The sequence below is a fragment of the Perna viridis genome, chromosome 1, assembly GCF_037379345.1.
Source record: "Perna viridis isolate PV_CMFRI_1.1 ecotype Kerala chromosome 1, ASM3737934v1, whole genome shotgun sequence".
NCBI lineage: Eukaryota > Metazoa > Mollusca > Bivalvia > Mytilida > Mytilidae > Perna > Perna viridis.
The window spans coordinates 57133581-57205669 of NC_142445.1; the positions used below are offsets into that span (position 1 = coordinate 57133581).

Below are 72089 nucleotides of genomic sequence, written 5' to 3' on the forward strand. Positions count from 1 at the left end.
GGACTATATACAATCTATATATAGTCCGCTGAATCTTATGATTTAACGGGCTTGTCCTCTGCATATATGATATGCATTATGTTGTTTCTATGATACGATTACTATTATGTCGTTACTGCTAACTTATATATATTTCAATGATATTTGCCATAACTTGTACTTAGCTTTTGCAATAAAGGTCTATGTATCCCAGGTTGTTGTAACCTATTTTTAGAGGAATCTGGCGTCATTGAGTTCAAAAGTAATCAATCTAATTAAAATAAGACCTATCAATTGTTACTTTCAGTCTCTGCATGTAGGCTCAATGCAGTAATGGAAAGGAACGATTGATAGATCTAATATAAGCAATGGTACAAAAAATATGTTGCGAGCTCGGGATGGTTCCTTTTTTGCGACTTGCTAAGATAGGTTGTTCCGTCACGTGACCAAAATAAAATAGAACTTCGCTAGGAATTTCCAAATAGAAGAAATTCAAAGTTGTCGGCTTAGAAAGGGTTAAATCAGGTAATTTATCTGATAAATTGTAGCATAGGACATACTTTCAGTGATGCTCATTTACAGAAACTGTATTGCAAACGGACTAAGCATGGATCATGATGCTCAATTCTGTCGTTTGGGTGGGATTCGATCAGCTGATCGCCTTCACCCGTCAACAAATCGTCTCACAACACCACTTAGTTCATGGAATGGCCGGTTTTCAACTATACAGAATTCATCTAATTGCATTTGTTAATTTTTCTCTAATTGCATCATTGCTCAACCTGTATTGTATATAATAGAATTAGTGTTTTATCAACTTCAATACCCCTATATCACTAGGGCTTTATTCCAAGGTTGTATTGCATTTAGTAGAACTCTCGTTTGTTGGATTCAGCTTTTGTAGGATATTTTGTTTGCTTTGAGTACTTTGTTTTTTACAAATTCCATTGGGATCTCAATATTTTTTTATGAATCTAGTTCGAATTCTGCTGATGACATTTCTACTTAACTATATAAGTGTACAGCCAAAGACCTGTAATTTGATTTGCAAGACCTGCAATCACACTATATCAAACAGTTCTATATAGAGTTCATCTGAATACCAAATTTGTCGTTAAGGCTAATAAGGTTAAAGGACCAATGTTAACATACATTCTACATGTACTGATGTAATTGATATGAATTAGGTATGGAGCTACATGTTGTATTTGTACTCAAATAGCATTTGACTTTGTTGACAATGCACAGTTACGTGGTTACATTGCTTATGTCTTGATCAAACGGACCACATGAGACTCCCTATAACACATGCTGTTTGTTTGCGTAAAAAACTACAAACAATCATTTCCTAACAGTATACAACTTGTCAGTCATTTCTGTAACACATGATTTCCGACAGTACAATTTTGAGCCGGCATGTTTCAGTGCATGTACACATGTAGATATATAGGAGAGTTCTTTGTGATGTCGTAGTAATTGGGATTACCACATGCCCAGTGCCATTATTACATTGTCAATAAAAATGGTGCATTATTGTACTAAAATGCTGTAAAAAAAGCATGTGGTATGTTTGAAGGACTTGAGTCATGTACAATGTATTTTATCAACATTTTCTGGCGTAAACAAATGCCATTCATCGAGAGACAATTTTGGTGGGGGAAATCGGTAATTTGACTTTTGGAACTTCAAAAACTTATTTTATAAGCAAGCAAAATTTAATTGATATGTCCCTTAAAAATGTCAATTGAAGACCCTGGATAATGTAAATTGACATTCAGACACAGCATCTAGCTTATGTCCAACGTAACCATGATAAAAGATAATACCAATGGCAATGAAAGCTGCAATGGTACTGAGGCTAGTGCCTGTTTTACCTTACATGTGATCAGAATAATGAAGTAGTTTCATTCAGATAAAAAATTCATATTTTGTCTGTGAAATTATAATTCTGTTACTTGAAAAATAAATTGGAAGTGATATTTATGTGTACAATGTAAATATCTAATTTTCAATTGTTATTTTTTTTAAGACACTTATATCAAGCTTAATGTAATGATTGCAAAGTTATAAATATGTTAACAAAAGTACAAGACTTGAAGTACAAAATGTACATGGACATGTTCTACATTGTAAATGTTGAGGAATTTGTATACATTGGTGAAAATGTTCTGTGCAGCCTCTCTATTAGTTGCAGCTCAAACTTATTTCTTTACATTTGTATATACAAATTTTAATTTTATGTCAAGTTACATGTACATTGTAGTTCTCTGTTTTGATTTTATGTCAAGATAGTTCTCTGTTATCATGATGTCTACAATGTATGTGCAATGTGTTCATAGCACTTTTGTAGTTAGTGTATATCTGATCTTGTGTGGTATTTCTGTTTCTTATAAGTGGATTTGAGAAAGGTAAAATCTTAACTGCCATTGTGTCTACTATATGTGCATGTACATGTACATCATGTGAACTTAAACATGCATTTTTGTACATGTGTATTTCTGATCTTGGGTTCTCCTTTGAAGTACATTTACATTGGTATGGAAATAATTAAAATGTCCAAGTGTTATTATACACTCACTCTACGAATGTTATATTGGAATCACCTTGTTCATCTGTCTGTCAGTCCAGATTTTCATCGCAAATATTTCAGCTCCCAATGGATTGATTGATTTCAAATTTGGTGTGTGGCTTCATATAGATAGGGCATATGTTGTAAGCAATTTTGGTTGCTCAGTAATGTCAGCTTCTTGTATGAGTGGGGTTATGCATAGCACAACAACATGTCCAACCTCTTTTTTATCTTTTATTTATTTTTCAGAGTTAGAATTTTGCAATCCTCCCGCAACTACCACTTGATTGGGGTGTTGGGAGGTGACATGTTACAACTACATGTATTTACAATCCAAGACTGCACAATGCATTACATATTTGAGTTAACAATGATAATAATAATACTGGTAATTGAAAGGAAAAAGGAAAAAAAATATTATAATACCACACCTTCATGCACTTTTAATGCATATACATGTACAAATTTCTGTACATTACAAATAATCATTGAATTTATGATTACATGTAAATAGAGAAGTAAACAAAATTAATTCAGAAATATGTTTTGCAAAGGGGCCCAAAATTTATTATAAGTTCTGGTAGTATTCTGTTTATTTCCAATAATTAGTTCATAGGATCCTTGATTTCAAACCAACAAATGTTGGAATAGTGTTTTCAATTTACCTTGATATAAGAAATGTTTTGCCATTATAAAAAAAAACTTTTCTTAGTGAATCCTGATAGAATCTGACTTTGCTTAAGGTAAAGTCAGCATCATAATTTCTCATATTTGTTGAAAAGACAACCAAATGTTATATGTGATGTTGAAATCATACAAAAGATGTTCTAAATCTTCTTCTTCAATGTCACATAAGGAAAATAAATTTGTGGCTTTAAGTTTTTCAGATAAGTGTTTTTACGAAAATTTTTTATAATTACAAAATATTTTGACAAGTCATTGAGTTCTGTTCGATTTGATACATCACATCTACCCCAAAGAACTTGCGATAAAAGATACTACACTGTGAAGTCAGCTTCATATCTTGACCTACTATTAGAGATCGATGGTAAAAGAAAACTGTTGTCCAATCTTTACAACAAACATGATGACTTTTCATTCAGAATTGTCAACTTTCCTTTCATCTGTGGCAACATCCCTTCAGTACCTGCATATGGAGTTTTCATATCACAACTCATATGTTATGCCAGAGCTTGCCGAAACTACACAGACTTTTTGTATTGCGTTAGACTTCTTACAATTAGGCTTCTGGAACAGGGTTATGTTGCTACAAGATTGAAGTCATCACTACAGAAGTTTTATGGCCACCACATTGTTACAAGATTGTTACAGTGTATGATGACAGATGTTTTTATGAGCAGCTTGGTGCTTGTTTCTAGAAAAGCAGACGACACTTACCCTACCAGTGCACCTGGTCCATACTCCCAGTTATTTAGTGGAGTTCAGAGTTGCTCATTTACTTTTGTTATTTTGTATGTATTATTTTAGTTACTTTATGTTCTTTATTGTATTAGTCTGTTTTCCATGTCTGGTCTTTGTCCCTGGATTACATTCTTTTGCTTTCCACTAGAATCTTGGTTCCCTTGATTACTCTTTCAAGAACATTTTTCAAATTCAGTAACTATTCTTTAGGTTTAACAAATACCTGACTTACATGATCTTTATATAAATTTCAGCTTTATGTTTATTTAAGATATTCAAGTTCAAAGCACCTTTATTGTAGCTCAAAAGTACAACAGACTATTATAATTTATTTTTCACCACAAATATTAGCTCATTATGAACAAGTGGTATTGTACAAATACATGTAGCATACAGTTCTGTAAAGTGCAGTACCTTAAACTTCTTGCTATGACAAGCATGTAGTTATGACATCATTATACATGTACCAGTAAAGTTAATTAACTTAGTTTCAAAAGTTGAAGCAATCTTATCTCAGTTTTTAATTCAGTGGAGGAAAATGGTGACTCCACTGTGAAAAAGTGGAGACATTAAAATTTCGGGTGATGGTAGTGTACTAGGCAGAAGTTCTCAATGGAATCAAATTCTTATCAGACTTGTTGTTTTAACTGGTTTCTGAATAATTACAAAAAAATCACTGTTATCATAGAATAGATACTAGCAGAAATCAATAGAATATTATCCAGGGACGGAGACCAGACATGGAAAACAGACACACACCACAAAGAACATAGAATAATCAAAATAATACATACAAAGTAATAAAAGTAAATGAGCAACTAAGACTCAATATTACTAAATACATGTATTATAAATTGAGTTGTAAAATATTTAAGTTGCCTTTCGTAAGTTCAAATGTACACATTCAGTCCTGTAAGAAATCTTCTATTGGGCTTGTCCATTTTAACCCTGTAATGGCTTGCCTCTTACATACTTGTACACGTAACTGCTGTTGTATTGTTTTACCTGGTATTACAGTCCAATACCCATAACTGTCAAAAATAAGTACAGTATTGATGAAAACTTCAATTCTCTTCAAAAGTCAAATGTACTGCATACAATATAAACATGGGTACATTTAGGTTTCACTACCTACCAATTAAGAATTAACACTTGTGAAAATTAAAAATTCATGTAAAAATTTTTTATTCCTGAACTAGAGTTGATCTCAAAATATTGAAGAGATCCTAGAACTTTTGTTTATTTCTAGAGTAATTGTGTTGTACCTGACAGCTACAATTTATTTCTGTCATGTACACCTTTCAATTTTTTATAAAATACAAAAATGTAGTTCTAACAGTTGAATAAAAAGCTATATAGTTCATTTCATATTTTATAGTTTTGATACATTTATTGAAAAGTAAATGAGATTCAGATTGATTTTTGTACCGTTTTTGGCTGATGCTTTGTATAAATCTATATATAGCTGGACAAAAGGGTCATTGACCTTATTATAATCCTGTATTGATACAAGTCTTTGGCCTTTATCTTGTGTCACTGACACATACATTTTACTTTCACTGTTAGGTGCATTGTACATTTGTACATAGAGTTATTTTAACCTTGTTTGTTTAAAGCATTGGATTTAATTCTTTTTTCTGTAAGATATATTTATTTTATGAAGATATTTATCTTAATTGCTTCTTGCAAAAGTTTATGTACATGTATATGTAGATGTGTTTAATCATTGTTACATATACATGTATATATATATATGATAGACAGTAAACTTGTACTGTTTGTTTGAAATTTTACTTTGGATACTGTATCATACATGTACATGTACATATTTTGGTAGTTGTACAGGTACATAAAATGTATGATATGAATGTATCAAATTCCTGGTAGAAAGAATTGTTGCTGTGTTCCTAAAATATATTTTTAGAATTTAATGTAAATGTAGGACTGTGCTATAATACTGCAGTATTACTTTTCTGTTCAATACATGTACATCAGATATACAAACAGTATTAATTTGGAAAGCTGAATGCGGAAGTGTTCATGGTCCAGATGAATTTATCATCTACAGCTGTACAACATCATAGAAAACAAGAGCCATCTTTTTACATGTGTATTATATTCCTTTTTGTCTGTTTGAACACATATACCAGTGTCGTAGACAAGAAAAAAGATGTACTCACAGCTAGGATTCTGGGAACTTTTTTTAGCCCTTGGCTTCTAAGGAATTGGACAGCTGTCAGAAACTTTAAAATTAGCTAACATTTTTATTTTTCATTAATGAATACTAGTATTGGTTTACCTACAAAAGGTATCAATATTTTGACTCTTGACCCTGAATTCACTTTGGACCCGTAAAACATGTTTCCTCGCAAGAGCCTGTACCCAGTCAGGATTGTGATGGTTGACCTTGTTTGTTGAGTGCTACACAATCTTGAATTTGCATCTGTTTCCTAGCAGAAGTTATGGCTGTAGTCTCTTGTTTGGATTTACTGTCATTTTTATTTGGGCTGACTGATCTTAAATCAACATACTGAATAAAGCATTCAAAGTGGATTTGGAGAATACATTTTGTGTATATCAAAGAGACAATGCAATAAAAAAATGAGTCATGACCCAAGGCGACTCACCAGTGGTCTACAATGAATGGCAAGGGCAGTCTTTATACCATAGGGCAGGTTATCTCTATTTTTTTTTTTAAATTGTACAGAAATCTGGCAGAAAATACATATACATGTAACAAGATTACTACACATAGCAGATTGTCTCCCCACCATCATAAAAAAATTAAGTTTCATAACTCCAACCATATTTTTCGAAATATAATGCCATTCGATTTGATCAACCACATATATATCATATCTAACAACCCTACAAAATTCGAACCAAAACCGTTCAGCAATTTTAGAGGATTATGTTCACAAAAAAGTGTGATGGAAAGATGGACACATTGTTGGATATGCAGATGAGACAATTTCTATGCCCCTCCAAAGCCTGACATATGGGGACAGTTATTTTGAAAACTGTATGAAATGTTAGTTTAGTTTATTTTCGTTTGTTTGAATTCAGAACAAAATTACATGTACATTTTCCTGTTCTTAAATGATGCAAAGGTACGTAAGTGTATATATCTGTATACTTCTTTCTGTGGATATGCATAAGGCCAAGTGCTAAGAGGTGTTCTTATTGCAATATAAGCAATGTAATCTGAATACTTGTCTTCATGTCTGTTGTCGTCTTAATTTCAAAAGCTTACTAAATTAATCTAAGATGCATATCATGAAGATCACGCTTAATATATTATTTATACTCGTCTTGACTGTTCAGATTGAGACACCTGTATTAAGCTTAATGAGTGATCATATTCGTCTGGACTGTTCAAGTTAAGACACTGGTATTAAGCTTAATGAGTGATCATACTCATCTTGACTGTTCAGGGTAAGGCACCTGTATCAAGAGTTTAATATGTGTGTTTTGCCTGACATAGTGAAACATTTTTGTAACAGTCTAAAATGCATTGATAAGTTTATATTTGACTTTTTATCAGTATATGAATGATTTTGTACAATATGATTCTACATGTTTATGTAGGAAACCACTTTTTAGCTCAGCTGTCCATAGGCAATGTAAGCTATTGCCATCACTTGGCATCCATCATCATCGTTGTTAACAATTTTTCTAAACTCTTCTCCTCTGAAACTACTGGACTAAGAACTGATGTGGGGATGTTTTATCCATTGAAAAAGCATGGCTGCCATTGCTAAAAATAGAACATAGGGGTCAGACAGATGTTTTTCACATATATCTCAAAAGTCATTATGTTTAGCCAAATTCTGATATCCATATGTACAGAAGTGTTCAGCATGATGCGATTTGGCTGTGGTCAAATTTTCGTTATCTGTTAAGCCATGTTGAAGTTATTGCCTTTTTTCAACATTTTTTTCGCTATTTTTAATGTTATTTCTTTCAAAAATCTACTCTGACACTACTTGACCATTTAAATGTAAACTTGGCATGGGTGTTTCGTAGGGTATTTGCTAAGAACTTCCTGCATTACTAAAATAGAACATAAGGGTTAGACAAAAGTCTTCTTATTTATCTCCAAAACTGTTAGGGTTAGTCTAATTCTTTTAAGTGCCAAAATGATCCTTATAAGATGTCCAATGACTCTTTGTTAGTGTTATTGCTCTTGAAAAGTGAAGAATTATGTTTTTAGCAGTTTTCAGATGATGTCTTGAAAATTATAATAGATAGAAAGAAACTTGGAATTGATGAAATGATTCTTATGATATGCCGTAATGTCCTACCTACAAATGTAAGTCGTCTTTTGAGATGAAATTGGCCATCAACTTCTTGTTATAGTTATTGCCCTTGAAAGGAAAAAATTGAACCAGAGCAAGGATTCAGGCTCCTTGGAGCCTCTTGTTTATTTATTTATTTATTTCTTTTTTTTGAGTCTTCCTGTATTTATGCGGGGAAAGGGGCTGTGGGCTTTATTTCACTAATCTGAAACAGTATGTTAATTGTTCATCATAGATAAAAGACAATATTTCAATTACCCGACAAGAGATCCTTTTGTGCCAACTGTGGGATACTCTATGAACATGGCCCTGGGCAGGTCCGGGTGTTAAAAGAATAGGCCAGCAGCAGTGCTAAGCTTGTCGTAAAAGGCTACTAAATAGTGCTCAGAAACCTAGCTGGGAGCTAGGCACTCTGCCCACAGAGCAACTGGGATGTGAGTCCCAGGTGGTGGAATGGGATACCCCTGGCATATTACATGCTGGGGTTGTCAGGCTATTATAAGCAAAACCTGACCGCAAACCATAATGGTGCACCGTGTTGGGAAAGATGTCACGTTCCTTCCACATTAAGAACCCTGCTTTGGTATTCGATAGGAGTAGGAACATTTGCGCTCCGCCACAGTAGGCTAAATTGCCCGACCTTACCCATCCCTCCCTTTTTCTAGTGGCAATCAAAATTTTCCGACCCTATTATCCTTGTGTCCCATCCCTTTTATTCATTTCATGTTCATTTTGTCATCCATTTCATTTTCATCGTCTGAATATAGCAGAAATATTGCTGCTCGGACGTTAAACCACAACAATCAATCAATCTCTATGAACATGCATGGAACATGCTCAATATACACTTCTGGGAGAAAATTTTTTTTAGTTCTACCCATATCCTACCTTGTGAAGTGTACATGTATATTGAGCATGCTTATCAACTCAACGCAAAAGGGTCTATTGTTTATGCGGCCCTGTTAGTACCATTTTGAGATGAGATTTTCTTTCAAGTTTTTTACAACAGTGAGTTCCGTATTATTGAATTTTATTTATCCATTCCTTATGACCTTGCCTCAGGGTTTGTATACAGAGATTTCATTCAGGACAAACATGTACAAGAATTTCACACTTGGAATGTAAGTATACATTTGTAAATATATCAGATAAACTCTGCCCCTCAGTCATTCAGGTTCGTTAACATTTGTATTCAGGCTATACACATGAAACAGTATTTACTGGTATTAGTGACCATTTACATGCATAATTGATGTCTTTTGTCTTCTAGGTTTAGATGAAGCACTATGGCAGAAGGTGTAGACCCGAACTTCTCCCAGGCAGGTAGACCTAAGCCTGTTCAAAGTGCAAATTCAAGCCTTGCTCAGGCATGTAGCTCCAACCCTGCCCTTTCAGCAAAAACTAGTCTTGCAAAAGCAGTCAGCTCAAGTCCTTCACTAGCAGCAAGCACTAGTTTAGTCAAGGCTGGAAGTTCCAACCCTACTATTGGAGCAAGTTCCAGTCTTGCTCAGGCTGTTAGCTCCAATCTAACAGTAGCCAGTATACATACAATTGGTAGTGCAAATGTAACACCAAGGTTACAGAAGAAGTTTACATCAAGAGAAAGTTCTATTACTACAGGAACAGACTTACTACCTATATGTAGAATATGTCAGATGCCCGGTGATGCACAGGATCCTTTGTTTACACCATGCCGGTGTTCAGGGACATTAGGGTTTATACATTTCTCGTGCTTAAAGGTAAGTTAATTATAAAAACATGCATTACACTACCAGTATTAATGATTCAAAACTTTTAGCTACCACATGTACATGTACAATGTATCTGGTGTGCTCTAATCTGATTTGGTTTTGCATTTGTTTAGAAAGGGAAGTGTTTGTCTAACTTCTGCTCAATAGTCAATTTTTACATCTAACTAGTGTTAGAAGAAATTTTCTCCTTTCAACAGATATTTTGGTTTTCGGCAGATGATTGGTTGGAATTCCATTGTAATGTCATCAAAACAAGTTGTTTACGAATTTACACACAAAGGTTGGAAGATTTTAAACTTCAGAGCAAGAATGGCTTAAATTGTAACTGGTTGAATATTAGGTTTCTCATATAAAATTTTGGAGAAATTCAATAATCCATTTGTTACATTGTAAGAAGCTGTATACATGTATGTAATGATTTACCGTAACTTGTCTATTTTTGTTACTACTGTAGACACATTTGTAGTGGTTTTGATGTAATCTGATGTCATGGCATTATTTTAATTGAATACTATTATAAAAAAAATTATTTAAAATAATGAAAACTTTAGAATGTAATGTAAGTGTTAATTATAACAAGTGTGCAAATCAAAAAATCTGATACCATGTTAAAGTGCTGTTATGTCTTTATTGTCTCTAAGTAAAAGCATCTGTTAATTATTTTAAGGTTTCCATAAATGTAATAGGGAAGTATTTCTCCTGTAGAGCATCTTATTGTACATTGTCATAAGAAAAAATTTTGTCTGAAAAAGGTTTTGTATTATTGTTAAACACAATACCCAGTTGGACATACTGCACTGTTATTTTGATTCATCATATTTTATGGAAGTTAATGGACTTAGATTTTCTATGCATTGAACACTGAACACATTGTGGACTTAATACCTTGGACACCACAGGATTCATTTTGTTCAAATTTTGTAGGATTGTAAGGCACAATATTTAGTTGATCATACTACACCACCATTTTGATTTGACAAATTTTATGGGAGTGATGGGGCTTGGATCATTTCCTGCATTGAACTGTAAAATGAAACTTTGAAGACACAACTCCTAAAAACACTGGATGGATTTTGTTCAAGTTTTTGTCCCCTGCGAAAACACAGCAGAAGGGAGTAGTAATGCTCTGTATCTGTCTGTGTGTCTGTCCTTACAATTATCTTGTGGGCACACCACCTCTGAAACCACTTAATGGATTCTATTCTTTTTGTAGGATCCTTACATTCATTTTTGTACCATATGTAGTGGATCGTATCACACTGCTATTTTGATTTGACAAATTGTCGAAAACTTTGGATGTTGGTTGAAAACTTTATTTGAACAGTTTTTGATATGGAGTTTTGACATTGGTGTTGTTATCATTATGGTTTTAAGTATATATGTTTTATAAGTGTTAAATTGTACCTCCACAATACAATAATGATTGTGTATCACTAATGTATGTACAAATTTTGCTATGGTAGGGGACAAATGGCCAAATGTAGCAATCTTGTTCAGTTTTACACAAAAAAGGATGTTAGTGTATATTCTTTATGCATTTGTAGAGATGGATAGAAATCTCCACAAGGAAAACAAAGAAACAACCTAGATGTGAGCTTTGCCACTATCAATTCCATAGACACAAAAGGTTTAAGGCAAGTATACTACCCTTCAAGCTTTATCACTACCAATTCCATAGATGCTAGAGGTTGAAGGCGAGTACAATACACTTCAAGCAGTGTTCTAAGATTTTGACTTTTTTGGGTTCCACTTAAAAAAAATCAACTTGCCCACAATTAAGTGTGTTTTCTAACTTAACAAATCCTTTCAAGAGTAACATAATAGATAACTTTGCGCTTGCCCGGGGTGACAGGAAAATGGAAACCTAGTTTCACTGTCCAAGTGAACTAATTCTCTTGCATTAAGGTCTGACCTGGCAATTTCAGTGTGAACTGATACAAACGATGCATACTCTGTGTTTAACCAAAGTTCAGTAAAAACAACACTGATTTTTGTCTAGCCAAGTCCAATAAAGTGTACCAGTAGGTTTTGTAAGAATTCATCACAGTTATCAGATTGGTTAAAATGTTTTTGAACTACTTGTGTCTGTAGGTACATATATCACACACTAAACCAAGTATTATTAAAGGAAAGACTGTCTATAAGAAAATGTCAGGTGTTGTGTGAGATGTCTGCTACATTTTATTAAATATAAAGATGTAGGTTTCCACTGTTATTTTAGAGACATTTTCTTATTAAACCAACACAAATTAACACTTTAAGTCTTGATTTTTCTTTTGGTGTGGTCTGACAACTGGCTATCACCTTCCCACTAAATATGATCAGGTAAAGTAGTAATAAACTATAATTGTTTTGTAAGCATATTTATTATAGCACTGCTTTGCTCAATACAACTTTCTTTAGTAAATACCAGTCACTGGTAACCAGTGGTATATAAAAAATTCAGACAGGTTTATACATTGGATCTTATTTAATTGACTGATATGTTTTGTTTGTTTTGTTTTTGTTTTTGTTTTTTTTTTAAAGGGGGGGGTAAAACCTAGACAGGAGTTGAAGGTTTTTGTTCATATATGTCTGTACATCTGTGTTTTTGAATTGGTGGTTTGAACAGTTCATTGGCTTCAATGTTCAAAACTATATCAAACTATTTTTTCCTAAGATGAAACTTGATTGATTGTTGGGGTCTAACGCTCGAGGAGCAATATTTCAGCTATATTCAGGTGAATAAAACAATAGATTGTTATGTCTGTCTTGTAAGCTTGTTTTTGCAGTTTCTAAGTTCATTTTACTGGTACTTGTTTTAATTATTTGATTGATTATCGTAAAAATTAAGTTATGGTACATTCTTTAAGGTAATTTGTATAGGGCAAAGTACTCCCTCTTCATATTAAGATATATATTTATATTCAGTTAAAGTTTTTTTAAAACTTATCCAGAACTTTCAGATGTGGATGCAGTAGTGTCATACAATTAGATACATGTACATGTTAGGCATCCAACTGTTGCTTTGATGTGATGGTGTAGGAATCTTCAAAATGAAACATAAATTTCTGTTTAAATGTAACCTTTGAAATTGAAAAGTCACAGAATAATCTTAACTAAAAAAGTCATTGTTTTATTTTATTTCCTCTCATTGGGTTAACCATTAAATAATTGGTTTTAGTATACAGGTACATGTACTTTTACCTACTGGTATTTATACCATATACGTGTATGTCTGTCTATCAGTACATGTTATTCAAGTTTTATGAGCTTCTTTGTAAGAATTTAAGTCATTTTACTTTTAGTATGTGAAGATATGATGACAGGTCTATAATAAAGTTTTTAAAAATGCTTTGATTGATCATATAATTTTATCATGATTGATTTTGAATTGAGGAATTTTGCAAATATGATACAGTATGATTCTTTTTATATGACCACAAATAAACTGCGGTCGTATAATGGTATCATGCTGTCGTCGTCATCCACAGACACTTCATATTTGGACATTAACTTGAGTATGTGTATAGATCAGAATGAAATTAATTAGCACAATGTGCCATTCCATAATGCGAGACCTAGGATTGATTTTGGGGGTTGTGACCTGAAAAGGGACCAGAAACAAGCATTTTCATGATGTCTGGACAATAACTTGAGTAAATGTGAATGGAACTCTTTGAAGTTGTACCATAAGGTGTCATACATGTAGCACAAAAGAAAAGCAGGGGTCAATTTTTGGGATTGGGGCTTGAACAATTTTGAAGTAGGGGCCTAAACGGAACCAAAAGCAAGCATTTTTATGATGTCCAAACGACGACTTGACTAATTGTGAATTTCTGATTTACAGATACACCATAATAACCAGTGTAAAAGTGAATAAATTACTTTGATATTGTACCAAAGATGCCATATACCCCCATAGGAAGGCTGGGGTTGATTTTGGGAGTTATGCTTATTTAGGAATAAGGACTGGAAAAGGGCCTCTGTGATCTGATCAAAATCTTTTCCTTTGTCAAAAAAAAAAAAGAGTTCATAAAGTGGTCTTTGGATAAAATTTGTAATATTCTTACAACCCATGTTACCAGTGAATTAAATCTATTCGCACATTTTGTCTGTTTCTAGTGGCGTCAACATCTGACCTATTTTAGACATTGAAATACTGTTATGACATTTATATAATTGATTTAACTTCAAATAGAGTTCAGTGTGACCTGTTTTTGTTGTTGGAGTACCATAAGTGGAGCAAGTCAGATTTTAATGATAGTTTTCTTTTATAGTTGACATGCCTACATGTTCATAGACATGGATTTACTATAAACACATTTTCCCCCTTTTTTCCATGTACTTGTGTTAGTGAATTGAATCAGTTTTTACTTAAGTTTAATCTGTATTTTTATAAGTAGGTATAGAATCTAAATGACCTAGATATTGTTTATATCCCACTACTCGAGTTAGAGGTACATTGTACATATACATCTGTATACCTGGTACATGTACATGTAGTGACCTCATGTCAGGTTATTCCATCAATTGATTTGAATGAATACCAAAGAAGAATCCCTTATTTAAAGTCTCATTAGAATTAAATTGATTATGAATGCTATTGCATATGATATCCAGAATTGATGGTCTTTATTCCTTTTTCATCCTTTTTCACAAAATTTGAAATGCAGGATATTTTGGATGAATCCGTTCTTGAACAAAGCTAGGGTAGTTCTTAATATCATGTGTCTATGTTGGCTCTTGTTTAAAAGTATGGTACTTAAAAGGTCAGTATCATTCTGACATTATTAAGAAGTTATTGAATAACAGCATGTTTATATAAATTTTCCATTGGCATCATTATTACTTTATTTTAGAGCATGTAGGTAGTAAACAGAGAAACAATGTCGAAACCATTTAGTGTTGATCAACTTAATCAGTTTGTCATTTACTCATGTAAAAAGTGACATTTTCTAGTGTTCACCATGTACAAAAAAATGTGAATGATAGAGGCCAATTCAACTTTTATTTTTTACAGTTTAAGAATTGGAGGTTCCCAAGGGTAAACAACAGAGATAAGTGTCTTCACATCATTTTTCTGCTGAACCTAGTGGTAATGATTGGCTGTGCCGTAGCTACCATACTGTGCTTCTTATCTGATAAAGGACAAATAACTAAGTTCCCCAAGAACAAGGTAGAGCTGACGACAGAAGAGATTATAACCCTAGGTTGTGGAGTGGCGTTCTTTGTAGCCTTCTTCATTGCAATGACTGTAGAAATCAAAGCTAAACATACTGTGTATAAACTTTGTATGCGGTTCATTATGCACAATACTGAGTGGGCTGTAGATGCTTATGACAGAAACAAAGATCCTGAAATGAATAGACCTCTTAGAGCTCAGTATGTCTGATTCGCAGTGTCAATTTATATCTCTTTTTTCAATTATACCAAGTCCTCTAATTGGACCTTTAGGTCTAGAAAGACCTGCAAAATCTGCAAGATTTTATGAATGGCTTGTATTTACAAGTCCAACAGGAAAGAAAGTTATTGTTGTTTAATACACTGCTTAAGTTGATGACAAGGTTGTTTGAACCTTTCACCCTCTCTTTACAAATATATCAAGTGACAAAAAAACTGAATGGTAAGAACTTAATGTCAACACTAGCAGCTGATGTTTAAATGTGATTTAGAGAAAAGCAAAAACAAGGTCTGTTTGGTCATACATACATTTTTTTTGAGATTTTATTTTACAGAATTTTAGAACAAAATATTTGGGAAGTGATCAGTCTGTTTTATGAGTAGACTTATAGCTGTCAGTTAAGTCTCATTTAATGTCAATATGGTACACTAAGAAATAGCAAAAACTGTAAAACTTCACCAATGTTTGTACAACTAAGTCCTTGTCCATAAATGTTATATAACCAATGTTTGTACAACCAAGTCCTGGTCCATAAATGTTATATAACCAATATTTGTACAACCAAGTCCTGGTCCATAAATGTTATATAATTATACCGGTAATTGGTGCGACATACTCTACCAATGTTTATACAACTAAGTCCTGGTCCATAAATGTTTTATAATTATACCCGTAATTGGTACCACATACTCTTTAGTCATAGGCATAATACAGTGTAAATACAACAGTGTAAACCTTTGTACATACATGTTTCTATTTTCTTTTTTTCATTTTTAAAAATTTGAGGTTTGGTCTTAATTACATTATGTTTGCATATGAATTTAAAGCTATACTAATCTTCAATATTGTAAAGAATATGACAGCCAATCAGGGCAATGATTACTGCTTTGTTTTATGGTTGCAACTGTTATTTTAACTTTCGTTTTTCTGTATGTTTATTAAGGTGTTAATGTTAAAAGGTATTGACTTGATTAATTTGTTCCTGTTACCAGGCTTCATTTTAAATAGGGCATTTTTTTGCACTAATGTGATACACAGTAATCAGTGCTAATGTACATACTTAGGTTTAGGTTTTGTTTCTTGAAAGGTAGGTGTCTATACATGTAGACTGCTGCAGTATTTATATACAAAGAAGTATAATAGGTACTTTTAATGGCGCTTGCAAACAAAGTTAAGGGGTATATATATTTGATTTTTTTTTAGTTTTAGCATTGTACATAGAAGCAGGGGTATCCTTTTATGAAGCTTCTTACAATATCAGTTTTAGTTAGACTTGTAACTGTATTGTTAAGACTTTTCTATGTTACTTTTTGCCTTATAACATGAAATAAATTAATAAATGTTTTATTGCTTCTAAATTTAGAAGTGCAAGATCATACTGATGTTATGAAAAAAAATTAAGTAGTCTGTTCTATAAAATTAGATTCTTAACATTGTGATCTTTTAAAGGTTTCCAAGTAATTATACAACCATCTCAAAGGTACTCTATAAGTACCATTTTGTGTACGAATCAGGCAATGGATGTCACTTCATAATTCTCAACTTGGTCTTTTTTGCCTCAGATATATTCAATATATCAAGATAACAGCTGAAAAGCTATTTAAATTTATTCTAAAGCACCTGTGACCTAGATATGTTTTGACTGCTTATATAAGGAAAAAGTGTAGGAAGATTTCCCTGGCATTTTTTCATGGTGCATATCAACTTCTTTTACACATTTTGCCTTATTCTTAGATGGAAAAGTACTTAAATATATCACGAACATTTTGATTGTTTGAAATGGTCCTTCATCTTGTTCTGAAAAATTAGTAAATAAAGGAAATGATAAGTTGAAAACACTTGGTTAAGATAAAATATTAATACATGTGGGCTTATGACCATTCAATGCTCTGAAATAGTTGTCATACTGTTTGCATGTATCATTTAAAGGGGTGGGCAGTCTCATTAAAGATTTATGAAAATCAGGTATGAAGATTTTTTCATGTTAAAGCAATAATCAAGCAGTATTTTTAAAAATCCTAATTTGAATTTGTTAAAAAAAAAAAGAAAATAGCCAGCCCTGGTGTGGTTTTATTATATATTCATTTAAATCCTTTTTCAATTTTTAGCGTCCCCAGAATAGAAATATCTACTCTTGGACAGGTTAATGGGTCGTTATTACAAATCCATTAAATGCCATAGATTTATCTTATATAACAACAATTTCATTTCTATCACTTATAAAATGTCTTCTAAATGTTATAACAGAGGTGTTACTGTCTGATGTAAGTCTGACAGGAAGACAAGCTTTGCAGCATAATCAAACATTTTATGAAAATTTAAGTTGTCATAATATGATTCTTTTAAGAAATGTCACATAATTTTAAAACTGAAATGTACTCATTAAAAAGCATAATTATAGCCAAAGGGAAAGCATATAATCTAACTTTTACATTATATTCAAAGTGTTTTCAGAAGCACATAACTTCTTTCTTTCATTAACTATGTAAACATGAAGTTCTGTTAAATCATATTAAAGTAACAAAAAATCATCAAAATATTTAAGCTCTATATATGATATTGTTTAGGGAATTGCTGGTGCATGCAACATTTCAAGTTTCATGATGTTCCATAAATTTAGTGGCAGATCCAGGTGTGGGAAGGCAGTTTTGGGGATTGACATCAACGTTTGGTTGGAAATTTTTGTTAATTATGTGCTCATTCTGGGTTAAAATGATAAAATGAGCAAATGATAGCCTGGGATACTCCATCTCCTTTTATAAACTTCTGGATTTGCCCCTTAATATATTTTTAGGAATGTGACTGTAATAAAGGTTTTATTGCCACTAAAATGCCTATTGACATTTTGACAGGATGTTGCAGTATTGCTACACATGAGCATCATTTAATTTTGAGTGGTTTAGTGACATCGGTTTAGTTGGTGCCTGAGAAATACTGTTGTGGCTAGTAACTTCAAATGCATATATGAGCTAGTATATTGTACTAAATGTTTAGCCATTTTGTTTGTTTTATTGATGCTGTTTCAACTATATAAGTTTTTAGTGTTTGATTCCTGGCTTTACATATTAGTAGCTGTTGTAATTTGTTTTTCCTGTAAGTCTATCTCATTCTCATAACGTCTAATGCTCTCATGGCAGAGAATGTTGAATTTTCTCTTTAAATTGGTTTTGCCAGAAACATGAAAGTATTAATTATCATTTGTCTTTCCATCTGTTACTCAACACTGTCTAAATGTTTCCTACAGTAAGTTGCATTGGCTGTCAAAGACTCAACAAGAGAACTGTTTCTTAAATAATATACACAGAATAACAGCAGTTATGATGTGAAAACAAAACAAATATCACAGTAAGCCTGTTAGGTCAAGATATGTTGTTCTTTCAAGACTTCAAAACTGATGTTATTCTGTTTATCAGTGACATTACAATAGGTTTGACGTAACATCACATTGGAAATTAGCGATATATTTTAGTTTCATGGCAGTATCCTGAGATAGAAAATATCGGTTAGAACAGTGGAAAAACGATAATGTTGCTGACAAGTTCTACATATTGTGTAGGTAGAAATTGTTGGTTTATATTTTAGACATTTACAAACCTGTTCTTATCTGATCAGTAACTGTAGCCCATTCCTGACTGTGTCATTGGTTTGGATCTCAAAAGAATTTATCATAATTTTTAATTTTTGAAAGGATTAAGTCAGATCATAGTTTGATATAGACCTTGTTACCTTTAATTCTTATAGAATTATTTTCTTTATTTTCCTGCCATTTGACAGTTACTCATTTTTTATATGATTAATGTTGATTAATGTGCATAATATACAGAAAGTAAGAGATTTCAGTTTATATTGTATAATATCTTGAAAGCTTTCAATTTTTCACTTTGTCAGAAATACCTCAATGATATGGTTGGTCTAGACCTTTGTTTTTCATTACAATTTTTTATGATATTGAATTATCAAAATAGAAAATGTTCATACTGGTATTATACTGTCATACATGGACAGGATGTATCTGTTCTTTATGAAATTGTTAGAATTGAATTTTTAATCAACTCAAATTTCAGTTTTTTTGTTAAATTAATCTTTTTGAGACTTTCATAATGTGAATTAATGTATTTTAGTTGAAGGCATTATTAGAAATGAGTTTTTCATATTATTAATGGTCTTTGCTATTTGTAATATGTGTATTAGCTTCCTTGTAGCATTGTGCCAACTATTAGGTTTATTTAATTTATTGCTATATTTAAAGTGCTTGTTGTATATCTGTTCTCTGCTATCAGTGTAAGATCCTCGAATCAAATTCATCTCCTATTAAAAAGAATTTATTTTGAAAATCCTACAATAATATTCTCATCCAAGAGTAGATGGAAGAGACATGAATGTTGAAATGATATTGAAAGCACCCTCAGTGATCAAATGATGTATGTGTGTTTGTGTGTGTGCGTCCATGACATTCTTTGTGGCATTGTGTATGAAAATTCTGTATGACATTATGCAAGATTATTTTTGTATGATATGTTTTGAAGAGGATTCGTGTGTTACATATGTCATCCTTGATGTGTACAAGAATGTGTTACTATTATCTCCATGTGTGATATGTTGTAATACACAATATATTTACTGTTGAGGATGTTAATGAAATTATCAATTGGTCAGTTTTTAATTAACCAATTATTTTCGTGAATTTGTAACCAATGATTCCATTAACAGAATGTGTATCTAAGGGACTATCAATGTATGAGAAAGATAATTAAATGTATGTTTTGTGGGCAGTTTTTGGTTCTGTGATAGTAGTGATTCCAAACTTGTGTGATATGATATTCTGTCTGAGTTTGAATGATACAGTTTGTTTGTTGTGACTGTTACCAGATTATAATATAACCTCAGATTGTATGTTTCTCCACTGAAAGTGCTGTTCTGTTGAGAATAACAGATTAAATTTATCCCCAATTAGTGTAATATGCACTTTCAGTTATTTGTTTTTCATTACTGAATAAAAATAAACCATATATTGAATACAGTGTTATGTTTTATTTGCCTCAATATTCATACAAGTTTTTTTTCTCATAAACAAGATGATTTCAAATACATTTTGGCCGTATGATAAAACTTTACCAGGTAATTAAGCATATTCAGGATTATTTTTATGGTTTGTATTTTGTAGCTCACCTGGCCAAAGGCCAAGTGAGCTTATGCCATCACTTGGCGTCCATTGTAGTCGTCGTGGACAAATTAAAAAAAAATCTTCTCCTCTGAAACTACTGGACTGACAGGTTTTAAACTTGGCATGATTATTCCTTAGGGTGTTCTGCACAAAATGACCTTTTGGATTTTTGATCCATTAAAAAACATGGCCGCTGTTACTAAAAATAGAAAAGGAGTCAGATGGCAGTTTTTTGCAATTAACTCAAAAACCATTGCCTTTAGCAGATTTCAGGCAGGAGTAATATTGTTCAGCATCATGAGATGGACCTATACCAAAATTTTCAAAACGATTGGTCAACTGATGTAGGAGTTACCGCCCCTGAAACAATTTTTTTTTGTATTTTTACGCATGTGCAACTTTGAAAATCTTCTTCTCAAAATCCATTGCACAGAATTCAGTGAAAGTTGGCATTTACGATCCTTAAGGTATCCCACACAAAATGACTGTTAGGATTGTTGATTCATGAAAAAACATGGCCACCATTACTAAAAATAGAACATAGGGGTCAGATGGCAGGTTTTTTTTTGCAAATAACTCAAAAACTGTTACCTTTAGCACATTTCTGGCAAGGGTAATTTTGTTCAGCATCATGGGACGGACCTATGCCGAAATTTTCAAAACCATTCATTGACTAATGTTGGTTTTTTTTCACATGTACAACTTTGAAAATCTTCTCTAAAACCTGTTCCTAATACACTAATATCAATATAACAGTTAATTTACACACTCACATACAGATGGTGTTTTTTTTTAAACCATCAACTTTATAATGAAGCTGGCAATAAAGAATTTTTAGTTTTCCAATAGAAATATGCTTTGTTGGCTTCTCTAAAGCTTGATATAATTTATATTTAAATAAAGATAAAGATGTAAGACTAAGGGTACCAACATCAAATTTGTTCCTTGCTTATAAAGCACATGGAAAAACGTTCTTTTTACCGGACTATGTATGTGATAAATATATGTATTAAACAAAAGACTCCCAGGAGCCCGAATCGCTCGTCTGGTCAAAGTTTGTCTTTCAAGGGCAATAAATTTAAAAAGTTTTGTCCAACAATTTTGACTCATGAAGACTTCGGAAGGACTTATTATAAGGATCATTTCAGCAATAGAAAGTTTCTTTCTATCTATTATAATTTTCAAGATATTGGCTGAAAACTGTAAAAAAAATTTCATCTTTCAAGGGCAATAACTCTTACAAGGAGTCATTTGACAACTTTGATCCCTCAACACTTTTGAAGTCCTTATAATAAGGGTCATTTCAGCGATTGAAAGAGTTTGACTAAACCTAACAGTTTTGGAGATATATGCGAAAAACATCTGTCTGACCCCTATGTTCTATTTTTAGTAACAGCGGCCATGTTTTTCGACCAATCAAAAATCTCCAAGTCATTTCTATGCAGGATACCCTAAGAAACATTCATACCAAGATTGGTTCTAATTGGTCAAGTAGTGTCAGAGGAGAAAAATTTTTAAGAAATAACATTAAAAATAGCAAAAAAATGTTGAAAAAGGGCAATAACTCCAACATGGCTAAACAGATTAAAATGAAAATTTCACTACAGATAGATCTCATCATACTGAACACTTTTACTTATGTCAGATTTAGCTAAACCGAACAATTTTAGGGATGTATGCAAATAACATCTGTCTGGCCCCTATGTTCTATTTTTAGTAACGGCGGCCATGTTATTCCAGGGATCAAAAATCCCCAAATCAGTTCTATGCAGGATACCCCAAGAAACATTCATACCAAGTTTGGTTTCAATTGGTCTATTAGTGTCAGAGGAGAAGAGTTTTGATAGATTCTTAACGACGACGACAAGTGATGGCAATAGTTCACAAATATATAGTTCTTGGTAGAGATTCCTCATACTTGGTAAGAAATAATTCCAAATCATCTTCCAAATATACAGAGAAAGATGTTTACAAAATGCTGGAATTTTTAATCGACAACATATTTGTCCAGTGTGGTGGACGTGTTTTTCAACAAACGGTCGGCATTCCAATGGGAACAAATTGTGCTCCTTTACTAGCTGACCTATTCCTTCACTCTTATGAGGCTGACTTTATAGATGATCTGATCAGAAAGAAAGAATATTGTTTAGCTAGATCCTTCAATCTCAGTTTCCGTTATATAGATGAAGTGTTATCTTTAAACAATCCTAATATCGGGGATTTGATACATCGCATCTACCCAAAAGAACTTGAGATAAAAGATACTACAGACACTGTGAAGTCAGCCTCATATCTTGACCTACACTTAGAAATCGATGGTAAAGGAAAACTATTGACCAAACTTTACGACAAACGTGATGACTTTTCATTCAGAATTGTCAACTTTCCTTTCATCTGTGGCAACATCCCTTCGGCTCCTTCGTATGGAGTGTTCATATCACAACTCATACGTTATGCCAGAGCTTGCCAAAACTACGCAGACTTTTTGTATCGTGCTAGAACTCTAACAAATAGGCTTCTGGAACAGGGTTATGTTGCTACAAGATTGAAGTCATCACTACAGAAGTTTTATGGTCGTCATCATGTTTGTTTGTTTGTTTGTTGGGGTTTAACGTCCGAGCAGCAATATTTCAGCTATATTCAGACAATGAACATGAAATGGATGATAAAATGAACATGAAATGAAAAAAAAGAAAGGATGGGTCACAAGGATAATAGGGTCGACAAATTTTGATTGCCACTGGAAAAAGGGGGGATGGGTAAGGTCGGGCAATTTAGCGGAGCGCAAAGGTTCCTACTCCTATCGAATACCACAGCAGGGTTCTTTAACGTGCGAGGAACGTGGCATCTTTCCCAACACGGTGCACCAGTATGGTTTGCGGTCAGGTTTTCCGTATTATAGCCTGACAACCCCAGCATGTAACACGCCAGGGGTACTCCATTCCACCACCTGGGGCACACATCCCAGTTGCTCTGTGGGCAGAGCGCCCTAGCCCCCGGCTAGGGTTCTGAGCACTATTTAGTCGCCTTTTACGACAAGCTTAGCCCTGCTGCAGGCCTATTCTTTTAACACCCTACCTGCACGGGCATAAACATCTTTATTTACAGTCTGTGAATATGTTTTGGTTGTAGAATGAAGTTGAATCAACAATATATAAATAAATGTGGTGAAAGGTGTACGCATAACCGTTAATAAACCTACCAGTTTTGATTTCTATACCGTCACCGCCGATATGACGTCATCTATGGAAGCCGGTTTCGGAAACAAAAAATAGACGAAATATCACGGGTTTTATTTCTTATTTTTAAGCATGTTCCGAAAATTATATTTTGCTATATTTTTGATATATTGATCCTATATGATAACTTTACAATATACAAAAGAAAAAAAACTTGTGTAGCAATTACTTTGAGGTCGTGTAGTAGATTGACTAGACTATCAGTGACCGAGTTACGCGTAACTGTGCCATAGTTTTATTAATATCTTTGTACTTAAAGAATTAAGGCTTGCATAAGGGAATTGATTAATAAAGACGATTTAAAATTACTTGTTTCGGAATTTAAAAACTAATTAATTGGGTTAACTGTTTTGTATTTTGGCAAATGTTTATGTTTACGTTTCAAACGAAGATTAGATATATATGTGAAATTTAAAGGAACTTCTTTTATTGAACTCTGATTATTTATAGATGCCTCTTTATTTTGTGCTGCTCATTATGTATGAACAGTGGGTTGGTCTTACTGGACGAATCGAACGGCAGGTTCAACATCAAGCTCCTATATAATGGGCGACGTTGGCCGTTTCGGGCGTCTGGTACCACTACACTAACGTATTGTTATTTTAGGTATTAAGTATTATTTTTGTTATTAATTTTGAATTAAGATATTTTATTTTGAGAAAAACTTGTTAATTTAAATACTTGATTTATTTTATGATATTATATTATTGAATGTATATCTTATATCTATACATTATGCTATTTTTAATTTAATAATTGTTATGTTTAAATATAAATTCTTTCAATTAATTACTATTGAATTTCACATATAATGTATTTATGAATTTAAAAATAAAGTCTGGTACCAACTACACTGACGTATTGTTATTTCAATTGCCTAGGATTAACAGCTGCCTAGAATTAACAGGTACCAGTCCATATTGTGACGGCGTGAGCTTTCCCCTACACTCTCACGTGAACAAAATAAAACACTCTAACAACCAGCAAAAAACTGCCGTCATAATATATGGCTTATCTCGAGGGATATCTCCAAGGAGAATTGAGAAAAATCGCTACACCTTAGTATTTTAATCTAAATTATTACGATATTAGAAGTTCTTTATAAAACTGTATAATATTAATCACACATTATGTACTCAAAACTCAATATTCATTTTGGTAAATCATGCGTATATAATCTATTGATTATACATGTTTAATTCATTCTATTTTTACCGATGACAATGGTGTTGCCTTATTTCCTGGAAATAGCAGCTCAAGTGGTAAGTTAAAAAACGATTTAAAAGTTGTGCGCAATTATTGATAACTTACAAGAAATTGCACCCTTCATATGGGTAAACACATTGAACCCTTTATATTACCGTTCTGCTTTTGTTTGCTTTCATTTCTACTTTATTTTCAAAATGAATTTGAAAAAAAAACGATGATAAAGGAAAGAAGGAAGCTTAAACTAATTCAATTTAAATATATATATCCTTAGGAATTCTTAAACTTCTAAATTTGGAATAGACAGTGTCTTATAAAAGACGAGAATTGAAAGAGTCGGAAAATGGAAAACCTTGAGAAGCGTTGGAATGACCTAAATATTCGACTGGGGGTATCCGATGAGCATACCTCGACTTGGTGGAAAGAAATCCAGTCACGTTACATGGAGAGTGCAAGACAGTACCATAGTATAAACCACCTCATAGAAATGTTCCAGCACTTCGATCAACATGAACACAAACTGAATAAACCAGATCTTGTCATGATAGCAATATATTTTCACGAGTAAGTTTTTTTTGCTATTACATTTCTATATACTTTGACCTCTGGAAAAATTTTCTGAAGAAATCATTTTAAAATCATTATTGTAACTATTAGAAGTAAAATTGGCGTGTAATTCGGTACTTGACAGTGGAAAAAAAGTGCAATCACTCAATATCATAATAAGGTTTTTGCGTCAAACTACATGTGTACGTTGCAGAATTTCCTTTAAAAAAATGGTACAAAAGATAGTGCTGCATTTATATGTACAAGAAAACACAAACAGAACAACAATCGTGATAAAACGGAACACTTATTGTCTTAACCAAATTAGTTATTTTCTATATCAATGCCGAAAATACAGAAACCATCGGCACAATATGCATACATGTATAAGTATGTATATACGAGCAAACGAATATCTAGTTATCCAAAGACCTTTCAAGTACATGTACTATAAATAGAAAATTCATACCAAAATCTGACTTGGAAACACATATGAAACTACAGACAGCAGATTTCACAGATTAAATCTTTAGTGGAAAGACGCTCTCGTTTATATTGAAAGCATATTATTCTTTTCCAAGAATCAACAAGAAGTGGATACAGTGAAGGAGTGGATAATGGACACCGTGGAACATATACGGCGGAGGACGGATCTGATGACAAACACTACTTCCTAGATATAGACATGGCTGTTTTTGGAAGACCTGAAGCTGGCAAGTCTGCAGATTTTCCTCATTTAATGAGCTTAGTCGCATATAATTTGTACTACAATAATTCGTACTTGTACTTCTTCCAAAACCTCTTTAAAACCATTTAGTGTGCACAAGTCACTACATTTCTATTACAGTTCGTGTGGTGTAACATTGATATAAAGGGAACCAAGATTCAAACGAACTATAAATAGACTAGTTCTACGCTAGAGGTAATAAACACTACCTTGCGATTCAATGGATATAGTATAATGGCAAAGAAATAAATAAGAAATTGATCAATAATTGTAATTCTAACTCTCACATCATTTTACAAATACTTCTGTTTAAGGGTATATGGAGTATGTTGTACAAGTAAAACAGGAGTATTCACACATACCAGGACCTGAATATAAACAAAGAAGATCTCAGGTAAGTGAGTATACCAGGACCTGAATATAAACTAAGAAGGTCTCCGGTGAGTGAGTATACCAGAACCTGAATATAAACTAAGGTCTCACGTGAGTGAGTACACCAGGACCTGAATATAAACTTAGGTCTCAGGTGAGTGAGTATACCTGGACCTGAATATAAACAACGAAGGTCTCGGGTGAGTGAGTAAACGTAAGTAACATGGGGAGCTGGCATTTATAATATTTATTATTTAGATAGTAAGATTTACCTATATTTTGCAATGGAATAAATCAGGTATTTCACTGAGGGAATAACACTTTGGATATTTTGACACATGCTCAGTTTTTGCCCACCTAAGTGTTAATGATTATTCAGTATAGTGTTCTAATGAGAAAAAAAAACAACTTTTCTACAGCACTTCTGTAGAATCCTTAACTTCTTTATGTGTACAAGGAAATATATATCCTCGACGTATAACCAAAAGCAAACCTGCATGATCTATTTTTCATGTATGTAAAAGGGTTGGACAATGAAATTATACTCAACAGATAATTTTATCATTCTATAGGGAGTAATACATGCAAGTCTTGATAAATAATAAACTAGAATTGAAAAGGTACAAAAAAAAATTATCAATTATTGATATATTACACATTACTTATTAGTTATTACTCATTCAGGAATTAGAAGACCTTGGTCAGAGGGAGAGGCTGTACTCAACAAAAGATTTCCATGACAAGTTTAATGTTATTGCCAGAGAGAATATGAAGAGAGAAATTGAACATTTAAAAAGCAGTGCATGAATGAGCAACATTTATGAAGAAAGAATAGTGCTAAACAAAGTGTTGTTTGTCTGAGGCTTCACCTGTGGATATAATGAGGGAAAAGGAACCAATAATGATCAACATAATAACCAAGTTTTATTTTTAATATTATTATCAATAAAGTCTATAGTTTCTTTTCAAGTAAAAGTTGTAATTTTTCACAATGTCTTTACAAACTATCTAAATTGTTAATTGAACTATGAAAAACGACTTTGATTCTGATTTTTTTAATAGCCTGATCAACAAACTTTCTTAATAAATATATAAAAAGGCATATTTTTAAGAGCAAAATCCTTAATAAAACACAAATTCATCTTCTATCCAAAACTCCATGAAAACACATTACTTTTTGCTTAGATATTAGGGAGGGTGGACGGGGGATTACAGGGGGTTTAGGGGGGCAGGAATCTGTGATTGAAGGGGTAAGGATGGTGGTGGAGGGGATGGGGGAACAGTGGTTAAACGAGGAGTGAAAAATATGGGAAGTGGTGGTCAGGAGGGTGTTAGGCAGTGCTCTAGGGGAAGGGAAGTGGGGATAAAGTACATCCCTGTCCACCCCCATACTAAATACCAAATAATTGTATTGTCTAAGATTGCCCCAAATTAGACTGCAATTTTAAATGGAGAGGTTCAACTGTACTGCATTTTGAATATAATGTCATATTTGGTTGAATTCAAGAAGTTTTTGAAGTAATTAAGTATTGTTTCAGGTCTTCATATTTAAAAGATGGTTAACTTGTCAACATTTGTTCAGTTTTTTTGTTTTAAAATACTTAAGCTCTTTACCAAACTCACTGTTGTTATCTGGGGGGGGGGGGGGGAACAAAGCGGGGTAAGAATTTTGAGTGGCAGAATTTGTGAAATATCAAGAAAATTTTCAATACTATATACTGTGAAATTTTCACAGCAGTTATATTTTTCCCCATTTTTCTGGTAAAACCCAAAACAAAAAAATTAAACTGTCATGAATGTTTTCTTTGAAGAACATCAGTCCTCACAACTAACTTCCCAGTTCACAGGCCCGATATACATTTTTTCAGAAATTTTTGTATAGTGACAGTTGGCCTGTAGTAGTTAATTTTACAAACCCATCTCCATTTTGACAAGCCTTGGGCCTCGGACAACTGCTTAATAGTGAAGATAGGAATATTATAGTACAATTTGAGGAACAATCACAAATTAAAAACTGTGAGAAAACTGGTTGATCGCAGAAACCACAAAAAAGAGAGAGTGCAAAAAATCTCCCGGTTCACAGTGTGTACACCATAAAATATATTTATATATTAGCAATGCTCATACCTAGTGAAACTTCATATCCTGGATAAGACACTAATTAGCTAGTGGAGAGATACATAGTTATGAGGCAGCAGTTACTCAGCTTGTCCAAGATACTATTTCAAAAGAAAGGGAATGTTGAAGTTCACATGACTTTTTGATCCTGAGTTTTACCGCCTAAATTAACACAGTCACCAGCATAGGAACTTTCTTAAAGCAAGCACTTGTGGTAAAATATTCTTCACATAATTCTTCATTATTAAAAAAAAAACAAACAAACAAAACTTTCTTAATCTTAAAATAATATCACATTTTATTATAAAATAATAATAAATATGTGTAAAAAATGTTCAGTTGACAATGAATCCAAGTACAGAGATAAAATAATCACCGAGATAGGTGAATCTAGTTCTACATAATGAAAGCCCTCTATCAGTGAATTAGTACAGGTTATTATCATGATCCAAACTCTGTGGTGTCTGATGTGATGGGTTTGAACTCGAATGCTCCTCTTCCATCCATTTGTAAGTAGTACTGAAATGTATAATAACAGAGTTATTGAATTTTATGAAAGTTAATTTAAATTCTAATATGACACACTTCATCAGTTTTTATGTCCCCATGACAAACAGTCGGGGGGGGGGGGGGGAGGGGGGGTATTAATTTACCCCTGTCCGTCCATTCCTTCCGTCCGTCCAGATTACACATGATCACGGCTTGTCCGGCTATCTCCTCAGACAGTTTTTGAACTACATCTAAAATATTTTGGCAGGATGTTTCTACACATTATGATGATGTGCAAGATCATAGGATCTTGATTTTTGTGGAATGTTATGGAACTTGGTGATAGTTGGACTTTGTATTTTGTCAGAAATATACCCCAAGCAACAAGGTTAGGGATTGATATTAACATTTTTGATGTGTCCTTCAGTCCGTCCATCAGTCCTCTTTTTCTCATGGCAAGTATTTTTGCAGTGCTTTGCCTAACATACCAAAATTTACTGCATCAATCAACAGTACATAAATCTTTCTGAATTTGCAAACCAGGACTTCATACAAAAATAAACATGCTCTTAATCTAGCGAGCGGGGGCATCATTAGTATCTTACAGACACATTTGATTAACTAAAAAAAATCACTATTAACAAACGATGTGTGGGCTCCTGTGACAAACAACATATGACCAAAAACACAGATATATGAAGGTCTTACTTATGACATAAATTTTATCCAATATTACCTTCATCACAATAGAATATAGCTCCACAATGGTCACCACTTATTTAATAAAATAACAAAAAAAATAGTTCTTTTACAATTAGGTCAGAGAAAAAACTTGCGTGTTTAAGGTTACCCTACCAACCCTAGTACATTTTATTGGTATTTTTTATGAAATATCACTAAACTATCATTTTTTAGTTGAACACTATTAAAGTCAAAAATGCAAAAAATCCTCCCAGAAGTGTCTATGTAAATAATTTTTAAAAAATAAATGATTCATCTACCTACCTACACCTTTTTTTCATCCAATGTAATCTTAAACAGACATGTATTTTTCTTGCCCTTAATATAATTCACAGAGACTTCATTTTATCATTGTTTTACCATGGGCTGACCTTTTATGTAATTATTTTATCCGTGCTACTGTTTATGGTAAAATAAGTCAAATAAAAGGAATTTCTCATGAATTATTTCTTCATTAAAAAATATAAGGCCAGATTGTATTAATTAAGATGTGTTTTCTACATCTTGACAACTAATATAACTGAAGAGCTACTAAATTATTATGAAGTCCACAGTAAGTATTTAGATGATAAACTGTGATAAATTTGATACATGCACCACATACACTGTGATCAAAATTTATTTAACAAGACAAGTGTACTGGAAAAGAGAAGCCTAGTGTAGATCTGGCAATGATTTTTCTTAAAAGTCTTTACACAAACTGATGTATTAATCGTGCTAATTTTTACATGAAAGTACTTGATTTAGTTTTTCACATTTCACACAATTTTTTTTTAGCAAATCAGATGGAAGTAAATGCCTAATTAATGTGCTATAAGCAACTGAATACCTGATACTGGTATCAAAGAAACGGTACAAGTTTAGTAAACCTTTTACAGTCCACAGCATATCACAGTAAAATCACAGCATATGTTTTGATGTTTTAAAATACATGGAAATACAACCTAGTGTTAGAATCAGTATTATACATTTCAAACTATAAACTATAAAGAAAAAATGTTGAACATGATATTGAAATGCATATTTTTATGTGACCTTATTCTTAAGTTTTAAACATAAGCTTTTTTGAAAAATGAAGACAAAACATATGTTGTAGTTTTTCATGTGTAAAATTTACCTCATGATGCTTCCATAATGACTTCCTGTGAGACACAGTAAACAGTGTAATTCCCACCTGTAAATAAGATACATACATGACACGTGTAATAATATATAGTTTGTATAACATTTACAGGAATAGACTATGTTATTATGCAAGTCATGAACATCTAAACTAATCTGTTAAAATTAAATTGAAAAAAATAATTTCCTCTTCTTAACTAATTCATCAGGACTCATAATTAAGGAATTTGAATTTCCCATGCCTATAGGCGCCACCATGATTGTTTGAGCTGTGATATCACAAAGTCGGTTCGTAAAGTGAAAGTAAATAGGGTTCGAAGAAAGTGCAAATTTGGAAAATTCCCACTATAATTTCAATCAAAAATACACAAACGAACGATGGTATTTCAGCTTAAAGATTAGTATTTCTAAGGAATATCTAATTGCTACTTCAAATAGTGCTCGTGCTTCCGGTAAAAAAAAAACTGTTTGAATATTTCTTTTTTATTATTTGTGAAATAATAATCTTGACAAAACAGCATGCTTTGGTGATGGGAAAAATAGGATCATAGAAATATGTAAGGAATATTCTTTGTTTACATATTAATATGCAGTACGTGAATCAATACCAAACCATCTTAGTGACGTCATGAGCTAATTGGAAGCTATCATTAAAAATAAATAAAGTCTGCATATGATCAACACTATCGATTCCTTCAGACAGAAGAGTTCTGCAAGATAGCTATTCACATATATCTCATAGATCTCGAATTTTGCATAGCTTTTGACTTTTTTTAAAGGAGAATTTGCATTATAGGTTATTTATTTTTGGTTACAAGTGTATGAATTTTTATTAGAGGCTAACTTAATGCAAAAATTTCCCATTAACACTTCAAATTCATTTGTGTTCATTTGTGTTAAATTGTTTTCTGGCATAATTTGATTTTAGGCTTTGCCTATGAGAGGCAGAGTTATTCGTATTCAAATAACAACTTAGTTGAAAATGCATCACTATTTTGTTATGGATGATGTACAGTAATGATCAACGGAGACTTCCTAGAACATCTGCTCTGTGTCCGTGTTAGAAGTTTAACTTCACTTCCAAATTCAAGTTTAATTTTTATCAGTAAGATTTTGAGCCATTCATATTTCAGACCCTCTACATATATAAGAAGTCACTGAAGCTCCATCCTTATCAACATTTCCAGTTTCAATTTAGATATTCTTAATAGACTCAACGTTTCACTATCAAAACTGGATTTGGTTCATATTAAATCACTTGATACAAGTACAGAGAACATGTAAAACTTCAACAACTTCATTCATAATAAAAATACTATAAAGACAATGGTAATATTTAAAGTTATGATCTTATGAGGCAAATAAATACATTGGTAATTGAACAGTTTGGCATTAAATATCAATGTGTTTTCAATAAGATGTATTTAAGTATGGTGAAAGACTGTCTATCTTTTGTTAATAAAAAAGATGATTTTATAAAAGCTGATATCACACATTCAATGTATGTAAATTGGATCTAACCTCTCTACAATACTGATAGATAAAGCCTTCTACATCCACACTAACTGCACTTGTACATTCATCTAAAATGGCAAATTGTGGTTTGTGGTAGAGCAGTCGTGCCATCTACAATGGAATAGATCAATAGTTATAGTAATTTTTATTAATGATTGAAACACTATTGTTATGTTTAAAAATGAAGTTTTTCAGAGTTTTTAATTGTTTGAAAAATCACAATGTATTTAGTTTCCCTTTCCTTCTGAATGAAACAGAGACATAAGTTCACAAATTCATTGTTAAGATATCTACTCATTTACTTCTTAAATTCATTCAAATTGATTCCCTGAACTCATGCTTGATCCAGATGTTTCAGTAAACCTTTGACAGTCAACCTTGACTGAACATATGCATGCACAATAATCGACGTTAATGATATCAACAGTACCAAAGCAAATTATATAAAGTAACTTTGTTAGCTCATAGAGAACCAAGCAACTACAAACATGTTACAAATCAAACTAGATCATTTAGGTAACTACTGTTATATTTTCATTCTATGAAGAAGTAACTTCAATCATGCGGTACACACTAAATAATCTGAATAGAAGGTTATTTTTAAATGTATGCCACAGGCATTGAGGTTATTTTGAAAAGTCTGAAAAAAAATATAAGTCATTCCTTATAATCTTATTTCAGTAACAAGATTTTAATAAGTATAACATAAAAAAAAGTTGATGATGTCACAATCAAATTACAAAATTTGGTCCAAGAGATGATGGACAAAATTCTTTCACCAATCAGAAAGCTTGTCACTTCTGAAATTAAATTATTACAGTATAAACCAAACACAGTCATGATGCAGAAAGGTTGAATTACAATGCTGTTTTCTAATAAACTAAAATTAAGCCAGTTTGTCACAAGATCAATACAGATTGAAATGTTTTTTATGCAAGCACTAATTTTACACTATTCATACAGGAAATCTGTGAGCAATGGCTAAATAGTGATACCCTCGCTTTTAAGCACAATATAAGGAAAAAAAAACAAGTCCTCAGTCAATGAAACTTGCATAACCTTTTCAAAAAATGGAACCCACAATATTGCATACCTTCAGGAAGAATGTGTTAAAATTTCAAGCCGCTGTGATGAGTAGTACTGGGAGAAGTGTGATGAAAATTTCAATTTTTAAAAATATAAATTCCTCTGTAAATAGGGAGTTTGTCAAATTTTTCCAAAAATAGATCCCACCATATGGCATACCTATGGGGAAAAAGATGTTAAATTTCAAGCAGCTGTGATGAGTAGTTGGTGAGAAAAGTGTGGAAAAAAAATTCAACTTGCAAAAATATAAAGTAAATAAAGAGCTGTGCTTTAAGCACATGATACGCCTGTTGCCCTTATAACTTGTCCTTATGTTTTTAATGAATTTATATGATCAACTAAAATACTGTGAGCCCCGTTCCTGGCCTTTTTTAAAGAGTAAAACTTCATACCACGGAAATATAAAATTTGACATTTATACAAATTGGAAGGGAGCTTACTTCAATAGATATGAACAATTCACCAAAGTTTCATAAATGTTGAGGAAAGTGTTTTTGAGTTATTGTGTGGAAACTTGAAAATTCCCCCTTTTTTTAAGTAAAAAAATTCATAACACAAAATGAAAAATCTGAAATTTATGAAAATTGAAAAGGAACTTATGTCAATAGATATGAACAATTCACCAAAGTTTCATTAAAGTTAGTGAAAGTGTTTTTAAGTTATTGTTAAGTGTGGACGACTGTTGGAAGGACAGACAACGGTACACCATAATACCTCCTGTCTTAGACAGGCGTATAAAAATAAACAAAGTCCCTGGGAAACAACAGACAGTTGTTGACAATTTTTTCAGAAAATGAATCCCACCATACGGCATACCTACAGGAAGAATGTTTTAAATTTCAAGCGGCTGTGACGAGTAATTGCTGAGAAAAGTGCCAAGAAAATTGCAACTTAAATCAACAAAGTGCTCTGTAAACAAGAAGTTATTGTTGAATTTTTCCAAAAATGAATCCCACCATTACCATACCTCCAGGAAGATTGTGTTAAAATTTCAAGCCACTGTGATGAGTAGTTGCTGAGAAAACTGTGATGGAAAAAAAGTGTCACAGAAACACGGAAAATAGGACACACAGAAACACAGACAAGGGTAAAACAGTATACTGTGTATAATTAGAGCCACATTAACTTTTATTGTATTGTCTTGAACTTACAGCTGTACGCCAAACTAAGAGGTAAAGCAGTTTTTATTATTATATAAATCTTACAGCTGTAAGCCAAAGTAAGAGGTAAAACAGTTTTTATTATTATATAAATCTTACAGCTGTAAGCCAAAGTAAGGGGTAAAGCAGTTTTTATTATTATATTAATCTTACAGCTGTAAGCCAAACTAAGAGGTAAACAGTTTTTATTATTATATAAATCTTACAGCTGTAAGCCAAAGTAAGGGGTAAAGCAGTTTCTATTATTATATAAATCTTACAGCTGTAAGCCAAACTAAGAGGTAAACAGTTTTTATTATTATATAAATCTTACAGCTGTAAGCCAAAGTAAGGGGTAAAGCAGTTTTTATTATTATATAAATCTTACAGCTGTAAGCCAAACTAAGAGGTAAAGCAGTTTTTATTATTATATAAATCTTACAGCTGTAAGCCAAACTAAGAGGTAAAGCAGTTTTTATTATTATATAAATCTTACAGCTATTCTTTGTTTTTCACCACCACTAAGTACATCCATCCAGTCCTATAAATACACAGTAAAAATAACTGAGGTTTTATATAAACAGATAAAACATTAAATATTGACAATTGTTCACCAGACATTCCTAAATACAAGTAAATAACATATTATTACAATTTATCTTTCAAAAATTTCCAACCTCTTGTGTTAATTATATCTGATACTTCTTCCATATTTTCAGCAAGACCATAAACAATATGGAAATATCTACACATAATATTACCAACCTGTACAGAATCCCAGCCACCTTCTCTCTCTAATATATATTCTAATTGCACCTGAAAAATAATAATAGCTATCCATTTATTCTAAATACAAATAAGGTTATTCAACATAAAACAATGTACTAGCATGCTGCTTCAACTGTAAAAAAAAGGCATTGTATTTTACAGTTGGATTGTGACCAATGCCAACACCTTCAGTATTTTGAATTTCTGTCAGGGTTACTTTTCCCTTAGCTTCTGACCAAAGGATCTATCCTGACAGCAAAGGGAGGTAGTCGATGGAATACTATTACTACTAACATATGCTGCTAAGATAGTAAAATAAAAATAAAAAAAAAAGATAAATAAACATTGAATAACTTCTGAATCATTCTTTTATTAGAAGAGATTCATTCTGTATTTGAGCAAGCTTACCTTTTTCAGTATATCTTCTAGTTGAATATCTCTGATTCCTTTCTTCAGCTGGTGTTCCCTCGTATCAGGATAGATAACCTGATCTCTCAGTGTTCCAACAGTCATATAGGGTCTCTACAAAAAGTGCATGTATTGTTTAGGTTAAGGACATGATTAAGACATCTAGTAATTGTACAAAACTTAAAAACAAACATCAAGATATTGTTTGTAGCTTTAAAGATACCTCTCAAGATATGAAAAAAAAGCAAAAGAAAAAGCCCAAGATATATGCTGAATCGTATCAATCAAGATATGAAAGACTCTTTTGCATATATAAAAAGTTCAACCCATATTAATACACTGTATTGCAAATTTCAGTATGTTGTACAGATGTTTCACGGAATAAACTCTCAACAACAGCACTAAATACAGAGGATGATCTAAATTATACAAAAAAATACTCAAAACCAAAATTATTGAAATACATATAAGCCAATTCCAGCACAGAGAGGTTCTACCATGTGCAACACATGGAATTAAAACTCAGTGTTTAGAGGTTTTGAATTCTGTAAATGAGATAATTATTAACACTACTTAATATGTTGTTTACTTCTCACCTGTGGAACATAAAACAATTTCCCTTTTTCTGGTTTGGTCAATGTACCACCAAATAATGGCCATAACTGAAAGAAATAAGAATACCATGTTTAAAGAATGAAAGGCTCATTAAGTCATCTGCTGAAGTGGATGTTTATACATTAGATACTGATGGCCGGAATTCACTGATATAAGAAATAATTATGACAGTTATGTCCCATTACCACTTACCACTTAACAAATTGCTTCAAAATTTACAAAATTCTGGTTTAGAATGTTCCTTCGGCCTTGACCTCTAGCAACTATAAAGATACTTTGCCAAGTACCAATTAAGTGATTTGAATGAAAAGTGAAAATGAAATATAACAAACTAGCTATACAATTGTGATTCTTACCTCTCCTAATGTCCTGAATAATGAACTTTTACCACAACCATTTGGACCACATACTAACACATTCATACCAGATTTCACCTGAAATATTGATAACCTCAAAATAATTTTAAAGCATTCTTTACCATCAAGGTTCAACTATTTGTAAACTAAGCAAATAATTACCAACAACTAGAGCTTTTTATTCAAACAGAAACAATACTTCTCTGCGTATGAAATTCACACAGACAAAAAAAGAAAGTGCAAAGCCTACAAATTTTAAGCCCCAAAAAATTAGGAAGTTTTTAAGTAAGAATGGGGTTACAAGACAAATATCGTATTTATCTACCTATAAGTCGATGTGGAGTATAGGTCGAATTGCCAAATTTTGACTAAAATCAGCGAATTTGCCATATAAGTTGAGGGTCAGACATGCATCTTATGCCATCGATGTTTACATACCGTAGGTGTCAGCAGAAGTTTTTCAAATCATATTTTTCAAGCGATAATGATATTGTTAAGTTTGTTAGTATTTTTAATAAAGCACATTTTGTAAAAGGGTTTTATTAGTTTTATTTTAATCTGTTTCAATTGCTCTGATATTGAAACCCTAAGATGGTAAACATGTCAAGCGTGGGCATCCAGGTGTGAAATTAGTCTGGATACCAGTCATAATTAAGACCAGTAATTAATAAACAATATAATCTGGTATTCAAAATTACGATAAATTTTTTTTTAAGAAAAGCACTTAGGGTTGACATAATATAACATCGCTTTATTCATTCATAAATGGATAGCAACACTGATCACTCATTTTTTTAGTTGAATCGATCACCGGTTTAATTTGCATTGACAGCTTTCATTTTCCTACGACATGTGATTGCAGTTTGAATGAAAATCAATATAATGTAATCAATTCTAATGAAATCACTTGTACATGAATTTTTTTCTTGAAAAATCCTTATATAAGTCAAGTGGACGATAAGTCGAGACTGTCATTTTGCTGAAAAAAATATAGACTTTAGTCTGAAAAATACAGTACTAGCTAGAACTGTGAATCTGAGTGACCTCCCTGAATGATACCCCCATTAACAATAGTCAACATGTAAAAAAGTTTAGTTAGAAATCTCTTGCTGCAAATAATATACAGCCTTAGGTACAAAAAATCTAAATCATTCAAACAGACCCAATTACGGTACAAGGAAGGACAAACAGTCAGAAAGGCAGAGGGTGATTTCAGTAGACCCCTTCAAACTTTTTTGCACAGCTTATATATGTAAAAGTTTGTCAAAATTCACTATTAATGAAGAGTTGTTATGATACAGAGTACTAACCTCAAAATTAAGTTCCTCTATCAAAACATCTCCGTTAGGTGTAACTAAAGGTACTTTTTCAAATCTGTAAAAAAACATAATTATTGTGTGCATTGAAATACATTTACAACAATGTAAAGTAAATCTGATTAAAGTAGGTTGAAATTTCAGTGAATAAACCCAAGTACATTGGAGTTACAATACACAAGATTTTTTACTCACCAATGCACTATGAACACTTAAATACAAAAAACAATGGATGAGATATATTAAGTTTTTTATCTTACAGATGAATTAAGTCATACAAAGTGAAACAAAAGAAATGTACATATAGATTATTCCATTTTTAACTTTAATTTATATAAACAAGTGATACATGTAATACTGGCTGATTTATAAAGTTAGAAATATTAATATATTTGATTAAGAGATATATTTGACTAAATATGGTTATCACCTGATCATGTGATCTTGTATCATTATCTTCCCACTTCCAGGTTTATGATCTTTAGTAACTTTCTTCTGACCTTAAAATACAACAGGAAAAAATAATATTTATAGATAATTAGCTTTCAACTTCTGGTTTTATTGAAGGGGCAAAAACGTTCATATCCCTTCCTAATATGTGATAATAGGAAATTCAGGATGGATAATACCTGTAATATCCTTTAATATTTTCATCTTGAGATCTTGACAAAATATGAGATCCATATATATAATACATTGTGATTTTGCTTTTTATATATTTTTTTCACTCCTAATTTCTAGGCTTTTTTGTATAAAATTTGACCCCAAAAATTTCAACCCTACAAAATAATACTTCATTAATATCAGTACTATCTAAAACTTCATACTCTTGACATTCTAATAAATACAGAATGTAAATTTCTAGCCTTTGGTACATAATCTACATACCACTTTGATCAGAAACCATAGTTCTTTCATAATGGCCTCTATTTAGATCATCTAGTACAGTCTTCAGCTGTGTGATTCTGGCTGTAAATCTACAAATGGAATGATTCATCACTATAAATCAAAACATTCCATAAATGTAGAACTTATTACCACTTTAGTAAATTAGCAAAAAAAAAATTATGATTAATGAAGCAACTATTTATGTATGTTTTTTTTATTATTTTTTTTTGACTACCAAAGCAAAACAAAGGAAAAGATAACATAGGACACCATTTCTTAAGATACAAGTACAAAGATGAGTTTATTTACATGTACTATGTCTGAAAGTATTCTGTCATATTACCATGTTTTCTTATCAATTATTTCACACATCATACCAACCAGTTTAGGGGAAGTAACTATGGTCGATAAGCTGGTGTTTATTTGGAGACCGAAAATATGTGATACAATGAACATTTTGTGCTATTAACAGTCTTGAAAATATGATAATTAGTGTATAAAAGTATCAAAGATTGTTTCCTTTCTGGATTATGATGGATACCCAGAGCAATAAAAAGAAAAGAACAAGATCATCTGAAGGTGAGACCCCAAAACCTGATTGTAAACAAACGAAAATGGCTATGGGCGAAAACATCACTGATTTAAATGATTTAAAGCAGACAGTTCTTGCAATTGCATCTAGTGTAAAAGAAATTAAAGATGGACAGGATAGTTTGAAAAGAATGTTTGAATCTAAAATTGACAAATTAAGGAAGGATGTATTGTCAACAATAGATGACAAAATTAAAGCCCTAAAAACAGATATTGACATTGATATGGCAGGTGAATCGTCACACATTGACACCTTGGTTAAATCACTAGATACACTCAGTGTTCGTATTAATAATGTTGAGAGTGCTGTTCAGAATGTAATGGTAGATGATTACGATAATAACGGTCAGCGACAAAATGCACAACTCGGTACCGGAGGGCGTAGATTTGAACAATTTAATGAAAACGAAATATCAGTTATAATAAAAAATGTTTCTTACACGGTCGATGAAGATATAGTGGAAAAGGCTAGGAACATTATCGATTGTATAGGTGAACCAATTTATGGTACCGTAAATATTAAAACATGTACACGACTTCGTCAGAGTTTTCGTAATAAACCTGGACTTGTTAAAGTAAGCTTTGAAAACCTGGATCAAAAGATCAGTGTTTTACGAAATAAACATAAATTAAAAGACTCCAATGATTATAAACGGGCGTTTATTCAAAGTGCAAAGTCTCATATAGAACGATTATTAGAAACAAATGCTTGGGCGATTCTTAAAGAGTTACCCCATGGAGACAACTACCGAATCACAGGAAATGGTTGTATTATAAAGAAAAAGGATGACGCACCTCAGATAGCAATTGACAATAATACCGAAATGCAAAATGACTCTGATTAGGAAAGAGCCCGGCACGATTGGACAATTAATATAACTCAGCTAAATGTATGTGGTTGGACTTCGAATAATTCTCAGTTACAGACAGCGATTTTCGATAACGTTAATGTGGACATTTTTAGCATTTGTGAAACGCACTCGAGAAATGACGATAAAATCGAGGTAGATGGTTATCAATGGATCGGTTTAAATAGGAAAGTAATTCATCAAAATGCCCCTAAAGGAATGGGAGGTGTAGGACTACTGATAAAAACCGGTATTTTGGTAGACTATAGATTTGAAATTGTGGATGCAAAATATGATGGAATTTTGAGTGTAAAATTTATATCTAAAACAACAGACTTTACGTTCATCGTCTTTTCGGGTTACCTACCCCCAAAAAATTCTGTATGGGGACCAGACGCACAGAGTTACTTTGCACATATCTTGACAAATTTGTATATCAATAATGATTGTGATGCATTTATCGTATGTGGAGACTTTAATGCACGGATCAGGTCCCTTAAGGATTTCTTCGAATTTGACACTGAATCGACTGTTATTGATACAGCAACAAATCAGCACGGACAAGCGTTTATTGAATTTCTAAACGAATTGAAGATGTGCGTTTTGAATGGCAGATCAAACAACACGAACTCTGACTTTACGTGCGTGTCGGGCAAAGGAAAGTCTGTGGTGGATTATATTTGTGTCCCGCATGACGTTTTACAACAAATCTTATCATTCAAGGTTGTCAATATGCGCTATATATTAGATAAGTTCAGTCTTGTTGGATTACTAAACGAACGCTCTAGAATCCCAGATCAATCAATTCTAATGGCAACGCTAAATATACAATGTGCAGAAACGTCTGTTCATACAACCGATGACAGAATATCCTGCGAAAAACGCTATAAACTCAAAGAAATTCCAAATGACTTTTTCGCTTCAGATTTATCTAGATTGGCACTCCAAAACTTGATATCAAGGATCGAAAGGACCAGAGAAACACCAAATGACATTGACGTGATCTACACTGATTTATGTGATATTATTATGTATGAAATGAACGATAAAATTCCACGCTACGAATCTACAAATAAAACTAGAAAGCGTTTCAGAGTGCATAAACCATATTGGAATGATGAACTCTCCGATCTGTGGAACGATATGCGTGAAAAGGAATGAAAATTCCTAAAATCCGAAGAAACACCAATCACTCGTAGGCGTAAAAGATCAGAATTTTTATAATCTCAAAAGAAATTTGATCGTAGGCTCAGATTTTATGATCGACAATATCGACAAACATTCGGTGAGGAAATTGGAAGTATGACAACTACTAACCCAAATGAGTTCTGGACGAAAATATGAAAGATAGGACCACATAAACGATCAGATATTCCGAGATGGAGGTATATGGAAACGACAGAAATGTTCTATATGATGAAGAAAGTGTACATATGAAATGGAGGTCTGCATTTGAAAAGATGTACAACAGTGACAATTCCAAAAGGGATTTCGATAACGAATTTCATAGTTACGCTCTGAACCATAAGAAAGTGATATGTTAGATCCCTTATATCAAAATAACAAGGAACTGAACTCCGTGATAACATTCGACCAAATTAGAAAGGTACTTAATGCATCAAAAAACGGAAAATTCGCTGGAATCGATAGAATTCCTTATGATGTTTTACGATCCAATACTGTGATTGCAACAATACAAAGTTTGTTTCAGCTCGTATTTGACACTAGCATTATACCTTCTATTTGGAGGAAGGCAATACTGTTCCCAATCTTAAAAGATCAATCTTCAGACAAACGGATTCTGATGAACTATCATGGAATATGTTTACAGTCATGTATCTCTAAATTGTATAGTGCATTTATGAACAATCGATTGACATCGTATCTAGAGGAAAACGACCTACTCTTTGATGTGCAAAATGGATTTCGCAAGCACCGATCGTGTGAAGATCATGTCTTTACTCTCAACAGCATTATTCAGAACAATGACAACATTATTGTAACATTTGTGGACCTTAAAAAGGCCTTTGACTTCGTAGATCGCAATATGCTACTATACAAATTACTAATAAACAATATCGATGGTAAAATGTACCAGTCAATAAAAAGCATATACTCGTATACCTCAGCTAGTATTCAAATTAACCAGATGATGACCGAGTGATTTTCTTGTCAATCAGGAGTCAAGCAAGGAGATAACTTATCACCCACATTATTTTCAATTTTTATTAATGATTTAGTACAAGAGGTGAATCTACTGGATCTTGGTGTTGACACTGGAATGTGAAAAATATCGTTGATGTTATAGGCTGATGACATTGTGTTGCTTGCCGATAATGAGGACAATATGCAAAAGATGCTTGATAAGCTTCACGAATGGTGCAAGAAGTGAAGAGTGTTGATTAACACTGACAAATCAAAGGTAATGCATTTTCGACCAAGCTGAAAACATAGAACAGCCTTTGAATTTAAAATTGGTGATAACATCTTGAACATCACAGAACAATACAAGTATCTTGGTGTAATATTTCATGAGAAAAAGAAATTTGATACAAATGCCGAGAATCTGTCGAAGGCTCCGGGACGGGCCCTTGGAGCTCTAATTACGAAAATTCAGTATATGAAGGAATGTGGATTCAAAACTTTCCAAAAACTGTTTAGCTCTTGAGTCGTACCAATATTGGATTACAACTCTTCAGTGTGGGGATTTAAGGACTACCCATATGTTGACAATGTGCAAAATAAGGCAAGTAGATACTTTTTAGGTGTTCACAAGTTCGCTGCGAAACTTGCAATTACAGGCGATATGGGTTGGCTTCCATCATGCCAGAGACGACATTACAATATGATTAGATATTGGAATAGACTTATGGACATGCCTGATACACGACTCTGTAAACAAGTTTTCAACTGGGACCAGGAACGATGCTTGAATAATTGGTCGTCGGAAATCAAAGCTGTTATGAATAACATTGGACTTGCAGAACATTTTACCAATAAATTGAAATGCGATCTTCCTAGTGTTAATGGCAAACTGTTAGAAAACTAAACACATGAGTGGAAAATCCAACACTGCTAAATTGAGAACTTATAGAACATTTAAGTCTTCCTACAAAATAGAAACATATGTTGAAATGAATCTGACAAAGCGTGAACAATCAACATTGGCACAGTTTAGATGTGGAATACTGCCTCTTCATGTCATAACTGGACGTTATATTGGTGAACCCTTAGATGAAAGACTCTATATTTTATGTGATGCGGGTACAATTGAAGATGAAACTCATTTTCTGACAGACTATTTTTTTCATAGAATTTAGAAATGAACTTTTCTCAAATATTGAAGGAAAGGAGATATTTACAAATCTACCAAAATGTGAACAATTAATTCAATTGATGAAATACTTTCCGAGACAAACTGCAAGATATATATATATAAATCTTATCTAAAGCGTAGACAGTTCATTTATTCCAAATAATCTATGTTTGTTCTTTTTATTTTGCTTAATTACTTCTCGATAATAATTAACTAGTTTTCTAAGTTTGAAGTGACTTATAGGTCCAACGGGCCGGTAAATATTTATTTATTGTAATTACTATTGATGTTTGTAGTCATTTACATGTCACTATAATAAACAATCTATCTATCTATCTACCAACCCAGCTAGTCTTGTCATCTCCCTTCCAGCTAGTACTATTCTACCAATAGCTTCAGCCATTCTAACCAACATTCTTCCACTTTTATAGTAATCCTGACAAATTTAAAGTTCATTTCATTACATATTTCTTTACTACTGAATACTTATTTTAGCTCTTGATTTTTTCTTTTAAGATACACTTGCAATAAATTCTCTCACAATTTTTCTTTTCTCAAGAAAATAGGTAAATATAATTAAATGTATTTTCCTTCAAGAGTAAAATTAATACAGACAGACAATGGACATACCTCCAATCTCTCACTGGGAGAACTGTTCAAGTGTCTAGGGTGGGCTAAATCCAAAAATGGACGGCTTACAACTAAATATCCAAAAACTGTCGCTATATCTGAAAAAAATAAACAAAAACCATAGAACTTTTATCAGCCAGAAGAGATATAATCAAATTTACAATATGGTGACTAGTATTTGCTTAAATAGCCAAACTTCAATTAATTTTCATAATTTTGTTTAAGAAGTTGATTTGCCCTAAAAGATGAATTCTAATCCTGTATCCCTGTCTTTCTGTGCCAAAAACTTAAGCAAGCACTGGCATTTTATACTATGTCATTCTATTCTGTTTATCAGAAACAGTACACAATGTGGAAGTATTAAAAAATCTATTCATCATACAACTATGCATATACTTGTGATAAATATTAACAAAATAAGTGTACACTGTACATTAAGCTTTGATCATAAAAACATTACTGGAAAAGTGGTCACATTTATCTAAAGCATGGATAAAGAAACGGTAAAAAATGCCGGTCATTGACCGACAAATTTTGAAAATGACCGACGACAATTTTCCAACATCGGACATAAAAAAAAATTGTCAACCCTTATAAATTACAGTCTGTGTGGTTTTATTAGTGTAAAAACATTCTGTCTACCAGTCTCCTAAATTAATTGGAAATTACTTGACAGTTGTGTGTCAATTTTAGCAGATGTGCAGCCACCTTTGACTGTGATTTAGCATCATTTACCTGTAACTGATTAGTTGATTGCATAATTAAATTAATGGTACACGTGGAGCCCCATTGTATATATGAATTAATTGAAGTAACTCGGAGAATCTTCATACATTTATTAAGAAAACATTGACAAGTCCACCATTTTCCTGTCGATTTTTCAGAGATAATAACGAAAGCATGTGGAACTGAAACTACGAATCAGTCGTACATTTAATTTGTAATTATTAATTCGTCGATTGAATTGTTTTAACACAGAAGTCAACAGACCATTTAAATCAATATACAAAATGTGTTCGCGACATTCTTTTATAAATAATCGACATTTTTTCATCACTGTTTGCCTATGTGATGAAAAAGCCTGAGAGATACGATGTTTTGTTTACATTTTAGAATGTCCATGTGTGGTAAAAACCGAACTTGTTCACTTGCTCTGATATTTTGTAAAAGTCAGAGTATGTGATGAAATAACACACTTTCCAATATTTATCTTAAAATATCTACATACAAACATTTTTTAAGTTTATTTTCGAGCATGTAAAAGACTGACAAAATGTCAGCTGAAGTTTGATAAAATGTCTGGCATGGGCTGTCAAAATTTCCAGACCCTTGATCTAAAGCCAAATAACTAATTGAGTACAACTTACATTTAGCAATAATATTATCTACAAAACCCATCTGCATTCTAAAGGATATAAAGTTGCGTAAATGTCGAACCTATGAATACAAAAATATCCTAACTAAAATAAGATATTAAAAAGTCTTTCAGTAGTTAAACTGAGATTTCATGAGAAAATAAAAAAAAAATATCAATAAAAAGAAATTAATAAAAAAAACTAATATCAGATAAGTATGCTTAACTTCAGTTAATTGTTAGTTTCAAGTAACATTGAATTCTACAAACTTAAGATATCTTTCTTGTCACAATTATTCATTGTGAAAAAAGACTCATTACTGAAATACTGATAGGTTAATCAACTTTCTTTTAGCTTCTACCTGGGTTAAATTTATTACAAATAATTTACCAATTTATTAAATGTAGCTAGAATAATAGTCTGTTCTCGTTTATTGCCTTGGTAAAATGCTATTTCTTCACTGAAATAGAAAGTAAGATTATAATATCAACAATTGAGAAAAAAATATTTTAAAATATATACAAACACGTCATCATCATTTATTTTAGTGTCAGTCTCTGAAAGATGTACACAGTGGGTGAAACATGGTATGAAAAAAAAAACACCATTTTGAAAGTTTAATTAAGAACCTAGGAAAAAAGATTTTTTCATTGAAATGCATTGAAAATGAACATTTCAAGGGCAGATAACTCTGTCAAAAACATGTTTTTTTTTTTTTTAAATTCCTGAGCAAATATAGTAATGCAGAGATCAAATAATGGTCTTTTCAAACAATAATACTATTGAAGTTATCTATACGTTCCTTACTTAGAAACCTGAATTGTGTAATACTCAAAAACATAAAATGACATACAAACACTCTGTCAACATATGTATCAAACATGCAGCTTCTGTGGCATACATGATTATCATTTGAAATTCCCCCCAAAAAGTAGGTTATGATTGATCAAACCTATTTGTGATAAGTCTAGAGTTGACATATCTGTATTCTCCTTCTAACTTCTGCTCCTGGACAGTAAACTTCCCTATTGGTCTTCTTAACCTGTGAAATATTCACATTTATAACAGACCTAATTCATAAAGGAATTAGAATAATATGCAATATTAAAACTATAATATATGTCAATAAAGAATTTGTTGTTTTGTGTTCATATATATAAAAAAAGAATAAAATGACTGTAGAAGTGTAATTTAGTTACAAATCATATCAATGAAAAAATCTGTTGAAAGAGCCAAGGTGGTTTATACATTTTGAACATATTTATCATCAACTGAACATATTTTTGTTTAGATTAGTTTATTAACTATACCTTGTAAGGATGAGACCTGATACTGCTAAATATCCCAACATGGTTACTGGACCCTAAAATGAAAATTATTTTTTTCATAAATATGCAGTGTTTATAAACTGACATTTAATAAGAAATTGACTCTCAATATGATTTTAAAATGTTTGAACTAAAAGCTTCAAGATGTGAAGAAGTATAGTTTTCTAGCCAACTTTTGCAACTACAATGTATTACTAAAAGCAACCCTTTTGATTGACAAGTTGTTAAACAGTTAAACATGAAATCTGATTACAATGCTTACCTGGACACCTATAGCTCCTGTAAGTTTGACTGTATACAATCCTACATCAAGCAAAGGCTGAAACAAACAGAAAAATATTGTAATAAAATACAAAATTTGAGTCCTTTTTTATTAGAAAAATAAGAAAACAATTTTGCATATTTGGAGTTCTTCCCCTTGTTGGAATTTGAATTGCGAAGTACTCAACATTATAAATGACAATATTCCTCAAAATGTAACAGATATTTTCTATACACAGGATTTATAACAAAAGTATAATGCACCAACTTGAAAACAATGAAAATCAAAAAGTAGCTTTCCGTCTACCCCGGATTTGACTTTTTATGAGCAACTCCGCGGGTGTTTCTAGAAAAGCAGAGGACGCTTACCCTACCGGTGCACCTGGTCCTTGCTCCCAATTTTTAGTGGAGTCCAAGTTGCTCATTTACTTTTGTTACTTTGTATGTATAATTTTAGTTACTTTATGTTCTTTGTTGTGTATGTCTGTTTTCCATGTCTGGTCTTTGTCCCTGGATTACATTCTTTTGATTACCGCTATAACCTTGGTTCCCTTGATTACTCTTTAATGAAGACAAATATTGTACCAAATTGTTTTCAATACCCCTCAATTGTTTCTGAGCTATCATTCAACCAGTGGATGGATAGACAGTGGCACTCTAAAGGCACATTTATAAAATACCATAGAAAAACTTTAGACAATGATAGGATAGCATACTTTACTGAGATTGGAATACAACTCCCCAACAGCATCACAGAACTTGTCTACATCCTGTGTTAGCAGTTGATCAGCATTTGATATTCTATTGTCCAAATTACTCATTTTATAGTACGTGAAACCCCTGAAATAAAATACAAACTTGTATGTGACTCCCATTATAAACATTTTCATTAAGTAACAAGAACATGTATACACATAAATAAAAACTAAACAACAAAATGCTACCACTTACTGTACAAAAGTATCATCTTATTCTCAGAACTTATAACGTTGCTAAGACTAATGTTTGGTCACATACATTTCATAGAAGACTTATCCTCATCTCCAACACATAGTTACCAGGGTAAATTAAGAAATACATTTAGGTTGTCATGTAACAGACCTTGATATGATTACAAATATCTTCTTCACAGCTTTAAGAGTTCGCATTTGCAGCTATAAATGTTAACATCTGCAGTTACATCATACATATTATTTACTGCAGTTGAGTAACAAAAAGTAGTGTATCAGAGAAAAATATACATTACCTAAGGTATTTGTCATACAAATGTTGTGTCAAGTTTGTTCTGAATCTTAACTTCAGCTCATTCAAGCCATACTGAAAAATGTCACCATCATTTAAATACACTGTAGATAATACCAAAGCTTTCACCAAAAATTGAACATATGCAAGTGGATTGAAATAATTTTTTGCTGAACTGATAATACAATTTTAATTTCCACATATATGAGAAGATGGTTTTATATACAACATACTTTATAAGTTTAAAATACGCGAGAATCCTGCATCAATTCAAATAAATTCCTCAGACTGGTGATTATTCCCTAGTACATACTTCATACTGACTACATGGCTTTGTTTTACAACTTATTAGGAATAGTAAGTTGTAAGCCATTTAGATTTTTTTGGTATAAAGTGTTATGGTGGCCTGATTTAGTGCATACTTCAAAGGGAGGAAATACAATCAGTAAACTGGTTTAATCATCTGACTTTCTATTTTTTTCCAAAAATATTAGAAAATTCAATGCACTCTTATTAAAGTACATGTAAATAGTTTCTTATTATCATTTTCCTATCAATTACCAATCAATAATTACACATTTAACAACATCATACCTTCAACATGTTGTTTATAACTGAAATCTGAAAAAAAAAAGAACTCATTACTAGTAACTATACATATTAAACAGTGATTTTTATAAAAAAGCAAGTTTGTAATAACACAACGATATTATAAATAAGAATATCATTATATTGAGTTAATTAACTTTTAAACTTGTTTACCTATTCTAATTGAATACATGGTGTACGAAACAAAAACAAAAAACAAAAACAAAAAAAAAACAAGAAAAATGCTTAGGTTCTCAGGCCACTTTTTAAAAAAATGATGCAGGAGGGAGGCTTTTTTTATCAGAAGCAAGTTTTCTTTTTTTTTTTCGAGAAATTTCATCGAATTGAACAGGATGTGAGAAGTTAAATAAAATACTCAATGGCATTAATACCTTACTGGAGTATGAGATGTAGCAAGAAATAAAAGCCATCTCTCCTCCACGAGATAAATTTCGTTTTTAATGCTCGATGTTAAACAACAGTCACATTTGCATCATACTTTTTACATTTCTGTCAAGTTTAGTTTACAACAATTTTATTTGTTAACTTTACAAAAGGGATAGGACACAACTTATGAAGTCTTCTCCCAACAATATTATACAATACATTAATTATAACATTGAGAGCATGCATTAAATCATTATTAATATTAAAAAAGACAATTTTGAATTAGATGTTACAGGACAATGAAGAAAAAAAGCACACAGATGATTCTGTAACTAATTAAAAGTTGATTCTGGACTGGATATGAAAATTTCTGGATTTTACCATAATAAAAAATGGCTGATGTGGGAGGGTTTTTAGGGACGTGGCGGAGCCTGAGAATCTAGCATATTTTTATTTTAGCAATCAAAAAAAAAAAAAAAATAATAATAAAGAAATTAACTACAATCTTATCACAAGCCAATTACGATAATAAATTCAACATTTTGCACTTATAAACTTATAACATTTAGTGTATAAAATCTACTTACCAAGGGCATAGCATAGATAAACTTAAAGAGATGTACTTTGAACAGGGACATGTCTCTTCCAATGATGGCACTGTAAGTACAGAGAAAAAAAAATTATCATTCACTGTAAAGTACTATTTTCATTGTTTTTCATTTTTTGTGGTTGGTTTTGGTTGCAGGTTTCATTAAAGCAGCTTAGCTGTCACCAGAAATTCTACATTTTGAAAAGAACTAGAGCAAAAATTTCACTGAACAACAAAAATAGATATTTCAGGAGCAATAATACTTTTTACAACAATTCTTTGTAGCACTGTATCACATTTATTAGTTTATTTATTATACATGTAATAAAGATAAGTTTAACAAGAATAGTATTTAGTGCATCCCATACTGATCCGATATACATTTGTCCCATACTGATCAGATATACATTTGTCCCATACTGATCGGATTTTCATTTGTTCCATACTGATCAGATATACATTTGTCCCATACTGATCCAATATACATTTGTTCCATATGGATCCAACACACATTTGTCTCATACTGATCCGATATACATTTGTTCCATTCTGATCCGATATACATTTGTTCCATACTGATCCAATATACATTTGTTCCATACTAATCTAAAAGCTTTTATAGTTCTTTTCAACAAAAGAGTATTTATCTAATCAAACACACCTTAATACATAAGTCAGTCAAGATTTTTGGCACATGATAGAATACCATAAGAGAAATGACAACAGTACAGTGCCTGAACCAATTCATGCAACTAGAATTGTGATTGGTCATCAATCACTGATCAGTTTCCTTTCAGTCATCGATCCATCAAACTGACCACTTAAGCCGGTGATCGCATCACATGGCCACTGAGCAGTCAATATCCTTTACAGATTCTGTTGTTTCATTTTCCAATTTTTATACATATTTACATATGTAAACATCAATTAATTACCTTTTTTTACATTAATTTTTAACTTTCAATGTACAAGCTTAGTAATACCTTTCTATTGATGTCCCATTCTGAATCATCCATACATCTGCATATGTCCTGGATATCAATGATGCCGCCACTAATGTCATATAAAATGCCTTTAAAGAAATAATAATGTTTCATATGTACATACAGCCAAACAAAACAGCAAAGTCAAGTTACAATGGAGTGCTTTTGAAAAACAAGAGGCTCCCAGGAGCCCGAATAGCTCACCTGGTTGAATTTTGCCTTTCAAGGGCAATAAATTAAACAAGAAGTTGTCCAACAAATTTGACTCAAGAAAACTTTGATAGGACTTATCATCAGGTTCATTTCAGTATATGAAAGTCAAAATCTATCATAGTTTTCAAGACAATGGCTGAAAACTGTAAAAAAAACGATTTTTTTTATTTTCCCCTGCCAAGGACAACAACTCTTATAAGAAGGCGTCTGACAAATTTTATGCCTCTGAAAACGTTTGTAGACCTACAAATAAGGATCATTTCAGCTAGTGAAAGAATTTGGCTAAACCTAACTGTTTTGGAGATATATGTGTATGTGAAAAACTACTGTCTGACCCCTATGTTCTATTTTTAGTAACAGTGGCCATGTTTTTCGACAGATCAAAAACCCTCACTTCAGTTCTATGCAGGTAACCCCAAGGAACACTTATACCAAGTTTTGTTCAATTGGTAAAATAGTGCCAGAGGAAAAGATTTTTGAAAGAAAAAACAAAAAATAGCAAAAAAAAACTTTGAAAAAGGGCAATTACTCCTACATGGCTTAATAGTTTAAAATGAAAATTTGACCGCAGATAGATCTCATCATGCTGAACGCTTTTATCCCTTTCAGAATTCGCTAAACCTAACCGTTTTGGAGATATATGCAAAAAACTATTGTCTGACCCCTATGTTCTATTTTTTGTAACAGCTGCCATGCTTTTCGATGGATCAAAAATTCCCTCATCAGTTCCATGCATAATACCCCAAGGAACTTCATACCAAGTTTGGTTCCAATTAGTCAAGTAAAGTCAGAGGAGAAGATTTTTGAAAGAAATAACATTAAAAATAGCAAAAAAACATCGAAAATGGGCAATAACTCCAACATGGCTTAATAGATTAAAATCAATATTGAATTGCAGATAGATCTCATCACGCTGAACACTTTTACCTATGTCAGAATTTGGCTAAACCCAACCATTCTGGAGATATATGTGAAAAACTACTGTCTGGCCACTATATTCTATTTTTGGTAACAGTGGCCATGTTTTTCATCGAATCAAAAAACCTCACTTCAGTTCTATGCAGGATAGCCACAGGAACACTTATACTGAGTTTTGTTTCAATTGGTAAAATAGTGTCAGAGGAGAAGATTTTTGAAAGAAATAACATTAAAAATAGCAACAAAATGTTGAAAAAGGGCAATAACTCCAACATGGCTTAATAGATTACAATAAAAATTTGACAGCAGACAGATCTCATCATGCTGAACAATCTACCCGTGTCAGAATTTGGCTAAACCTAACCATTCTGGAGATATATGCGAAAAAATACTGTCTGACCCCCTATGTTCTATTTTTAGTAACGGTGGCCATGTTTTTCGACAGATCAAAAATTCACACATTGGTTCTATGCAGGATACCCAAAGGAACATTCATAACAAGTTTGGTTCCAATTGGTCAAGTATTGTCTGAGGAGAAGAGTTTTGAAAAAATGTTAACGACAACGACGGACGCCAAGTGATGGCAATAGCTCACATGGCCTGTAGTAGATAAATGATGGTCTAAATATCATTTTATCTTAAACGTAGTATAATTAATAAATAAAATATAGAAAATATACCTCTTTTGTTAACCATCCTGGTATAAGAATTTTAAGCAATGACCACAATCTCCTGGAAAATGAAAGATCAAATTTACATCACATCTAAAATAAAATCTAGTTTAGGAATCTGAAGAAATGTAAATATTTAACTTACTGGTAATCATACTTCAACAACTAATCAAAATAGCTTTAATTTCAGGTCTTTTATTAGAGTTTTGCAACAAAATGTTGTTAGAGCATTAATCAATTCAATTTCGTACAAGGTATATGTTTATCTACAGACACTTTTCTTAACATGGGTTTAATTTCATGTACAAACCATGTAACATCTACAAGTATACTTTATACATGACACTCAAGAATGATTTTAACAACTTGTGAAAGATGGGGACATACTTAAAGAATACTAAGTCCACTGCAGCTCTTTCTTTTTTACCACCAGTCTGCAATAAAGAGGAGACCACATGAAAATTGCTTGCAACTTCTGAAGTTCAAGCTCAACATACAACAGAAAGTAAAAACATTTAGATTCAATGATACATGTATGCACACACATTTAAGTTATCTGTAACTATACAGCATAAACAAAGTTTAGGAGACATATTTTTTCCTTTTTTAAATGTTGCAAAGTTAAATAAAAAAACAAAACAAAATCAAATCAACCAAACAAAAACACAGTCTGCAAATGTTTTGTTTTTTTTATTTTACATGTATTGATGGTGTAACAAGCTGTTTGTCATTTGAAATCAACTTGATAATAAGCAATTTGATGTTTTCACGGCATAAGCTGGTTTTTTTACAATAAAACTGGGTAAAAAACTTATCAATCTTTATGTTTTCGATTTATTTGTGTAAAACAGGAATATTCTACGTACTCTACTTAAGGTAGACTGGACAAGATGGTTCTATAAGAAAGATTTTAAAATGGCATGATATGGAGTGCAAAGGGGTACTGTAAAAAAATCTCTGTTGAGAAATTTGGAGGTCAGGATTATGGATGCTTCTTCATGCTTGTTTCATAAGTTTACCCATTATATTCATCATACCTCATGAATGACAACTTTTATCTCTGGTTCTTCATTCCTGTAAGAAGGAGCAATTAACAATTTAACAGGAAAAAACACTATAACATTACACCTGCCTATATAATGGAAATTTGAACAGAATTCAGGACATTTGGTCCATTTTTTCAGCACAACAGTACATTTTACAAGAAACGATTCATGAAATGTGAAAGTATTATTGTTCATGGGTACCATTTTTTGGGGTTTGTTGTTAGGTTGGTAAACCACAAAACTCGATTCACAAAGAAAAGAAAACCTCATATTTATTTGTATGATCGAGTTTTCAAACCCATGATTTCAAGAATTCACAAATTGACACTTTTTCAATGAACCATGAAAATTGGCACCCACAAATAGAAAAACTTTCACAGTATGGTCCAATGAGTTTAACACACATGTACAATTGTGTATGTGATAAGCATTCAAAGTTTTACTACACATTAGGGCCTTTAGATAGATAGAAATGAAGTAATATTAGTTGGACAGTAGAAAAAGGCCGGGAAGTTCTGAAAAGGTGCAACTGGTTATCAGAACAGCCAGGAAACAGAGGGAAATAGTTAAACCACATACTAAAACATCACTGATCTGTCTGTACAAAATGTTTCTGAGACACAAATTTTGTCCCTCTTCTTAATCTTCAGTCACGATAAGAAATTTTGCGCACATGCATTTTGCGTCTTAGCGTCTGCATGTTTCAAACCCTGACCTATTCAAAATGCTTAATATTATATCCTACACTCAGAGTGGAATGGTTCTCTAACACTTCAGTCCGACCTGAGAGTAACTCAGGGTTACACAGACATATTGAGTGTTTAAAACCAAGACACCAAGATTCCACCAAGCCAACACCGACCGTTTGTATATTGTAGTAGTAGTAAAATTTAGTGTGGCATAATGGGAAATGGATTGTAAGATAAGATGTATATTCTGTTTCTCAGGTAATTCGGAGCACTTCAGTTAGGATAAAAATTTAGCCATGTCATTAAAAATTCTTCATAATTTTTTTTTTAATTTTGTACATGTTTATCACTTGTTGATGTGTTATTTTTATTTACAGCTATGGCCAATGAGTGGGAGATATGTAGAAATATTACTTTCTATTTTCATCAAGTAATAATACAATCTTTTGATATTATAATTTTGCACTTTTAAATTGATAATTACTATTAATAATTATACGAAAAACACTTTGAAAGTATCGAGTTGTTGTAATTTGATTCGAGTGATGGACTTAAAAAAAACAGTCTGGTGACACTTATAGTTTCTGATTGTATTAGTAATTGAACTGCTTTTCCAGAAATAAAAGAAACTAATTACAAGTCCCAAGACATCAAAGTAATGTGTACACAAGAAATGTTAAGTAGAAGCCCTTAATCAGAACTGTGAACATTGTCAGTAATAATTAGAAGTTACATTAACAATATGTTGTCCCAAACAGGACAAGACAGTGACCTCAGCCAGTCATTATCGACTGCTAAAAATGCTTCAAGTTAATTCTGAGACATTTCTTATTTAAAATATGTTTCAAATAAAGCCTACATACATCTTTATTTTAATGATAGGTTTTGTTAAACAATTCAAACTTGAATTAATGCCAACCAATGTTTACTCCTGTTTAAAAATAATCCCTTGATGAACCTCACACATATATAGTTGTCTATATTTAGAAATTTAAAGGAACACATTGTTTACAATGTCTTCAATGTGTTTCTGGTCATCAAATGGACTGCAATTAATCATAACTCAATAAAGGACAGTTATGAAATATTTATCAACAATAAATGTCTTTTTTTACGATTTTCAGTTATATTTGTCAATCGTTAATTCCACATGCAAATCGCTGTTTTATTTAGCTGACAGCTTGGATTAATGCTGGACAAATCAACTATTGACTCATGTTACTAGTATAGATTGGCGATTGGATTAAGAATTTTCAAAAGTCCCCCGTACTCCCCTTGTGATTTTTAGGAGTCCCCAATGAATTTTGAAGGTCAGTGACCTGGGAGCTTGGGTACAAATGTGTATATTGTTGGCGAAATCAATGAGATTAACTTCACTGTGCTGGGGGAATTTCACACCCAGGTCAGTGAGTCTCCAAATACAATTAACAACTGAAATATATGATGTTCCAGGTGGGTGGGTGTACCACTCAGATTTCACTGTGAAAAAGTCCCAATGACACAGTGTTTCACTAACATGGATTTAGAACTCTGACTTGAGTGTTAGAGAAACAGAAGTCATTGAGTGTAGTGTATTTTACATTTTAAATACATGTGGTCTATGATTTTATCATACGGTTTGTATTTAAATCTTTAGTAAAAAATACAGGATAAAATGCACATGCTATGTTCCAAATAATTGCTCTACTGATAATTTACCAGAATACTTTAATTTTATGCTTAGTATGCTAACAGAAGAATCTAAAAACTGACTGTTTGGACTTTGACACCTTCACCTGTCCCGACATATTTTTGACCTTGTAGCAACATTTAGCATCGACAGACAATCAACTTCTAAGTTTACAGCAAGATAAGCAAACCTTTTTCTTCGCTTTGCACTCAGTTTTTTGTAAACGAAGTAAGCGATAACAGCAGATATGGTCAAAGCCGCTGATCTTTGCGGTGTCAACTTGCTCAGGGCAGCCATATTCTAGTTGTAAACTTCCGGTTGCTGAGAAATCTAAACGGAAATCGTTTCTGGAGAATGAAATCCGAATCAAAATATAGTAATTAAGGCTAAAAACCACTAATTCCACTTCCCATAGGCTTCTATGCTAATTTCACAATATTCAATGGCTTCTCTGGACTTTACCTTAACTTTAACCTGCAGATGACTATATATCAGCATGATTCTACATATGTCAGCTCACAATCCTCAGAATGGCATGTGGGGTTAGCAGACTTGCAGTGCAGTACTGGTCACCGGAAGTGAAGGGTCTATAAATAGCATGGGAAATCCCAGTGTTTTCACAAGATAGGGGTATATTTAAAAATCATTATGGAGATTAGGCTTCACATCACAAGAAGCAAAATGCACCTATAAAATGTACAGAAATGTTTTTCCAAATGCTCATTGGTTGAATTGGTGGTCTGTAACCTTAAGGTTACAGACCACCAATTCAACCAATGAGCATTTGGAACGTAGGCAAAAATAGTCCTACGCAGAAATTACCCCTGTTCCTCATAGTGCTGTGAAAAAAGTTCTCATCTTATTTAAAAAATTTAAACAGTTTCTGAAAGGAAAAACATTTCTGTACATTTTATAGGTGCATTTTGCTTCTTGTGATGTGAAGCCTAATCTCCATAATGATTTTTAAATATACCCCTATCTTGTGAAAACACTGGGATTTCCCATGCTATTTATAGACCCTTCACTTCCGGTGACCAGTACTGCACTACAAGTCTGCTAACCCCACATGCCATTCTGAGGATTGTGAGCGGACATATGTAGAATCATGCTGATATATAGTCATCTGCAGGTTAAAGTTAAGGTAAAGACCAGAGAAGCCATTGAATATTGTGAAATTAGCATAGAAGCCTATGGGAAGTGGAATTAGTGGTTTTTAGCCTTAATGGCATGACCAGGGGCGGTTTCAGACGGGGCGTGGCGGGCGTACGCCCCCTAAAATGAACAAAGCATGGGTCGTCAGGGGTAGATTTAGGCGGTTTTAGGTTGAAACTTTAATTTCTCGCTAATTTTACTACAAAATATATCTACACTGCACCCACTCTAGAAGAATATTTTAAAATTTTAACTGTGCGCCCCCTAATCTAAAATCCTGGATCCGACTCTGAAAACCCCATTTTACAACACACTTGAGAAAAAGGGAAAATAATAATATGAGCCAGGTGTAACCGTAACAGAATAAAGTTTAATATATTGATAGTTAAAAAAATATGTCTTTTACAGTATTACATCAGCTGTGGGATTTATTTTTCTCCATGATTTAACAAAACTTAAAGATAAAGGGCAAGGAAAAAAATATCGAAATGAGGACCTCAAGGCTAATCCCTTTTGGGATTACCTCAAGGCAACAGTCAAAATGAATAGTCATACAGAAAAATAAAATTTGTATGACAAATGGCAACATCAGGGTTTTAAAAATGGAAAAGTTAATTGGAAACCACTGCAACGGTCCTGACTTAGTAAAGACACCTTCGATAGAAATGACGGGTAAAGCCAGGTTTAATAGTTTGTTTAAGATGAACTCATTGTTTTTGTTTAACGATACGAAACTAGATCAAAGATCCTTTTACTTGGTTAACTTTATGTCAAAAGTACATGTAGACATCAAGAAGACTATATTGATTCAATGCAAGCGACCATGATTATGTGAGAACTGGTGCACACGGTTACTTTGAGATTCAAATACAGATCGGGTGCTTGATACCATGAAAATCACCTTTCTTAGACCCAGGAACCTTTATAAAAGTCTCTAGTAGAACTAAATTACATTGTTCGTGGAGACAATAAAAAATCCATTATTGAAGTGCATGAAAACTCGTCGAGACAAGATGTTTGTGAAAACACACCGCAATATATGATCGAAAAGAACTTATATAATGATATATATGTTAATGGATGAAGATACCTGTTAACCATGCAGTCTTCAGTGGTGTACCAAAACTTTTAGACACTGTTATAGCAGTTATAACAAACTTCTCTTTAGAACTCAACTTTTTGCTCTTTGTATTGGTAAAAAAAATACCTAGGTTTTAGAACAAGGAACAATAATGTTATTGCGTTATTGGGGAGGTAGCTTTGAAGTTATTCATTTTGACAGGACTTACTCGTCAACAATTCGAAACATCAAATGTTATTTATCAGTTCTGGATTGTAGGTGCAGTTGACAGAAGTAAAAAAGAGAGAATCGCAACAATGTATTTATGTGCACACGTAGTCACTGTAAACATAAAGATGTAGAAAGTCCAATTAATCAATAAAATAAATCAGCTAAATGCTGGAAGTTAAAAAAAATATACCCATTGCAAAGAAGTATGCATAAATAAAAAAAGTACTGAAGGTAAATGTGCTTCGATAAAATTTGGTTTTTAAAACTCATCACCTGGTACGGAAATGCCTGTACCATGACAGGACCATTGCGGTTGTTTCCAACTTTATGTTCTTTTGTCGAGACATTGCCATTTGTTATACGGACTTTGTGTAGAGGAAGAGAAATCAAGGGAACCAAGATTCTAGCAGAAATCAAAAGAATGTAATCCAGGGACAAAACTAGACATGAAAAACAGACATACACAACAAAGAACATAAAGTAACTAAAATAATACATACAAAGTAACAAGAAGTAAATGAGCAACTCGTTCTCCACTAAAACCTGGTAGTATGGACCAGGTGCACCGGTAGGATAAACGTCCCCTGCTTTTCTAGAAACAGTTTATCAGTTCGTTAAATATGTTATTTCCCTTTATTCTGTAGTACCATGTGGTTGTATACGTGGTATTGGCCCTACTCCAGTACTTTATAGCGGTTTTTATTATATTTTATGTCTTTTAAATACGCATTAAATTTTATTTGTTTTTTTTAGTTAAAGTATAACCACCTGACTTGAGTGTAGTGGGTTATTTCAAACTGTTCTTAAATTGCTTACAATAGACAACCTATCAGACAATAATTTTAAGAGCCGACCAAGTACAACACTAAATAAGAAAATTCACATACATCATGAATGCATGAACAAAATGATTACAAGTTAATATACATTTTGTACTAATCAATGTAAAAGGAAGGTACATTTGCATGTTCACGTTTTATTTATAAATTTTTATGAGAAACAAAGTCTCGGGCACTGATAATATCGCTCTGACTAAATTTTTAAAGTGAAAGGTACATGTACCCTAAACAGCAGAACTTTTGCACCTGTCAAAACGTACTTCTACATGAATACCTGCCGAACTATATGTGTTGTGGTGTGTAATCACCTAACGGATAAAAGATGATGTGGGATCATGACGCACGACATGTTTTCCTGAAGCCAAGTCTTGCACTATATACATTACTTACCAAATTTGCAATAGGACGAATGCCGCTGGCCGAACAGCACATACTTGGCCTTCCAGAGAACCTACATGGTGTCGCTCCAGCTTTTTTTGTGGGAGGTTAGGTTGCTAATGCTTTAGTTTTCCTTATCTTCAGTTTTTATGTGTAATTGAATTTCATTCTGTTTGAAACACAGTGTATGTAGATCGCCTTCAATGGTTAATTTGTCTCTTCAGTTTCACGCAAGTTCAGTTGTGTAGATCAAATGTAGGTCATCCTTGAAATTAGCCCTATTCAGAAATAAACACTTTCTATAGAAAAAAAATTGAAGCGAAGGACTGAGCTGGTCGATTCTCTTATTTTCTTGAATCAGCCCTTGTAAAACTTATTTTCACAGGAATATAGAAGCAGGAGTGACGCACTATTGGTTGCCATAGGTATTGTAATGGTCTGTTGAGACACTTGTCCACCAAATTCAAGTTCAATCAACATTTTTACAGTACTTCTGGTTGGAATCAAAGTGGTTTTTCATAGACTATTTGAAGCCTACCTTACACCTAATAAAATATACGCATCTTCATATCTCAGAATAACACACATGCTTGATGATTCTAGTCTAGACACAGAATACAGTGCAGAAAACCCTTCAGCTGCTGTTTCATCCCAAGACAGCAGTATTGAATTGATCACGGATTTAATCCCATGTAGGAGGCAAGAGATAATCTATCTGCGATAGGAGAGGGTTGTATGTCTAAAGATCAACGAAAATATAGCATGGAGGAAGCAGTTAGATGATGACTTGGGTATCATCGTAGACACATTACTACTGGGAGGCGTACAGAGAGAAGAATAGTCATTCACAACAATTGTGTACAACACAGAAAGTAAATATTAAGTGCAAAAGAAAATAAAACAAAAGGAAAGTAGCCACCACATACCAAACCATAGAAAATAGAAAATCAGACAGTTAAAGAAAGAACTGACAACTCCAAAAAAAGAAAATATCGGGAGAGTAACGAAATAGAAAGGACTGGAATATCTTGTTTGTCAAATAGAATCAGAGAGGAGCCCAGGAAGACAGGACGAACATAAAACCATCTCGAAAGCTGCAAGGAGACAAAGAATATAACCGATTTTGACAAAATTATAGCTTCTTATAAGTACACAAACACATACACAAGTAGGAGAATACTTCAGAGACCAGAGTTTTCAAGGTGTACAGAGTATACTAGTGTGTTTATTTAGTTGATAAGAGAAGCAAAAATGTGGGGAAAACAACTTGCGACAGTGGTATGGCTAGACCTTACAAATTCTTATTGATATGTTCACAGAATCTCACAGAGAAGGCAATGGATCACTGCAAAATGCAGGACAACATCAAACAGCATATTTATAATATTTTGTGGAATTTAGCTAAGATTAAGTTGATAGTTACACAATAGTATGGACAATATAATAAGGAATAGTTACTGGTCACAACAATTCTCCAATACTAGTCATGATGGAAAGCAATTAATATGACTGCAATTTTAGGGTGAATGATCTGACAATCACTACATCAACCAATGAACAGGCAAGATAGGTGTTGACAGTATTAGAGGAAGTTGTTTCATGGGCAGCATCGAATTTAAACCAAAGATGTATGACACACAGACTCAGGCTGGGAAATGATTAAATAAACAGACCAGTGGATTTCCTGGAAAGTTTAAAGGATGAATCTATCAGCATGGAGTATTACAAAGGCTAATATGGTTCTTGATAATTTATGAAATGGCACTATAAACAGTGAAGTCCATAGAAAGAACCATCAACAGACACATGAGAAGATGACTAGAAGTACTTCCAAGCAGCACAAGTTTTGCAGCAATTGGACTGTACGGCCATTCTGAGAAATTTCAACTTCCATTGCCATCAGCAGTAAAAATCGGAGTTGCAAAATGTAGACGGTAGCGTTTCTGTAAACCAGGCAGGGAGCATGTTGCCCCTTAGAAATATTGATGGTAACACTTGAGTTGATAGACTAAGAAACAAAAACGCTTGTTATGATTTAATAAGGGTAACAACAAATTTACCGAAAACTAATCCGTAATCCGGTCAAGTCCAAAATAAATTTGACAAAATAGATCTTACATCACTTGAGTATCTGGCATCACAATGGTCCTGACAGGGTACAGGCATTTGAAACGGAATTGTGGGTTAAATTTAGGTTTTACGGCGCCAAACCTTCCCTTTTCCTTGCGACGTGAATGCACTGTTGGTGATTAAATATCATTTGCATGCTGTAATGTCATAATCGGTCAATCAGTTGTAATATCAGCACAAAGAATAATCTACAATTGCAATCATTACTCATTGTTTTAGAAGAAACTGATTTTTTTAACCAAGGACTGATATCTGAATGACATATTTTTATGCAGGAAATATGGGTCAGATGCGGCGACAGCTCTAAATATCAACTTATCGTAAAATAATAGTTTCATCAAGCGCATTGCCAATCTCCAGATAAAAAAATCACCCTTACCCGCCTATTCTTTTATTAATGAAATAATCCTATATAGAAATGCACTACATGCAACGAAGATGAAAACCTAGCAAACCGCAAGTACATGTACTTCACGATTTCCTCGCGCATGCTCATGGAAGCTGTCAGAAGACTTACCTTATTTGTATTGGATATTTACTTCACAAAGCTCCATACAAACAGAGGTTCATTGTCAGATTACGCGACCAAGGTATTGTCACTTTATTAATTTGACAAAAATTCTAACAGTTGTAATAGAGAAACATTAGAAAATGGCATTGACCATATGCGGATTCTGAAAACTCGGTCATTCACTTATTATATCCATCGAAACCTTTGATTTTTCTACTCAAGACAGTACCTTGCTACATGATAAATTAAAAAAAAAAACCACTGCAATCTTTAATTCTTTACGAAAAGCTACTTGAAACACTTCGTTGTACTCTGTTACAATCTTACATCTTTTTCAAACAACAAATCTAAAAATAAAAATATCGATGATAGGGTATGTAACAATCGGAACACTTCAGACTTTCTAGTTACACAAAAGAAAAACCTCGGAGGCACTAGGCGGGTGGAGGCTAAAAACCACTAATTCCACTTCCCATAGGCTTCTGTGCTAATTTCACAATATTCAATGGCTTCTCTGGTCTTTACCTTAACTTTAACCTGCAGAGGACTATATATCAGCATGATTCTACATATGTCAGCTCACAATCCTCAGAATGGCATATGGGGTTAGCAGACTTGCAGTGCAGTACTGGTCACCGGAAGTGAAGGGTCTATAAATAGCATGGGAAATCCCAGTGTTTTCACAAGATAGCGGTATATTTAAAAATCATTATGGAGATTAGGCTTCACATCACAAGAAGCAAAATGCACCTATAAAATGTACAGAAATGTTTTTCCTTTCAGAAACTGTTTAAATTTTTTAAATAAGATGAGAACTTTTTTCACAGCACTATGAGGAACAGGGGTAATTTCTGCGTAGGACTATTTTTGCCTACGTTCCAAATGCTCATTGGTTGAATTGGTGGTCTGTAACCTGGATCTGTCCGGAATTTGATCGATCCGATTCTAAAACTACAATTTAACTGATTGAATTTTTTACCATTCTTTTTTCTTAGCTCCTCGCTTCGCGCCAAATTTCTTGGAAGAGTTGTTGTTCTTTATTTCTAGTGATATCCAACTAAAATTTTAGCGCCACCTGGTAGGTAGAACTACTTTGATTCGCGTATGACTACAATTCCGACAATTTCTTTTCAAGAAGAAATTCTCCTTTCTGGATCCGAGGTTATTTTTTAGTGTAGCGGAAATGGCCGAGTAGTTGACTGAATAGATCCCATTAATATATCCTCCAAAATTTAAGCGACTACAGAAATTGTTTCATCCTCCTCATTCCAAGAAATACTTCTCGATGTTGACACTATTGGTCACATCAGTACTAGACTTAATGATAAGAGTAATCAAGGTAACCAATATTCTACCGGAAATCAAAAGAATGTAATCCGGGGATAAAGACCAGACGGGGGAAACAAAGAACAAAAAAACCACAATAACAAGTACAAAGCAACAATAGCGAATCAGCAACTCGGACTCCACAAAAAATAAAAATAACTAGGAGCATGAACCAGGGTAAGCGTTCTCTGTTTTTCTAGAAACATCCACTGAGTTGCTCATAAAAAGTCAAATCCGGAGTAGACGACAGAAGAAAGGAAAACTATGACACGTTGAACAAATCAGTTTTCATTGATGCAGATGGATACACCGTAACGATCGACGAGTTCACGATGACGACAGTAAAACTTCTGTAGTGATGACTTCAATAGAGACGATTTTGATTTCCAAATTATTAAGTTTCCTCATATGTTAAGTTAAATACCAACGTCTCCTAAATACGTGGTTTGACACCTCACAGTTGATTATATATGTTAGAGCCTGCATTAATTACACAAAGTAGGTAGATTTTAAGACTTTTCACCCGACGTTTTAGCCAAGTGTTTTTTTATTTATTTAAGTCGCTACACCAGAGTGTAGGTGATTTCTGTTTCTCTTTTACAACATAAACTTAAACCGGAACTTTAATGGCCATTCATATAAAACCTGGTTTATATTTCACTTTGAAATGCCTGTACCATGTCAGGAAAGCGGCTAATTTTGTTTTATGTTTATTCCAGAATTTGCAAGTTTGTTTCAATTAATATCTCCCTTCTCGATTTGTGAATTTAAGATCGGTATTTTTGTTAATAACTTTTCTTATTTAAAGACCCCCTCTCCCCCCAAAAAAAGACTATTAAAGAATATGCCCAGAAACGATAATCCGTGAAGTCATTTTGCCTTGCAAATGACATACAAAAACTCATAGATCTGTTTTTATCATCTTTATTAAGACAGAAATATACCAAAATATCTATTTAGTGAGTAAGGTCCAATTTTCACTGAAACAGGTGCTTGTATAGGTGAAATATTATCCAGTTGATGTCAATAAGGTAGCCTTAGTTTTACAGACAATTTTAAAATATTACAATATTGTCTTATCCTGGAAAGGTTTTGGTGAACCCAGTTTTTGGTGTTGTCCGAGTTGTCTATTAACTCGGGTTTCTTTGTACGCGTAATTTTGGTTAATTTGAATTATTTCTTATGTTCGTCTGTTTACTCTGTCTGGTCTTTATCCTTGGATTATATTGATTTCCGCTCTAATCTTGGTGCTCCCTTGATTAATCTTTTACTCTAAATACAACACATTTTATATTACTTTAGTTTAGTTTGATTTGATATTTTTTCCAGAAACAATTTCTATAGAGGATGACAACGAGATATCTTAAGGTGTAGGCTTAGTCTTAGTGATAATTGAAATTTAATCATCACTAATAGGAATATTATTAGAGAAAATACAAACAACGCCAACCTTTAAAATGAACGGAAGAAACAACCCACACGTCGATTGAAAATACGAAAACCAATAAAAATATAAAACATTGAACATTGAACATTAAGTGGGAGTATACATTCATTTTGAAACAAGTTAACTGCCGTGCAATGTTTAATTATGTTTGCTTTAACGTCATTTGAACAGGAAACATGGGACAGTGTCAGAAATACTACATTCTACATCTACACTTTCACATCCTTCGTTACCACTGTACACGAATGTTTTTCCCCCAAAGATATGAGCAATGGCTACTCGAACAAACTAAATTACAAAATTTTTCTTGTTTGATCAAAGACCCGATTCAAAACCAAAATATAACAAAAATATTGAAGCCTACAAAACTAACGAAGAAATGTTGTTTGGAAATGAATGTTTTCCTTACCGCCCTAGGCCAGAGTTGTTTTATCAGTATGAAAGAAGATTTGTGTGTGAAAATGCTCTACATATGTATTTAATTTTTTTTCTCAATTTGATAAAAAAATGTTCTTATTACCAACATTTTAGGTTTCAGCATCTCGACGTTTCTTTTTAACTGGCAAATAAAGATACAGTTTTACTGGATGCAGCATCTGCATAAGTCAGTCACAGAATTATCTCATTAATGTAATTAACATACAATACTTGGCATGACATGAATGAAAATGGCTCCACTCGCTAATACTAATAGAAGTAAATAAAAAAAAACTTCTAATGTATGCATGTTTATATGTTTTGTGTATGTGTGTATAGTAATTGTGCAAGCCACATTGTCCATTTTCTCGCAACTTAAATGACGATGATTGTGATTTACCGTCTATGTACTGGATTCCTAAACTTCACAAGAATCCATACAAACAACGTTTCATAGCTTCGGCTCCTGTGTATGGAGTGTTCATATCACAACTCATACGTTAAGCCAGAGCTTGCCGAAACTACGCAGACTTTTTGTATCGCGCTAGAACTTTAACAAATAGGCTTCTGGAACAGGGTTATGTTGCTACAAGATTGAAGTCATCACTACAGAAGTTTTATGGTCGTCATCATGAACTCGTGGATCGGTATGGTGTATCCATCAGCACCATGAAAACTGATGTATTCAACGGGTCATAGTTTTCCTTTCCTCGTTTGTCTACCCCGGACTTGAATTTTTATGAGAAACTCAGCGGATGTTTCTAGAAAAGCAGAGGACGCTTACCCTACCGGTGCACCTGGTCCATGCTCCCAGTTTTTAGTGGAGTCCGAGTTGCTCATTTACTTTTGTTACTTTGTATGTATGACTTTAGTTACTTTATGTTCTTTGTTGTAAATGTCTGTTTTCCATGTCTGATCTTTGTCCCTGGATTACATTCTTTTGATTACCGCTATAACCTTGGTTCCCTTAATTACTCTTGCATGATGATTAAATGGGAAGGAACCATTTCTTATTCACGACAAAGAAGTGAACATGATTAATATCAAAAGGATGAAAGAAACCCGCTATTTTAAATACATTATATATCTTTACTGATAGAGATCCCATCATTAAGCTGCTTATCATATAACAAGGGCAAAAACAGACCTATATAGAGTAGTTTCCGTGTTTGAACTTTATATCCATCACCGATTTTATTATAAATCTTTCTTAAATCATTGTTTAACCTTAGTAAACTTTACACTTACAGGTCAAAGTACTACAGAACATGCGTTTTGTACCGTACTCCAACACAGTCCCACTTAGTACCCAGTAGTTACTACTCTCACAAGATGTGTCATGCTGTCACAGTTTTCGACTCACTTCAAAGCAAATGAAATCGGACTAAATGTCAATAAACCTTTATAGTTAAAGTGGGAAACAAATAAGATTTATCCATCCACTTAATGACGAATCCATTTATATTTTGTATTCATTATTGAATTTTCCCTTCACATACTTTTTACCTTTGTATTAAAAACATGCCAACTTTTTATATATCGAAATGACAAAGTTTTCATGACTTTATTTAATAAAACGATTTTAATTATGATACAGCTTCTGAAATAAATTTGGATATATTGATAACAAAATGTATTTCTTCACTGTATGTAGCATATATATAAACCTGGAAAATATCTCTCTGAATGCCAACATTATCCTTGTTGAATTTGACCACATTTAGTAATCTAGAACAAACAGTAATCAAACGATAAGCCAATGAACAACAGTCATCTATTATTGCTCAGTTAAACATACAGTTATTGAATGGTACAAAACTTTAGAAGTGGAGCACGGTGGTGTTTTTCTATTTTTGTCTTTGTTCACAATTCATTGTGGCAAATGTTCCATCTTTTGTGTGGGTCGTATTCTTTTGTTTTCGAATATTTTTCCTTCTTACATTTGCATTCTTTCGCTACACTTTATTGAATACAATATTCATTATTGCCGTGGTAACGAAGATTTATTTAAGGCAAATAAGACAATATCAAATGTTTAGCGACTAAAAAAAATCGGAAGGGATAAAAATCATAGCACTTCTATATAATCCTTTCCGGACCATGACATCATATTGTCATCAGTGATCGTTGATTTATAAACTCTATAATGATTGCATTCCCTGATCATTTTTATCCATTTTTATTTCCGATTTCGATACTCTCTCTCATTCTGGTACATCGCAAATTAGCGTATTTTGTAAAATACGGGATTTTTTGATAGGTTCAATAAAATAATAGGGCTTTCAATCAGTTTCTGACGTTAAATTACCCGGGTCTTTTTGTATTAGCTTTTGATGTTATTATAATTAAACATAATTCATGTGATATTTTGTAGACATTATACAAATCAGATGTATCTCCATCTATACTAGAATAATACAAATATCAGATTTCTGTTTCGATGTAGTCTTCGAGTTTGGATCTCTGTTGGTAAGTTTTCCTTTAGTTACATGCGAGGATAAAATGTCAAACATCGATTTCATCATCATCAATGAATTTGAGTGACAGTTCAGTTCGGGAAACACTGAGATAAAGCTGTATTTCTTCAGGAGCCTCCTCAATATCAGGCATTATATCTGGTTTGAATGTCAACCCTCCGTTTACAGGACTGATGGAGCCCAGTCTACTACTTTCCTCATTTATAGTAGATGGGATACTTAACGAAGTATCAAGGATTTCTTTCTTCCGACTGGGTTTTAAAACTTTGTTGCTACCATTTTCATGGACATGAACAAGTGGCAATGTATAACTTTTTCTTTCTATCATCAAGTAATTCTCTTTCCTATCTTTCTGGTGGTCGGATTTCGAAGTTTTGTCATTTTTATTATGACTTTCTCGAGATTTACTTGATAACGATGACTTGTTACTGGCATTGGATGATCGAGAGAATCGGAAGCTTCCCGTTCCAGAAGACCGGAAGCTTCCCGTACTCGAAATACGAATACGCGGTCTGACAGGTCCCTGGTTATTATTGTTTTGAGCTGGTGTATATCGTACTGCTAATGACCGTTTAGTTCGCCTAGGTTTACATTTTAAAGCTCTGTACAAGTACTTCCTGAAGCTTTTACTGGAATAAAAGTACAAAATAGGGTTAAAAGCACTATTGGAATGCCCAAGAAGAATTGTAAATGGTAAGACAACTAGAAATCCTTTATCATCACTTTTTGCAAAATCTAAATAAAGACTAACTATGTAGTAAGGCAACCAACAGACTGCAAAGAGGACTGCTAAGGCTATCAACATTTTAGCCACACGTTTCCGACCTGACATCACATGTTTACCTATACCCTTACTAGTTTCCGATTCAGTTCTTTGAAGATTTTTGTCCTCCGTCCACAACTTACTTCCAATCAAAGAATACGAGGTAAAGATTACAAAACCTGGTATAACATAGACAAACACAAACAAGCAGACATCATAGGCCTGTCTCTGAGAGATATCCCAGCCTTCATGACAGTAATGAATGGGTTCTTTCAATAACAAGAAGTGGCTATCGACTTTTCTGACTACTAATAGCGGTATCATTATAACGAGGGACACAATCCAAATGATGATGATGAATTTTGTGGCAACTCTAGTATTACTGACACGGCGGAATATGATGGGATGTCGAATGGCGAGAAGTCTGTCCACGCTCAACGTAGCTATGGTAAATATACTGGCTGCAACAGTCACTCCTGTAAATATAAATAAGAATGATTGTCTAATTTACATATGAAGTTGACAGAAAATTGATTTTTCTCGTTGTATGACAGAACTGAATTTGCTTTAACATCCCAAAAGATGATACATAGAATATCTTCTGGAGAACGCATAAAGATAATTTACATTCGCTGCTCGGAAATGCATTTATAATGCAGTCTCTTGATTATTTCAAATGATTTGCTGTTTTCTGTTCATTCTATATTCATTGAAAATAACTTTGCTGAATACTGAAGGAGGTCAAGGAATAAACAAAACTCTTTCGAAATATGTTGACATATATGCACTTAAAAAATGGGAGAGCGCTAGAAAGTTAAGAAAGCAAAAATGCACCTTTAAAATACAACTTTAAATGTATGATTTTCTACTAATTTGGACATCTGCTTAGGTACTCAATACAGGAAACTGAATGTAAAAGCTAGTTAGTATATTTTTTAAATCATTTATCAATTATTTTATAAGTAATTGTTCGGATTATTGTTAAACTCTATAAATCAGATTTAGTACATCTGCACTTTTAGTAGACAGTGTTTTTTTTTTTTTTTTTTTTTTTTTTTATTTTTTTTTTTAACATTACGACACTATCTCTGTTCATTTTACATACCCTGTAAATACGCTGTCAATTTACACATAAATTCTCCATATATCCACACTCTGTACAAGGCATGACCTACTGCCATAGGGACACAAATCAAGCTCACTGAAAGATGAAATATCAATCACTGGTTAGCTAAACTGATGTTTATAATTGACGACTTCATTAATAGGAAAGGGAATTGGTTTAACAAAAGCTTCAAAACACTAATGCACAGATCTAACAGAAAGGGCAAAAAGAGACCGATAAGATATAAAAAGAGAGGTAAAGAGAAAAAAAAAGAAACTACTCGCAACATATGGCAACTTAAAGAAACACTCATAGAAAGAATAAGATATTATTAGTAAGAACTTCAGGTGCGTTTCGCCACCATCGAAATGAAAAAAAAATCAATCATATAGAGATAAGGCACGAATTTAAATTTGAATACATATCTACAAACGTCTCATTTAAGAACATTCCTGTGTTTGTTTTGCAAAAATATTATAATAATTAAAATTTTTGTGGAGTGTAATAGTGTCGAAATTTCAATATATTGAAACACTATTCACTGCCTTTGCATTTTAATATACATGAAGCAATGTTCTGAATAGAACACGCTTGCTTTTAAATCTTGATATGTTATGCAAAATTGTGCAAACTGAAACAAGTTATAACTTGAGAGATTTATTTTAATCATCATTGCAATTTCCGGTTGAAATCCCGAAACTTGATTACCGAGATCAAGTACGTTGGATATTCGATGTTCGATATTCGACATTCAAACTTTTCATATCAAACTGAATATCAAACGGCAAAATTTTACCGTTTGATATTCGTTTGATATTTATTTCCGGCAACTTTTAAGAATGTAAACTCTAAATGAATATCAAATGGATATCCAGCAGTTGTCTTTTTCTGTTCGATATTCGTTTGACATTCGTTTCCGGTTTATAGACAGAATATAGAATGGATTTGAATATCAAACTGAATATCAAACAGCAGTTTGGTCTGTTCGATATTCGGTTGACATTCGTTTCCGGGTTATATATTGAATATAGAACGGATTTGAATATCAAACTGAATATCAAACAGGATTTTTTTTTTGCTGTTCGATATTCGTTCGACATTCGATTCCGGGTTATATATTGAGAATATAGAACGGATTTGAATATCAGACAGGAGTTTGGTCTGTTTGATATTCGTTTGATATTCGTTTCCGGGTTTTGTATTGAATATAGATGGATTTGAATATCAAACTGAATATCAAACAGCAGTTTCGTCTGTTCGATATTCGTTTCCGGTTTATATATTGAATATAGAACGGATTTGGATATGAAACTGAATATCAAACAGGATTTTTTATGTCCGATATTCGTTTGATATTCGTTTCCGGGTTATATATAGACTATATAACGGATTTGAATATATAAATGAATATCAAATATCAAACAGGTACTACAATACAGTTAGATTTTTTTCTGAAAATTTTGTCTCATTTTGTTGTAATAAAGCTGTTTCGAGGCAGCCCGCACAGAAATTTCTAGTGCTTTGTCATAAAAAAATTGCATGTTTTTAAAATCCATGGTGTGTGGAGGTTTAAGTCACTTATAAGAAATTTAGTGATTATTGTTATAAAATCCAGTAGCCATGGTAACATACTGAAAAAAATATTACTGAGTTTTCGTACAAATCAGGGGTGCCTTTCCAAAACTTATAGTCAAATGCTATGTTTTACAATA

General features: G+C 32.8%; 3 protein-coding genes and 1 long non-coding RNA gene across 4 annotated transcripts; 2 read left to right on the plus strand and 2 right to left on the minus strand.

Moving 5' to 3' along the window:
- Positions 1-393: 393 nt before the first annotated feature.
- LOC148629522 (uncharacterized) lies at positions 394-17452 on the plus strand. The gene is made up of 4 exons (XM_088552953.1): positions 394-504; positions 9539-10007; positions 11564-11653; positions 15022-17452. Exons 2-4 carry the CDS (start codon positions 9555-9557, stop codon positions 15391-15393), a joined length of 915 nt encoding a protein of 304 aa, XP_088409079.1. The 5' UTR covers positions 394-504; positions 9539-9554; the 3' UTR covers positions 15394-17452.
- Positions 17453-25435: 7983 nt separating this feature from the next.
- Positions 25436-27597, plus strand: LOC148629523 (uncharacterized). The gene is made up of 4 exons (XR_015916639.1): positions 25436-25575; positions 26139-26270; positions 26599-26678; positions 27341-27597. It is a non-coding gene; the product is annotated as an uncharacterized LOC148629523 (long non-coding RNA).
- Positions 27598-29044: 1447 nt separating this feature from the next.
- On the minus strand, positions 29045-56887 carry LOC148629524 (ATP-binding cassette sub-family D member 3-like). The gene is made up of 27 exons (XM_088552964.1): positions 56732-56887; positions 54175-54211; positions 53525-53571; positions 53147-53198; positions 51336-51424; positions 50351-50420; positions 49383-49409; positions 48793-48863; positions 48263-48386; positions 47548-47604; positions 47268-47320; positions 46910-46999; positions 46348-46417; positions 45970-46039; positions 44603-44700; positions 44317-44408; positions 39218-39306; positions 38760-38829; positions 38324-38387; positions 37014-37091; positions 36639-36704; positions 36043-36156; positions 35632-35682; positions 35363-35407; positions 32648-32752; positions 31122-31178; positions 29045-29293 (listed from the first exon to the last, which is right to left on the minus strand). Exons 1-27 carry the CDS (start codon positions 56836-56838, stop codon positions 29216-29218), a joined length of 1971 nt encoding a protein of 656 aa, XP_088409090.1. The 5' UTR covers positions 56839-56887; the 3' UTR covers positions 29045-29215.
- Positions 56888-67601: 10714 nt separating this feature from the next.
- LOC148629525 (galanin receptor 2b-like) lies at positions 67602-70473 on the minus strand. Its single transcript, XM_088564765.1, has 2 exons — positions 70378-70473; positions 67602-69748 (listed from the first exon to the last, which is right to left on the minus strand). Exons 1-2 carry the CDS (start codon positions 70451-70453, stop codon positions 68538-68540), a joined length of 1287 nt encoding a protein of 428 aa, XP_088420891.1. The 5' UTR covers positions 70454-70473; the 3' UTR covers positions 67602-68537.
- Between the last annotated feature and the right edge of the window lie 1616 nt (positions 70474-72089).

Coding starts and splice junctions, on each gene's coding strand:
- LOC148629524 (XM_088552964.1), bottom strand. CDS start 56,838: ATGGCTGCCCTGAGCAAGTTGACACCGCAAAGATCAGCGGCTTTGACC. Junction 47,000..47,267: donor TCAGGTCTCATCCTTACAAG/GTATAGTTAATA, acceptor AATATTTCACAG/GTTAAGAAGACCAATAGGGA. Junction 29,294..31,121: donor CATTATGGAAGCATCATGAG/GTAAATTTTACA, acceptor TATACATTTCAG/TACTACTTACAAATGGATGG.
- LOC148629522 (XM_088552953.1), top strand. CDS start 9,555: ATGGCAGAAGGTGTAGACCCGAACTTCTCCCAGGCAGGTAGACCTAAG. Junction 10,008..11,563: donor TACATTTCTCGTGCTTAAAG/GTAAGTTAATTA, acceptor ATGCATTTGTAG/AGATGGATAGAAATCTCCAC. Junction 11,654..15,021: donor ATAGACACAAAAGGTTTAAG/GCAAGTATACTA, acceptor TATTTTTTACAG/TTTAAGAATTGGAGGTTCCC.
- LOC148629525 (XM_088564765.1), bottom strand. CDS start 70,453: ATGGCAGTAGGTCATGCCTTGTACAGAGTGTGGATATATGGAGAATTT. Junction 69,749..70,377: donor ATTGACAGCGTATTTACAGG/GTATGTAAAATG, acceptor TTATATTTACAG/GAGTGACTGTTGCAGCCAGT.